Source organism: Muscardinus avellanarius (assembly GCF_963383645.1).
Source record: "Muscardinus avellanarius genome assembly, chromosome: 6".
In the NCBI taxonomy this organism is placed as follows: Eukaryota; Metazoa; Chordata; class Mammalia; order Rodentia; family Gliridae; genus Muscardinus; species Muscardinus avellanarius.
The window spans coordinates 65,833,965-65,906,053 of NC_137791.1; the positions used below are offsets into that span (position 1 = coordinate 65,833,965).

Genomic DNA, 72,089 nt, shown 5'->3' on the forward strand with positions numbered 1-72,089 from the left:
AATATTTAGTTAAAAGATCATTATTTCCTCCACCAAATGTTCATAGAAACCTTGTCAAAAATAACTTGACAATATATGTAAGAACTTATCTCTAGTCTTTTATTTAACTCCAATGGTTTATATATCTGCCTTTAGAATAGTACTACACTCTTTCAATTATTATAGCTTTATATGCTTTGAAATCAGAAAATATACATCTTCTAGCTTTGTTCTTTTTCGAAATTGTTTTGGGTATCTAGAGTCCATATTCCATATCAGGATAGATTTTTTCTGAAAAATAAATGAACAAATATATGATAGTTTCACCTAAAAAAAAAAAGAAAAAAATATTCTCTGGTAAGAAAGAAAGCAAAAAGAAATATTGAAATGTTACCGTTAATTCATCAAAAGCTTGGTATCAGACAAATGAAACTGTTATGTGAGATTGTCATCGTTAATATTGGATAAATTGCTATAATACTAGATGTCAACCACTAAGCCAAGCATGGGAAGGATGGATGGGGAGGGAATGGTGTGGGGATCGGGTAGGGGCTAACTGGGCGATGTGTGCATGTATGTCTACAAAAGTTATTATCTTTATACCATTATGATGTATGAATACAGTGCACCAAAAGAAAAAAAAGAGAACAAAGTTTACTCAAATACATTTTTAAATTAAAAAATGTAATTGACACCTAGTAATCATGTATGTTAATGGGACAGAGTGTGATATTTCAAAACATGCAATATGAGATCAGGATAAATGGTATATCAACCATTCATTGGTATATCAAGTATTTATCTTTTCTTTGTGTTGGGAACATTTAAAATCATCTCTACTGGCTATTTTGAAATATACAATTAATCCATGCCATTCCATTGTTCCAGATATGGAGCACATAAAAACTTAGATATAATATAATTATATAATAAGTTATAATATAGCAGTTATTATAATAATTATAATAGTATGTAAATTCTAGATTATGATCTGCAAAGTATTTTAATGAATCTGTTTCATTTCATTGAAATATTCACAGAATTAAAAATTTGGGACTTAACAGGATAATTGCTATTAAGCATAAATTCCTATTGTGCTATAGAACATTAGAAATTATCCCTCCTATCCAACTTCACCCTCATACCTGTTAACCATCCTCTTTGCATCCCCCTATTACAAATATTTTCTCTCTCTTTTCCCACAAGACTCTTTTAAAGTATAAATATCTTTAGATATACAAAATGATACTCATAGTAATTGGTAGTTTTTGTTTGATCTTATTTTTGAATGTACCAGAAAAAATACAAAGTGCAACTTTAATTGATTACAAGATTTAGAAATTTTTTCTAGTTCCTATAATGAAAAATCATCTAGAGACATTGCCTTAGATGATGGCTCCTTCTGACTTTAAAATTCTAAATCCCTAAGAGAGGATGTTGGAGACTCAGAGAAGTAAAGCCTTGACTTAGAGTGTCAGGAAGACAAGAAAGAAAAAAAAAATATCAAGAGAGAGAAAAAGAAATTATTTGTGTGTGCTTTTAAGTGTGCTGCATTATAAATTCTACCTGGTATTCTGTAAATCAAGAGACAACTCAACTGCAGGTTCATAATATGCAATTTCCTGTTCTGCCTGGTGAGCCTTCACCTTCAATTCCTGGTAGAAGTTAACATTTAACATGACTTTGGTTGCGCCTTTCAGTTTTTCCCATGGTTATATAGAAGAAATTATTTACTTACAATAGCTTCATTAATCTCATTTTCAATCTTTAATCTGAAGGAGCATGGTAACCAGGAAGCCAGATGCTACAGATGGAAAGAGGGGATACTTCTTTTCTCTTTTGGTTCAAGTAATTCTATGTCCTTTTATCTGGAGACAGCAAAAAATACTTAGGAAATCTCAGTTGCTCTGTATAGCTGCTTTAAAATTCTATTTTGTAGTTTGCTAAGTAGTAAAAACCAATTTATGGTGCTTTTATAGAAGACTCTTCAATGAGTTTGGAGGTTAAATTGTAACTATGATGACTAATTTTCAGGAAAATGAGGGGGGGGGTGCTTTAAAGTCCTGCATACCCAGGGCTCAAATCAGGGCTTTGGTGGCTGCGTTTGCATTGACCAATTACACATCCATCATTACTTTTTACGGTTATTCCCACTTCAGAACCTTTCAGATTAATTTATTTAGACATATGTGTATTCCTAAAGGAGAATTACTAAAAGCTTCCCCACTTATTATACATAACAATAAGGACTTAAGAACCTTAAATAGAGTTTAAGATATTTTTCCAAACTAAAATATATGTTTTACTAATAATGATATATTTTGGGGTCTTCCAATATTGCCTTCCATTACATTTGTGCTGAATTTTCCTTTTTGGATGGTGTGATTTTTCTTCTGTAAGAAGACATAGTTGATTACTGTAGATCTAGATATTTATGGATAAAATATAGTTGCTTTTCATTTAAAAATCTCAAGTTTTAAGCCGGACGTGATGGTGAACGCTTGTAATCCCAGCATTCAGGAGGCTGAGACTGTAGGATCGTGGTTCGTGGACAGCCTCAGCTACTTAGTGAGGCCCTCTGTAACTCAATGAGACCTGGTTTCAAAATAAAGAATAAAAGAAAGGGCAGAGGGTGTAGCTTAGAGGTCACATGTCCCTGAGTTCCATCCCCAGACCCACACACACAAAAATCTCAAGTTTTATTTTCTCATACATTAGGAATATCTCATCTTACATAACTTCTTGTTTTTTGAACATGTGTAAAATATGTTTGATTTTCTAGTTTTTTTTCTCTCTTTTCAAATATGAATAACAGAGCTGGGAACAGTGGAGCATACCTGTAATCCCAGTATCTGGAGGCTAAGGTAGGAGGATCATAGGTTCAAGGTCAGTGTCAGCAACTCAGTGAAACTTTATCTCAAAATAAAAAATAAGCTGGATGTGGTGGTGCATGCTTGTAATCCCAGCACTTGGGAGGTCGAGACAGGAGGATCACAGTCCTCGGACAGCCTCAGCTACTTAGTGAGGCTCTTTGCAACTCAGTGAGACCCTGTTTCAAAATAAAGAATAAAAAATAGGGCTGAGATTGTAGCTTGGAGGTAGAATGCCCCTGGGTTCTATTCCCAGTACCATAAAAAAAATAATTAAAATAAAATGGATGAGGGTGTAGCTCAGAGGTAGAATGCCTTTGTATTCAATCCCCAGTACTGAAAGAAAAAAGGAATAAATAAATAAATGAATAAATCTATCTATATATATATATGTACATACATATATGTAATGCATATATATGTATATACATAATGCATATATATTACTATACATATACATATACATATACATATACATATACATTACAGGGAGCATGTACTTAATCCTTTCTTTCCCCTCACTTTCTTATTCTGTCCATGGTTTCCATTTATACAGTTCTGCTTATTTGGCATCAATCCACAAATGCATTCACTAATCAGCAATAGAAATTACTTTTCTCTTAACTAGGATTGTGGAACCAATGTCTCTGGCTAAATGATCTCTTTACCTTAGGTCTTGATTTTTAGTGTTTACCTCGGTCACTTTTCCATTAAGTCTCACTGAGTTGCAGGGCATCCTTTTTCCAAGGACACTTTCATAGAGGTAAGCAAAGTTGGCTGGAAAGCATGCAGGGAGCAGTGATACCAAAGAGAATCACAGGTCCATCCAGGCTGTGATTCTCTTTGGTATTCTCTTTGGTATGTGGCATTTGGGAGGCAAATTCCAAGAATGGGTCAATTTTACCAGTGTTCAAGAGAATGAAGCAATGCTAGACTTCCAAAACTGCTCCCAGATTTATTTTCAACCTGCTTTGTTTATGGCCAAGAAAGTTTAAGACACAGGCAAGGCAGAGGTGAAGCAATGGGCTGTAAATAGTAGCACCTCTGTTTGTTTGGAGACAGTGTGTTCTGTCAAGAATTGTGAATATTTGGGTTCTTGCAGGGAACCCTGTCTAGTTTAACTCAAATTTGCAAGTGCAGATAAGAAAAGAAAAGAAAAAAAAGTACTCAAGAGAACACAGCACATCACAGTGGTGTTTAGTGTTCTGCTTCACTTTGTTTTTGTTCTGGCCACAGGATGGAAAATTCCCACTTTGCCTAGAATGTCTGCTGCTGCAGGGATGTGTCAGAAGCTCCACTGCCATCTGCTTAGGAAACATCTGCCACACAGAAGAAACTGAGGCAGGAGCATAATAAACACAAAAGAAATATATTCCTGCCCGTAATCCAGCAAAGAGAAAGACAAGAGGACTGGAAATTACAAATTGCACTGCTGTGTGGTGAATGCTACCTCGAGGCTGGCATGGAAAGGCAGTGAGGACTTCCGGTAACTGACTCATCCTGGTTTGCCGGCAACTTTCTAGTTTTAGCACTGAAAGTCCTGTGTCCTGGAAACTTTCTCAATCGCAGGCAAACCCAGACAGCCGGTTGTCTTGTGAAGTACCAGAGTTGGTAATAATGGAAGAGAGGAAAGAATAGTATGGAAAGAAATTTCCAAGAGGAGAGAGCAGGTTTAGGTTGCATGGGAAAGTTGAAGGTAAGAAAAGGCAGATGTAGTAGGCTAAATAATGTTTTCCAAAGATATCTAGGTCCCAATCATTGTTAGATTTTATGGCAAAGTGTATTTTGCAGATACAATTAAATTAAGCATCTTGACACAGAGTACCCTGAATTGTCTGACTGGTCTCTAAATGTGTTCATAAGTATCCTTCTATAAGGGAGAAAGACAGAGCTTTGATAACAGAAAAGATATAACAATGGAAGTAAGAGATCAGAGTAAAGCACTAGGAAGGGGCCGCCAGCTCTGGAATGCATGTTTCCAGAAGCTAGAGAAGGAAGGAAATAAATTTTCCCCTAGAGAAGGAGCCAGCCCAGCCCTGCTCACACCTTGATGTAAACCCAGTGAAGTAAATTCCTGTTTCTGGTCTCCAAACTATAAAACTAATAATTTGGTATTGTTTTAACCCAGTAAATTCACGGTAATTTATAACAAGAGCAATAGGGAAGTGGGGAATGCAGAAAAGATCAATCTAGGCAAGGGAACAGGATCACAGAGTCTATGATAGAACAAGGGATGTTTGGGATAGCTCAGCTGCCTGCAGCAAAGCATGCATAGAGACCCAGTAAAACCGGAACCTCTAAGGATATGAAAGAACTAGGGCTGGATCATGAATGATCTTATAAATTATATTAAACAAAGATGCCCTCCTTGAATATATATACATTTTTTTGTACTGGGGGTGAAACCCAGGGGCTTTCTACCTCCAGGCTATACTCCCAGACCTATTTTATATTTTATTTGGAAACAAGGTCTCACTAAGTTGCTGAGAGCCTCACTAAGTAGCTGAGGCTGGCTTCGAACCTGTGCAATTCTCCTGTCTCAGCCTCCCAAGTGCTGGGATTACAAGCGTGTACCACCACACCCAATATATATAATTAGAAAAGCCTTTTTGATAGAAGGATAGAAAGGGGCTTATTGAGAGAAGGAACATCCAGAAAAGGAAAGAAATCCACCCAGAATGGTTGCACTGTCCACGCAAGAGAAGAGGAGTCTTGATTGTTAATGGGGGGTGGGAAGTAAGAGCAGTTTCTGGGCATGCTTTAGAAGCACATTGTATAGGACTTGGTGGCCACTCAGTGAGGCAGAGAAAAGGTGAAATGTTTATTTGGGTGCTGTGGATGAGAAGGCTGTCACTGTGGAAATGGGAATACAAGAAGAGTAGTGTTAGGATATGGGCAGAATTGATGGGTTAATTATTCAAGGATACAGTGATATGTGCAAGTAAAATTTTGTGAGTTCAATCAAGAATTGCATCTTCCTGGAAGATGGAGACCGAGAGAAGCTGCACATGCCAGTCCTGCTGACACCTGATCTCCATTGCCTCAAAAAGAGCATTCTACAAAGCCAGAAATATCATCAGTAAAATCATGAAGAGAAGTAACAAGAAAGCAATGAGCTCCCACAACACCACAGTAACAGAACCTGGCAACATAGAATTGTAGGGGTCACCAGAGGTGAAATCAGGAATGTAACTGTAGAAATAATATGGGACTTCTGAAAAGAATGTAGAGAGAGTCAGAAAGAAATAAAGGATACAATCATTGAAGTGAAGGCATTAATTCAAACTATAAACAACTGATTAAACCAAATGAACAACTGATTAAACCAAATGGAGAATAGAATCTCACTCCTAGGCGATGATTACTCTAAAAATGAATGCATAGTATATACTTAGAAAAAACAATTCCACAGCATGAATTGGACATTGAAGAAATATGGGTCCATTTTAAAAAAGCTAACCTAAGAATAATTGGTATAGAAGAGAGAAAAGAGGGTGAAACTAAAGAGATCAACAATATTTCCAAAGAAGTAATATCAGAAAAATTTTCAAACATAGAGCAAGAGGTTGATATACAGGTTCAGAAACCTATAGAACCCTCTTTAGACAAGATCAGAGAAAAGGTTCACCACACCACATAATAGTCAAAATGATCAATGTAGAAGCCAAGGAAAGAATCCTAAAGGCAACAGAAACAAAAGACCAAGTGATATTCAGAGGCAAACCAATTAGAGTCACTCAAGACTTCCCAAACCAAGTCATGAAAGCCAGAAGGGCTTGGACTAGCATATTCCAAACTCTGGAAAAAAAAATTGCAGCCCCAAATTTGCTACCCAGCAAAACTATCTCTCAAAGTAGACAAGGAAATAAAAATCTTCCAAGACAAACAGAAGCTGAAAGAATTTCTGTCTTCCAAACCAGCATTAGAGAAAATACTCAAAGAGATTAACTGCAAAAAAGAAATAAGTAATGCATGCCAGAAACAGAGAAACGATAATTTTCATCCAGCAAACAACTAAGCAAAGAAGAACAAACACTACCTCAAATAGAAGTTAAATCTCAATATGTTTGGAATTAAAAATCATCTCTTGCTGGGCGTGGTGGCGCACACTTATAATCCCCGCACTTGGGAGGCGGAGACAGGAGGATCACACAGGTCCGAAGTCAGCCTTGCTGGCTTAAGAGACCCTGTTTCCAAATAAAAAAATATAAAAAATAGGTCTGGGAGTGTAGCCCTAAGGTAAAAGGGCTTCCAGGAACCCCAGTACCACCAAAAAAAAAAAAATCATCTCTTGCCCTCTCTTCCCCTCCCTTCCCCTCTCTCCCCTTCTTTTCCTTTATCTCTTCCTAAAATAAGAAAAAAAATATAAAAAATCTTCTCTCAATAATCACACCAAACATAAATGACCTCAACTTCCCAATAAAAAAACATAAAGTGGCAAAATGGATTAAAAACGAGAATCCATTTATCTGCTGCCTGCAAGAAACACATAAGAAAAGATAACAAACTTAAAGTAAAGTGCTGAAGCAAGGTAATTCACAAACTCAAAGACAAGCAGGAGTAGCAACTATATCAGACAAGTTAGAATTCAAGCCCAAGCTTATTAGAAGAAACAAATCAGGTGATTTTTACTGGTGAAAGAAATAATCCACACACTTATAGCCAATTGTATTTTGAGAAAGGGACCAAAAGCATACACTGGAAAAAAGGATAGCCTATTCAACAAATGATGTTGGAAAAACTAGTTAACCATATGCAGAAAAATGGAAATAAATGCCGCTTTCTCACTCTGCACAGAAGTCAATTCAAGATGGGTAAAGCCTTAAAAATTAGACCAGAACCTTGAGGTTCCTTGAAGAGGGCATAGGTCCAACACTGCAACACATAGGCACAGATAAAAACTTTCTCAAGAAGACCCCAAAGGCACAAGAAACTAAAAGGCAAATCAATATGTGGAATTGTATTAAAATGCAGAGCTTCTGTACAGCAAACAAAACTATCAAGAACCTCAACTGAGAGCCAACATAATGGGAGATTTTTGTCAACTACTCCTCCAATAGAGGACTAATATCTAGAAAATGCAGAGAACTCAAGAAACTCAGCTCTAAGGAAGCAAATAACCCAATCAAAAAATGGACAAGTGAACTAACTAGACATTTCATTAAGGAAGAAATTCAAATGGCCAATAAATGCATGAAAAAATGCTCAACATCATTAGCAATCAGAGAGATGCAAATCAAAACTACCCTGAGATTTCACCTAACTCCAACTAGAATGGCGATCATTCAAAATACAAACAACAACAAATGCCGGTGAGGATGTGGTGAAGTGGGGACTCTAAAACATTGTTGGTGGGAGTGCAACTACTTTGGAAAACAGTATAGAGGATCCTCAGAAGAAGGGAATGAATTTAACATATAATCCACCAATACCACACCTCTACTATCCTCACCCTATGGATTAGTGGATACTATTTATTTTGAAAAGTAATGTTCCTCCAAATAGCATTTTTGTTCTTCTTTATTGCTGAATAGAATTTCATTGTGTGTATATCCCATAATTTTATAATCCATTCATCTGTTGATGGACTAATCAAGATGCCAGAAGAATTTCAGATAATGAAGGAGAAACTCCAATGGAGCCAGGGAGATTGGTCTAGGGGAAGGGAGGGGAGGTAGAATTAATGAAGAAGACACTTCCATTGGTATTATATACATAAAGAAAATGTGATTGATCTATATATATACACAATGGGGATTTACTCATCCATAAAGAAGACAAAATTATGTCACTTGCAGGAAAATGGACCTGACTGAGAACATCATGCTAAATGAGATAAACCAAAGGTTATGCAATTTTTTCTCATATGTGAAAGCTAAAGAGAAAAAAGAGACCTCATAAAAATTATTAGAAAAACTAGTAGAGTAGTAGAAAGGGTTTGGGGGAAAGAGAGGTATGAGGAAGGAAACAGACTAAATAATGTCATGTGCATGTATGAATGTATCACTATAAATCTATCATGTACAATTACAATGCACCAATAAAATTATAAAATATAATAATATATAAAATAAAGCCAGATAGCATTGCTTGAGAAGCTAACATCAAATACAAATGAAGAAAATTTGATATTTTAAAATATTGCATTTTTAAAAGTAAAAATCTCTTAATTATGCTATCATTGATTTACATGTACAAAGCTTTTTCTGACCTTGAGTTAGTACAGGCATGTAAAGACTCTAGGTTTATGTTAACTCTGACTACCAGTTGTATAATAAATCTATTTCTCATCTTAAAACTTTAAAGGCACTGTTGTGAACAACTTTTGTATATGTGAGTATATGCCAGTGTGTTTTTGAAGGTGTTTCAGTTGATAGTAAGCTATTTCAGCCTTTTTTCTCCTCTACTATAATCAATCTATCCCTCCTTTGTTCTCTGAAAGTATCCTGTGGTTAAATTGTTAATATTTGTCTTATTTCCTTCTTTAGGTAGAAGAACCTTTTAATGGCAAACCACATATTATATTCAACTTTGTAGCCTCATACTGCCTAGTACAGTGCATGCACATAGCTGCACTTAGTAAATATTTGTTGAACTCAGCTATTTACTATTATTCTTCCTCATAGTAGAACTGACCTTGCATTTCTCAATGCCTTATCATGTCTTTCTCATCATATTTGAGTAATGAAGTCACTGGGATATAAAAGCACAAGGCACCCCTTTGCTCATGATGAAAATAAAAATCTAGTTCAGTAACATACCAAGGTTTCTTAATGAATTTTCCACTGTTGTCAAGTTCTTTTCAAAGTGGTAGAAATTTCCACTCATTAAATAAAAGTTGACCCAATGGTTCTTCTTGAATTTAATTAGGATGCTTCCTTATGAACAATGAAAAACTATAATTGTAGAAAAAGTAATTTATAACTTATCTCCTAATTTGTAGACAGACTTCAAAACTTTCTGTTAAAAATGATTTACAAAATGCAGGGTGGAGCGAAACATAATTATTTTATTTCATACAATTAATAATGTGTCATTCTTCTTGCTTACTGCCATGGGTTGAGTTGTAGATTGATGTTCTAATCTCTAGGACTATAGAATGTGACATTATTTGAAAATAGGGTCTTTAAACTAGGTGTGGTGGTACATGACTGCAATCCCAGTACTTGGGAAGCTGAGATAGGAGTATCACAGGTTGGAGGCCAGCCTCAACAACTTAGTGAGACCTTGTTTCAAAAAACAAAAAGAGGTAGAGGTATATCTCAGAGGCAGAATATCCCTAGACTCAATCCTTAGTACCCTGATAAATCAAAATAAAAGAAATAAAGTAGGGTTCTTATCCAGAAGCAATCAATTTAAAAGTCTGTCATTGGGATGGAGTCTGGTCTGACTACTGTTCCTGTAAAAAGCAGAAATTTGCACACAAAGACTAACACAGAGAGAGGGAAGATGGCCACACACAGTTGGAGGGCTGGAATGATGCATCTCTAAGTCTGCAGGAATCAAACATTCCGTTACCAGACTCTAGAAAGAGACAAGGAAAGGTCCTTCCCCTACCAGTTTATGGTTTCTAGGACACCTTCATGTTTGTCTGCTAGACTGAAATTCTGAGACAAAAACATCTATTGTCATCTCATCCAGTGTGTGGTATTTTGATTATCACTCTTACAAACTAAATATTGTAGAATAAAATCATATTATGTTAAGAGTTTCAACTTTAAAGAAAAGTAGGCAGAATTTGAATGTTTATGTTCAAGACAAACAAAGGATCGGTGAGTCTGGCCATGAAGTGAATAAAGATGAAAAAGTAAAATATATTTGCTAAGCAAAACAACAGTTGTACTAATAGTGCCTGTCATTACTGGATTAGACCTAAGAAATGTTTTAGATATGATTGGCAGCCAGTAAATGCCATATCAGATAAAAAGGGGATTATTTTTTTTATCTTAGTTACAGAGATCAAAAATCTTAATGATTATTTAAAGGAAGATTACTTCTGATCCTTGGTGTGAAAAATAGATTTCCCTGTACTTCTACTTCAATCTACACTTCAAATTTGCAACTGTTTAATTTTTCTTCCCTGCAATATTGAAGGTGCCAGAAAGGACCATATCTGACTTGTTTCTGGCTCTACCCCAGTGCAAATGGATGTTCTAGGCATCCAGTGATCCTGGGAAGACTGAACAGAAGCCAGGGGGAGGATGAGAAAGAGGAAGAGAAGAATAGAATTTAGTTCAGTTCTTGATTTCAAATTTCCCTGTCATTGTACCACACGTTATGGGCAGCAGTTCAATCTAATTCTTACATAAATAATAGTAAATCATGTGTAAAAGTTTTACTTTTTCAAAATTCAGGTATTTTTATTTTCTCAGAATGGGATTATGAGCCTGTGATCTGATCTTTTCCAGAATATTAGTCAGTCATAATATTGCTATTTTTATTTTTTGAACGTTGTGTTCCCATCCCTATTCTCTCTCGGCCAACTGTCTTTTAAATGTCACCACAAGGGAGATATTATGGGAAAAATAATTGTAAACAAATCTCTTCTGGGTCAACAGGCTCTTTGCCGTATTAAAGGAAAATGGTACAGCAAACTATTTCAATTTGGAACCAGAATAGCATCTGTATTCTGCAACCAACATGCTTTGATACTGAATAAAGGTCTTAAGCACAGTTTTTTTTAAAAAAAATCCAGTGAAACAAATACTTATTACTGAATACTTTGAACTGGTTATCTGATAACAATCTTTAAATATTATGAGAACCTAAGAATAAAATGTGTTGATGCACACTTGTAATGCTAGTACTTGGAAAGTGGAGACAGAACAATCACAGTTTTGAGGACAGTCTCAGCAACATAGTGAGACTCTCAGCTACCTAGAAAGACCCTGTTTTAAAACAAATGAACAAACAAACAAACAAACAAACAAGGCCTGGAGATGTAGTTCAGAGATAAAATGTTCCTGAGTTCGATCCCAGTACCCTCACTCATCCCCCACAAAAGAATAAAAATTTATGTCTTGATTGTGAAGTACTATATTACTTAACATTCTTTATTTCTTGTCATTGCAAAAATAAAGCAGATATTAATATTCTACACTAGAGATTGTGGCTTTAATATTAAAAAGTTCCACATATTTTTTACTCCTTTTATATAAAATGTCCAGAAAGGGCAAAATCATAGAGGCAAAAATCATATTAGTGGTTGCCAGGGACAAGGAAAAGGTACCATGGGGATTTGTTAATGGTTATGGGTTTCCTTTCAGGGTGATGAAATTATTCTAAAATTAGATAATTGTGATGGTTGTACAACTCTGTGAGTACACTAAAAACTACCTGATTTTATGATTTTAGGGCATTTTATACTAAATTAATAATGCCATAATAAAATTGTGCTTAAAAGATCTCTCCAAAAAATAGAGTTTTTAAATGAATACTTTTCCCTTTAGAATCAGTCCTCAAGAGAAGCTAAGTTAGTTTAACAGTCCTTAAAGCATGGCTGAACCCACCTTTCTCAATTGCATTCAAAGCTTTCCCTCATTCTTTGGTTATCTGCTTTGATGGCAAGTTGTCATACTCTGGAGATAGATTTGATATTGAGAATTGGCTAAAAGTCACTCACCAAATATAACTAATGAAGTGTAATTATAAAGTGACATTTTTCTGTGTGTTCATAAAATAACTCTGACTGTTACTTCTAATTTTCTTTATTCAGAAAGAGCTGGAATGTCGTCAGCATTTTTGGATTAAAGGTAAAGTCACCCATGGTGACCCTTGAAAAAATATTTTTCTCCCTTTTATATTTTGATGTATTCATTAAAATTTTATTACTTTGTCTTTAAACTTTTTGTTCATGATAGATGATATGACAAACCAGAATCGTAATGATAAAAAATATGCTCCAGTAAATAATCTAAAGGTATCTTCTACCTTTAGGTCCACTGAGCATCACAAATTAATGCACTGTTTTTCTCCTCTGATTAGAAGAGATGATTTGGGTAAACATGATGAGAGTTTTAAACAAGCAAGCGCAAGAATGTATGTGTTTTTCTTCCACTGAAGTTGGGATGAAATCAACAAAGAATAGAATGAGATATCTCATACCATTGAGACCATAGTATCCAGCCCAGGTCCTGCTCTGGGGCTCCACAGGTGTTGAAGCATCCAGGGCAATGAGGATATGGTTGTGTCTGATGCTGGTCAACTCTTTGCTCTCATAGACTCGGACACGGATAGAGAACCCACTTCCAGGCCAGGCCAGGCCAGGCCAGCCACAGTGCCACTGGCATTCTCGCCCTGTGAAAGCATACGTGAATATCTCAAAGCTGCAGACCTAGTGCAGTGTAGCCCCTGCATCTCATTATGTAACTTACTGAAGCTGCCACAGGTGGCCCAGTCTTGGGTTGGTGCTCTGGTTGAGCATATTTCTTACCCAAACATACTTGAAACATATTCTTTCTATTTTGAAATGCATTTGAGTGGTATTTTATGATCCTTCTGGAATATTTCTTGGATCTCTATTCTTTTACACCTTATACTCTTTGACAATCTGGATTCTCATTTGTCAACTACAATCCCCCCTTTCTTGCTTCCTTCCCTTTTTATTGTCTTTTGGATTCTCTAGTATTCTCTCTGTTCTACAATTCTGCACCCCAAGGAACTACACAAAAGTTCGGAAAAGACAGACTGACTTCAGAGAAAGTGACTAGACATTGTTGTGACAAATTAGGAGTCCATGGACAGTTTGGGGGAAGGAGAAATACATGAACACTCCCTTACCAATGACTTACTCTGTTTAGTTATAAGTCAGATGTCTCCCTCCATAGGTCCTAGTGTCTGTGTTGCTTTTATTCTGAGGCTTTATACATTCTTTGTATTTCCTACAGTATCCTAGCCACCCCATCCACAAGTACTTTTGTAGTAATGATTGTTTTGAGTATACCTTTTCATTTCTCCCTGTCTGACTTCCCTGTTTCACAACATTGTCTTCTTGCCTCATTGTTTAGTACATCTTATTGGATTCTAGCCATGTGCTTCTGCCCTATTCTGCATCTTCTGAGTGCAAGGGAAAAGAACAGAGCCAAAACATAAGACAAGAGCTGGGGAAAGTCAAGGACTAAAGAAGGACGGATGTACCAACTTAGGCAAGACAGAGTCAGTGTGCAAGATAGACTAGATGTAGAGGCAGAGAACAGGAGGCAGGGCTAGAGGATTTGACTGTGGCAAAAAAGATACTGTAGGAACTGAGCTGTAGCATTTGAGAGCAATTTAAAAAGAAGGTTCCTGAGTTACCTGGTACCACTAGAGGAACCACATAACTTTTCAAAGATTGTACTTTAGCCGGGCATGGTGGTGCATGCTTGTAATCCCCACACTTGGGAGGCGGAGACAGGAGGATCGCGCAGGTTCCAAGCCAGCCTTGCTGGCTTAAGAGACCCTGTTTCCAAATAAAAATATAAAAAATAGGTGTCTGGGAGTGTAGCCCGGAGGTAGAAGGGTTTCCAGGAACCTCAGTACCACCAAAAGAATTTTAAAAATCAAAGATTGTACTTTAAAGGTGTCAAAACCATTTAAAGTTGGACATTTTGCTCTGTGTAACCAGTTCTCTGACTTCATAGCCATGTCTCCTACATTTTTGCTTCTGTTTTTCATACTTGATATAAAGGTTGAGATAGTCATAATTATGCAAATTTAGACAGTTTTTTGAAGCATCGTACATCTTAAAGATTAAACAAGGGTCCAAGGCACTAAAACATTTCCAAAATGAGTTCTTTTGGCCAGTAATGATCTGGAAAACCCAAATGCCCTGCCACTTGACCGTCTCATGCAGGCCATCAAGAATCCTAACTTTCATTCTAATATAAGTTGTGGGAATCTTCCAGCAAGGGTCAAGAGGCTAAATAATAACACAAATAATACATAGCAGAGAGTTGGAAATAAAAGTTCTTAAGAACCTGAACAAGCAAGTTCATATCTCCTCAGCCAGCCTCTCACTGTTTCTCTGCTATAACTCATTTCTTTTTCTTGCTTTCACATCTGAAGCAAATGCCCTTCAGTCTCCTTTTCTCCACCCAAATGCTTCCATACATTAATATTCAGAATTCTCCCCAGGCCAATCTCTCCCAAGATGCTTTTTTAACCCAGTTTACATGAATATTTATGTTATCTGAACTCATGAAAATTTTTGTTGCTTTGTTTGTTTTTTTCCATCATTGAGAACCCACTTTTCTTATAATTATGCTGTGGGTGTTATTTTTGTTTCAGAAACCAACTGCCATTGTTTGCATATGGCTTGTTTGTGCTCCCACCAAAGGTTTATGTCCTGGAAGGTCAGTCCTCAAGTGTAGTGGAATTGACATGGTGGGTCTTTCAGAGAGAATTTGACAATGAGGATCCCACCCTCCAAAGGACTTAGTGTAGTTCTCAAAAAATTGGGTTAGTTTCTCAAAGAGCAGGCTGTTATGAAAGAGCAGGGCTGGCCCTTCCTTAGTCTCATGTTTCTTCTCTCACTTATGAACATTTCCCTATGTGCTGTTCGCTCTCTTGCATGTGGTTCCCCTATGTGACACCATCTGCCATGTTGTGATCCAGTCAAAGGGCCCTTGCCAGGCACCATATTGTTTGGGTTTCCCAGTCACCAGAAATATGAGCCAAATAAGCCTCTTTTCTTTTTATGTTGTCTACCATCAGACATTTTGTTATCGCAATACAAAACAGACAAGATACCAACCATACAGCAAAACTCTCTGAGGACTAGGTTATTATGCATCTTTTGTGTTCACTACCCATTTAAATGTGCTTAATACATTGACTCTTCAGTCAGTATTAAACAAGTATGATCAATAAATAAATACCTATATGTCAAGGACAAAAGGAATTTCTTTGATTAAAAAATCAGTTGATAAAGACTGAGGTCTGGGAGAGCTATTCAAGATCTCAGCTGGAGAAAGTTAATTACTTTGTGAAATTCATGCAATGCATACCTAGTTCAGAAAAGATAAGTCAAAGTTTTTTTCTTAAGAAAAATTATTTTCCTTATAGACCACATGTTAAGAAATTGTTGAACCAAATTCTTCTCAAATCTATTTTCAACAAGAAAACAAATTGATAACTGCATAGAATCAGTCATGGAAGCTATCTTGTCAAAAGATTGGGAGCATAGGAAGTACTGGCGATTGAGCCCAGGGGCATCTACTGCTGAGCTACTCTTCAAGCCATTTTTAATATTTTTCTTTGAAAGAGGGTCTCCCTAGGTTCCTGATAATCTCACCAGACTGCTGAGGCTGTCCTCCAACCTGTAATCCTCATGTCTTCATATCTCAGCTTCCCAAGTATTAAAATTAGAGGCACACATCATTATACCCAGCCTACCATAGGATTTAAGACCTTGAACAATCTCATTTTGTGAAGCTCATTTTCCTCTTAAGGGAAATAAACAGAAGAGCTCAAGATTCAAGAGCTTAGTCTCTTAACATGACCTACACTTGGATGCAATGTGAATATGAGAAGTCATAATCCATTAGGGAGGATTTTTAATGTCTTTTGGTTTTTTTTTTTTTGCTTTTATTGGTGCATTATGGTCTCACATCAAAATGTAGATCATGTTGAGAATGGCATACATGCCCACTTACTTGGTGCCCCCTCGCCTCCCCATTTTCCTCCCTTCCAATACCAAATGCCCAGATTGACAATGTTATACTCACATGTATACACACACTTGATGGAAACATTTCCATTAATGGACCACACTCTTCCTTTTTTCCTACCCTTCCTCCCTGGTTTTACTGAGGCTCTCCTCTATTATCTGGAGCCCATTAGGGAGATTTAAAAAATAAAAAGACCAAAACAATCTTAAATTTCTAATTTGACCCAATGTTTTTACATTAAGTGGTAACTTCTACCTGGATTTGAGATCCAATCACAGTTATCCCCTTTCTTTAAGTCATTAAGACAATACATTTAATCATAAAAATGATCAAATGGTACACCAACTGGTTTAATAGGTACCGTATGATATTGAATACAGGAATATACAATACAATAATGACCACGGCAAAACAAAGATGCAACAAAACTATTCTTGAATTAACATCAAAATTAAACCTACATATAAAGATTATATGGTTTGCAGACAGTAAGAGTTGAAAATATTTTGTGAATCATTGTTTTAATCTTGCCTCTCTGTATGGCAGAGCAGGAAAAAAGCTTGCTTGCCATTCTTACTTTAAAAGCTAAGGCTTTGGGCTGGAAGGAAGTGTCTGAGGCATAGTGATCACTTTAGTTTGGGTAGGTGGAGTTCACAAACCAAAATGACAACAAACTCTGGGAAACGGGCACTTACTCTATGGCATCTGTTCAAACCTCTTAAAACAGGCATGTCTTCCTGTCTGATGTATAAGCCACACAGGCACAAATTAAAAGCAGATGCCCTATAGTTTGCTAAAGATATTTATAGCTGAGAATCTGGACTTCCTGGTCATTTTGCTATGGCAGAACATTCTGAAGAGAAGCAAATATTTTGCAATAATGGGTGCCCCGTTTCGTACATGTTGACTTTTCCATTGTGAAATTAGACATCATATTTTCTTCATATAATGGAAAAAATTTTTCATAAGGAACTGATGTATTTTACTACTAGATATGTAAAATTAAAGACCAAAATGATGAGTTGAGGTTTATGTACTAAATTACCCCTCAGTAAGCTCATGCATTTTAAGGTACTTTGTGCTTCAGAACAAGGGTTGAAATATGATGTGTTGTGATACTTATAAAAAGAGAATAGAAAGCATTAGGATTCCCAACAAAGGAAATAAAATATTACTTGGATTTGTATATGCAATGTGCAGGTATATTATGAGGATTAAACAAAGAAGCACACTTGTTCTTTGACTTCACTGAATTTGACACTGTTTAGAAGAGAGATTCTAATAGAAAATTAAAATTATTGGAAGAAAATAATATGACAGAAAAGAATGTGCCTGACTTCCGGGAAGATGGCGACGGAGGAAAGCAGCATTTACAAGTCCCGCTAACAATACAACTCTACTACCACAAAACCAGTGCCTTTCAGAGCCAGAAAACACCACCAGCAAAGAAATAAAAATGGTAAATACAAGGGAAAGAGAAAAGGGGCTGGAAAAAGAAGACGCCGGAAAAAAACCAGCCCGAAGTGCCGCGCCTGCGTGGCGTGGAGAGGCCTGAGCAGCCGGAACAGCCAGAGCCGCGTCACAGAACGGCCGGAGCGGCCGGAGTGGCCAGACCCGCGGTGCAGAGCAGCCGGAGCCGCGGTTCAGAGCAGCCGAGCAGAGCAGCAAGAGCAGCCGAGTGGAGCAGCCAGAACAGCCGGAGCAGCCAGAGCCGCAGCGCGGATTGGCTGGAGCGGCGGCGTGGCGTGGCCGGAGCCGCAGAGCGGAGCGGCTGGAGCAGCCGAAGCGGAGCGGCCAGAACAGCCGGAGCAGCCAAGGCTGCGTCGCGGAACAGCTGGAGCGGCCAGAGTGGCCAGACCCGCAGTGCAGAGCAGCCAGAGCCGCGGTGCAGAGCAGCCGGAGCGGCGCGGCCTACATCTCCCCTAGCAGCACCAGGCTCCAGAGAGGAGGGAGACTCAAAACTGAGCTCAAATCCAGAGAGGAGGTACTCTGGCCTCGTGGCCTAGGATGCAGAAGCAGCGTCTTACTGCTGGCGGCAGCGGCGAGTTCACCGGATGGCCCTAGACCAACCCACTCAACCAGCCACAAGGCGCCTGAGAGGAGGGGTGGACAGCGAGCCGAGGTGAGCAGGTGCTGAACAGCGGGGCAGCAGTCAGCAGTTTTGTTGGTGCAGGGAACATCTAAAGCTCCCAAGGGCCGGGCACAGCACAACTGGCAAGGACTCAGAGCGGAGTTCAAAACCAGAGAAGAAATATGCCGCATCACAGCCGAGGGCGTGGCAGTGGTGCCATATTGCCAGTGGCGGTGGCAGCGAATCCACCGAGTTCACTACAGCTTCATCAGCGCACTCAACAACCGTGAGTCAAATTGCGGCCCCTAGGGGAGAAATCCCAGTACTGCACTCCCAGGGACCTGCACAGATAGGCTCCCTGGGTCGGAGATTTTAGCAGTGCAGCCCAGTGGGGGAGTGGCAGTGGCAGAGATATCATACCATAGTCACAACTCCCCACTGGAGAACGCCCAACTTGGCACCCCCCCACGGTCTAAGCAGCCTTGATTGACTCCCTGGGTCTGAGACTTTGTGATACAACCCAGTAAAGCAGTAGTGGTGACTGAGATACCACAGACTCGAGATCCAGAGCATCTTAAGTGAACTCGTAGTGACTCAGGGAAGAACCCAGAGAAGGCACAAACTTCCAAAATCATGGGAAAGAGAAATAACAATGGAGCAGTGAATGCCAACAACCCCACAACATCAGAATCTGATAACACAGAAATCCAAAGATCTCTAGAAGATCAAATTAGGAAAATAACTTTAGAAATAATAGAGGACTTTCAAAAAGAATTTAGAGAGAATCAAAAAGAGATAAAGGATTCAATTAATGAAGTAAAGGCCTCAATTCAAAGTATAAACGACAGATTAGACCACATGGAGAATAGAATCTCGCTTCTTGAAGATGATCATTCTAAAAATGAACGTATAGTTTCTAATTTAGAAAAAAAAAACGACAGCAGGAATCTGACATTGAAGAAATATGGGCCCATTTTAAGAGAGCTAACCTAAGAATAATTGGAATAGAGGAGGGAAAAGAAGGTGAAACCAAAGGGATCAACAATCTCTTCAAGGAAGTAATAGCAGAAAATTTTCCAAACATAGAGCAAGAGGTCAATACACAGGTCCAGGAAACTTATAGAACTCCCTTTAGACAGGATCAGAGAAGAGGATCCCCACGCCACATAATTGTCAAAATGACTAATGTGGAAGCCAAGGAGAGAATCTTAAAGGCAACAAAAACAAAAGGCCACGTGACATACAGAGGCAAACCAATTAGAATCACTCCAGACTTCCCAAACCAAGTTATGAAAGCCAGAAGGGCTTGGAGTAACATATTCCAAACTCTGAAAGAAAACAACTTCCAGCCAAAAATTTTCTACCCAGCAAAACTATCCATCAAATTAGATGGGGAAATAAGAAGCTTCCATGACAAACAGCAACTAAAGGAATTTATGTCTTCAAAACCAGCGCTAGAGAAAATACTCAAGGAGATTAACTGCAAAGAGGAAATGGGTAATACACGCCAGAACCAAAGAAACAAGAATTCCCTTCCAGCAGACAACTAAGCAAAGAAGAATAAACAGTATCTCAAACAGAAATAAGATCTTAACATGTTGGGAATTAAAAATTATCTCTCTATAATCACACTGAATGTAAACGGCCTCAACTCCCCAATAAAAAGACATAAAGTGGCAAAATGGATTAAAAGCCAGAATCCATCCATCTGCTGCTTACAAGAAACACACCTTACAAGTAAAGATAGGAACAAACTCAAGGTAAAGGGCTGGAGCAAGGTAATCCATGCTAATGGTACTCGAAGACAAGCAGGAGTAGCAACTATGATATCAGACAAGTTAGACTTCAAACCCAAACTTATTAGAAGAGACAAAGAAGGTCACATTTTACTGGTAAAAGGAATAGTCCAGCAAGAGGAAATAACAATAATCAACATCTATGCCCCAAACATAGGGGCAGCTACTTTCATAAATCAAACTCTTTGTGACATGAAATCACACATAAATCCCAACACAATAATACTGGGAGACTTCAACACACCTCTCACAATAATCGACCGATCTTCCAGACAAAGGGTCAGTAAAGATGTCTCAGAACTAAAGAACTAAAGAACACCATTAACCAAATGGACCTTTTGGACACATATAGAATATTTCACCCAACTACAGCAGAGTTTACATTTTTCTCAGCTGCTCATGGAACCTTGTCCAAAATAGATCACATCCTGGGACACAAAATGAGCAATAGCAAATTTAAAAAATGTTACATACTTCCCTGTGTCATTTCAGACCATAATGGAATGAAACTAGAAATCAACTATAAGAAGACCCAGAGAAACAACATAAACATGTGGAGACTGAACACCACACTTCTGAATGAAGAATGGGTCATAGAAGATGTAAGAGGTGAAATCAAGAAATTTCTAGAAACAAATGAAAATAAAGAAACAACATATCAAAACCTCTGGGACACTTTGAAGGCAGTATTAAGAGGAAAATTTATAGCACTTAGTGCTCACATAAGAAAAACAGAAAATCTTCAAATAAATAGCCTTATGACATACCTCAAAGCCCTTGAAAAGCAGGAACAATTGAACCCCAAAGCCAGCAGAAGACGGGAAATTATTAAAATTAGAGTAGAAATTAATGAAATAGAGAATAAAAAAAGATACAGAACATCAACAAAACCAAAAGCTGGTTTCTTGAAAAAATTAACAAGATTGATAAACCACTAGCCAACCTAACTAAAAAAAAGAGAGAATCAACCCAAATTATGAGGATAAGGGATGAAAAAGGAGACATTACTACTGACAGTGTAGAAATCCAGAGGATTATCAGAAACTACTTTGAAAAACTATACTCCAACAAAATGGAAAATCTGGAGGAAATCGACAACTTCCTAGATAAATACAACCTTCCTAAACTGAGTCAAGAAGATATAGAACACGTAAACCAACCAACAACAATCAAAGAGATTGAAATAGCAATAAAGAGCTTACCATCAAAGAAAAGCCCAGGACCAATGGTTTCCCAAGTGAATTCTATAAAACCTTTATAGGAGAACTAATCCCAATACTACTCAAACTATTTCGGGAAATAGAAAAAACCGGGACTCTCCCAAATACATTCTATGAAGCCAACATCACACTAATACCCAAACCGAATAAAGACAGTTCAAGGAAGGAAAACTACAGGCCTATATCTCTGATGAACTTGGATGCAAAACTATTAAACAAAATACTAGCAACACGCATTCAAAACCACATCAAGAAAATCATTCACCATGACCAGGTAGGGTTCATCCCAGGGATGCAAGGCTGGTTCAATATACGAAAATCAATCCATGTAATTCATCATATAAACAGAATCAAAGACAAAAACCACATGATCATCTCAATAGACGCTGAAAAAGCATTTGATAAAATTCAACATCCATTTATGATAAAAACACTGCAGAGAATTGGAATAGAAGGAACATATCTCAACATTATTAAGGCAATCTATAATAAGCCCACTGCCAACATCATATTAAATGGGGAAAAACTTCAAGAATTCCCCCTAAAAACTGGAACGAGACAAGGATGTCCACTATCACCACTTCTCTTCAATATAGTACTAGAGACTCTAGCCAGAGCAATAAGGCAAGAAAAGGAAATCAAAGGAGTACAAATAGGAAAAGAAGAACTTAAGCTTTCACTATTTACTGATGACATGATACTATATTTAGAAAACCCAACAAACTCAACCAAAAGGCTTATAGAACTGATCAACAAATTCAGCAAGGTATCTGGATACAAAATCAATCTTAAAAAATCAAAAGCTTTCCTGTACACCAACCATAAATCCACTGAAAAAGAAATTCAGAAAACACTTCCACTCAGGATCTCCCACAAAAAAATAAAATACCTAGGAATAAACTTGACCAAGGAGGTAAAAGATCTCTACAAAGAAAATTATAAAACACTGAAAAAAGAAATCGAAGAAGATCTTAGAAGATGGAAAGACCTTCCATGTTCATGGATTGGCAGAATTAATATCATTAAAATGGCCATCCTCCCAAAAGTGATCTACAGATTTAATGCAATGCCCATTAAACTACCAAGATCATTCCTCACAGACATAGAAAAATCAGTCCTTAAATTTATCTGGAATAACAAAAAGCCCAGAATAGCCAAGGTAGTTCTCAGCAACAAAAACCACACAGGAGGAATCACAATACCTGACTTTAAACTATACTACAAAGCCATTGTAATAAAAACAGCATGGTACTGGCAAAAGAACAGATATATAGACCAATGGAGCAGAATAGAAGACCCAGAAACAAGTCCACACACTTTCAGCCAATTGATTTTTGACAAAGGGGCCAAAAACATACACTGGAAAAAAGATAGCCTCTTCAACAAATGGTGTTGGCAAAACTGGTTAACCATATGCAGAAAATTGGATGTTAATCCCACTTTTTCACCCTGTACAAAAGTCAACTCACGATGGATCAAAGACTTGGAAATTAAACCAGAGACCTTGAAGCTCCTTGAAGAGGGCATAGGTCCAACACTACAACACATAGGCACAGACAAACATTTCCTCAACAAGACCCCAAAGGCACAACAAATTAAAAGGAGAATCAATACATGGGATTGCATGAAACTGAAGAGCTTCTGTTCAGCAAAGGAAACTATCAAGAACCTCAATCGAGAGCCAATAGAATGGGAGACGATTTTTGCCACCTACACCACTGATAGAGGACTAATATCTAGAATATACAGAGAACTCAAGAAACTCAACACTAAGAAAACAAAGCATCCAATAACAAAATGGGCAAATGAACTAAATAGACACTTCACAAAAGAAGAAATTCAAATGGCCAATAAATGCATGAAAAAATGCTCAACATCACTGGCAATCAGAGAGATGCAAATCAAAACTACCCTGAGATTTCACCTAACTCCAACTAGAATGGCCATCATTCAAAACACAAACAACAACAGATGCTGGCGAGGATGTGGAGAAGTGGGAACTCTAAGACATTGTTGGTGGGATTGCAAATTAGTGCAACCACTTTGGAAAATAGTATGGAGAATCCTCAGAAGAATGGGAACAAATCTACCATTTGATCCAGCAATACCACTGTTGGGTATCTACCCAAAAGAAAAGAAACCAAACTACCAAACTAATGCATGTGTATCTATGTTCATAGCTGCACAATTCACCATAGCCAAACTATGGAACCAGCCAAGATGTCCATCAACAGATGAATGGATTACAAAACTGTGGGATATGTACACAATGGAATTTTACTCAGCCATCAAAAAAAAAAAACTCAATTACATCATTTTCAGGGAAATGGATGGAACTGGAGGACATTATGCTAAGTGAGATTAGTCAGGCACAAAAAATAAGAAATCAGATGCTTTCCCTAATATGTGAGAGTTAGGGAGAAAAGAGGAGCAAACAAGACAACCTAAAGGAGGAGAAATGAGGAGGGAAGAGGAAAATCTCTAAAACTCACAATGTACTTAAACATATCGAAGTCAATCACTAAGCCAAGCAAGGGAGAGAGGGATGGGGAGGGAATGGGGTGGGATTTGGGTAGGGGTTAAATCAGCGATGAGTACATGTTTGTACACACAAGTTTTTTTTTACCCCAATAAGTTGTATGAATATAATGCACCAATAAAAAAAAAATAAAAAAGAAAAGAATGTGCCTATATGTTTATTTATTTATTTATTTATTTATTTATTTATTTATTTATTGTGGGTCTGGGGATGGAACCCAGGCACATTTGACTTCCGAGCTACACCCCCTGTCCTATTTTTTATTCTTTATTTTGAAACCAGGTCTCACTGAGTTGTAGAGATCCTCACTAAATAGCTGAGGCTGTCCATGAACCGAGATCCTCTGGTCTCAGTCTCCCGAATGCTGGAATTACAAGCGTGCACCACCACACCCAGCTTAGAATGTGCCTATATGTATAAAGAAAATCATAATTCAGGAGAGAAAATTTAATTTTGCCTGAAATTGTTATTTGATATAAAACATAAGGCAGGGTTACAGGAGTGCTGGCACGTGCCTATAGTCCCAGTATTTAGGAGGCTGAGATAGGAGTATCACCAGCCTCAGCAACTGAGCAAGACCCTATTTCAAAAATAAAAAAAAATAGGATTAGGGGTGTAACTCAGAGGTAAAATATCCCTGGGTTCTACCCTCAGTACCAAAATAAATAAATAAATAAAACACAAGGTAGTATCATCCAGGAGTGGATTATGAAGCAAAGGACAATGGAAATGGGTTAATCTACTCAGAAAATGCCTACATCCTACCAAGTCTCAAGCCCTGGACTGAGAGAAGTGAAGCCAGGAAGGACATGACCCTGTGTACAGGGAACACACCACTAAATGTGCCCAACTCCTTTCTGTTTCTTTTCTGAAGCAATCTTGGAGCTCCCTTTCTACAAAATAATATTTGTCTTCTATTTTCTTGAGACATTTTTTTAAAGGTGACTCTTTTTTTGACCAGTAGATTTCTTTTAACTCATCCTTACCTCACTGAAATGCCACCTCCCTCCACAAACCTCTCCTATCAAGCAAAGGAGGCAGTGCTGAGCCCACCTTCGCACACCAGGGACAGACACAAGTAAGCATGTCCTTGTCCTGCCACACACTCAACACCACACAAGATGCTCTTTCCACTTTTCTTGAACATAATTTAATTGTGGGATTAGTTTGTGTGGTTTTCCTGTTTAGTCATCTTTCCTCTTTTTCTGTCTATATTAATGTTTCTGATGAGACAATTAGGAGCTCTTTACACAGCATCTATTATTAAGCAGATGAAAGCTCATATAAGAATTGATGTTTTGAATAAATATAGTGCCTTAGGCATTTGTAAAGAAAATTTTATTTTAACATTTGTACATCCTAGAAGGGTTTATTGAAAAAGTCTCCAACGCTGAAGTTAAATAGGGATATTGTCTTTTTTTTTTTTTTTTCAGTACTAGGGATGGAATCCAGGGGCATTCTACCTCGAAGTGGACACCCCCAGGTTTATTTTTTATTCTTTATTTTGAAAGAGAGTCTCACTGAGTTGCAAAGGGCCTCACTTAGTAGCTGAGGATGACAGAGAACTGTGATTCTCCAGTCTCAGCCTCCCTAATGCTGGGATTAGAAACATGAGTCACCATACCCAGCAAATATTGTATTTTTTAAAAGACAACTAGTAAAAAATACTTTCTGGGTAGAGATGGATTGGTTCATAGACAAAAGTTTGAAGCATGTGTGGAGAGCAGTGTGTTGTGTGTTTTGACTAGAGACTGGGGCAGGGTAATAATGAGCCCTGAGAGGTACAATGTGACCGAATCATGAAAGACTTTGAAAGTCTGGTTTGCAATTAGTTATGTCAAACCTTCAGACAGTGAAGGATCCACTGAGTGTTTTATAAGGAGCCTGAGTCCAAGCTCATGGGAACATTCCTGGAGACTGAAGTAGAGAATAAAAAGATTAGGTATATTAGTGCATAGTTCTTATATGTCCCACAAATATGTATGGAAATATTTATAGCAGTTTAATCATGACACCAGAATTATTAATAAAATATAGACTGAAACAATATATAGCAGCAAAAAAAGAACAAGCTCTGCAATGCACAATATAAATGGATCTCACAGACACAAGACTGAGTGAAAGAAGGAAGGTATGAAGGGGCATATACTGTTTTCTCATGATAAAAAGCTTAAGAACAGAAAAAAACAAATCTCTGATGGGAGAAATCAGGACAGTGATGGGAGAAGTCAGGACAGCAATCTATGTAGGAATAAATGTTGTCTGTTGATCTAAAGGAGCATGAATTTTCTGGATGTTGAATATATTGTAAATATATTGTACCTTTTGATCTTGGTGGGATTAGTTTTTTATACATACACAGTGACATATGTATCTATGTGTGTGTGTGTGTGTATATATATATATAAACATAACAATATATAATACATAAATAATATATATTACATATCATGTATAAATATATATTTTATATATTCTTACATACATATGTAAGAATTCATTGAGCCACACACTTAACAATCTGTGCACAATCCAGAAGGTAAGTTGTGCCTCAATTAAAAGATTTGAAAAAAGAGTACTGCATAGTTCAGTCAGCTCTACTTATAATTGTAGAAACTACTCAATGGAGAGTTCTTTATTTTTGTCTTATAAAAAAAAAGCATATTTGTTTTCCTCCTGCTTGGTTGGGTGGTTTCTCTGTGATTCACTGAATCGGTGGCAGAGGTGGTAGGATTCAGCAACCGGCGGAGAAAGGAGAGAAGGCTTCCGAGGTGACAGGGAGGGGAGGAAATGAATCAACATCCTGGGCATGGTGGAGTGCAAGCATCACTCGGAAGAGGGCGGCTCTCTTCCTCCTAGAATGATTTCAACACAGATTCCCTTTTTTAGTTCTCTTCCACCAGTGTCACTATTTCATATAAATGAAAACAAGACAAACCACTGCAATCAACCCATTTTTACATAAAATATGAAGCTGGGCATGGTGGTACATACTTGTAATCCTAGTAATTGGAAGACTAAGACAGGAGGACCATGCAGATTAGAAGCTAGCCTCAGCTACTTAGGGAGGGAGGCTCTCAGCAACGTAGTGAGACCCGGTTTCCACACATAAAATAGGTCTGGGAGTATAGCCTAAAGATAGAAAGCCCCTGGGTTCCATCCCCAGTACCACAAATAAATAAATACATACATAAATAAATAACCATATGAAGACTTGTGAATGCATAACTGGAAAGTAAGTTAATATTCTTGTAGGACTAACTACATGGGAATCTATGGTCCTAAAATGAGTATGGACAATCTGTAACTTGAAGATGGGGTTATGTCCTGATAAATCCACTGATAAATTTAAAAATATCGAGTCACAATGCTCATCATATACCTACTCTACTGAACACCATAGATTAGCAACACAGTATACTACAGAGTATTAGTTGCTTAAACTCATGAACAAAAGTGAAAGCACAATTTCTACTCAATGAATACTGCTTTTGTATCCATATAAGTATAAAAACAGAACCATCATAAGTTGAACCATCATAAGTTAGAGACCATCTGTATATGATTTTGTGAACAAGCTAGTTCAGTCTAATATATATATATATATATATATATATATATATATATATATATGTATCTCAAGAAGGAAAAAAAAAAAACAAGTCCTAGGAATTCAGACACCAATAAGTTGGATTTTAACAGAAAGAGATGACTTATCAGTCACTATTATTTTTATGCTTATACCATCTGAGATGCTATCATATTGTCATCTGTGAATTGAGTTTAAAATAAAAACATGCTTCAGGAAAATTGAGTTCATACATAGGAAAATTTAGAACAGCCCCTGCATGTATTCACAGTATGTAAGTGCATGCTGTGACTATTGTTTATTTTTATTTGTGCTTATTTCAAGAAACATTGTCTGGCTATGTTGCCCAGGCTGGCCATGAACTACTGGGCTCCAGAGAGCTTCCTGTCTTAGCTTCTTAAGTATTGGTACTACAGGCACATATCATTACAGCTACCTGGGATTTTTATAATTTTTTATTATAAAATAACATATACTCTAGAAAACTGACAAAAGGTCTAGTACAAGTGTATCACACTTACTAGAGGTAAAATCAGTGCATAAAATCAATAATATTACCTCTTCTAAAAGTGACAAATCTGAAAAATATACTAGAATAAAGGTAAAATTCAAAAAGCAACAAAAGCTGTACATTATTAAGGAATAAAGCAAATGGATATATACAAAATTTTTATGGAGAACATTTTAAAAATACAGAAAAAGTCCATCAGGAATCTCTTTCCACTGGGTAACAGAAGGAACTCATGTACACAAAGCAAAGTCTATGAATAAAGATAGCCAGTGAGTATTCTAAGGGAATAATTGGTATAAGGAGGAAGATGCATAACAGAAAGGCAAGAAAAAGATTTATTGTAAGATCATAGGTGGCTTCCAATATCAGATTGTGAATTTTGTAATTAATATATGTAGCTAGGAACCACTACAGACTTGTGAATAAACAATAGAACTGACCTCAGAATAGAAAGATAGTACAAGGGGAAAGAACATAAACAATAGCCCAAGAATTGTCTGGATGCTGGGGACAGGTAAAAATGAATTGATTTTTGAATGGTTTACAAGGAAAATGAGCACTCCAAAAATAATTCTAAATGTATATATTCATATATATGAATTACTTATTTTTAAAGTGTTGAATCTCAGTAAATTGAGTAGTCTTAGATTACCACCTTAATATTTCAGTTATAAGTAAATGGAAATTTGGGGGTTTGCGTTTATTTTGGTGTGTCTTGGGAATGTAGTAATGCAATGGATACATAGTATTGTGCTGTTGTGCTGTCTGTGAGACTATAGTTCTACTTGAAGAATTCCTTTGTAAAATTTGGAGGTAGAAATATTATGCAATAAAATATTTTTAGTTAATGGGTTAGAAAATGAAAGGCAGATGTTATATAAGGGCACAGATAGACAAAGACAAAATGAAAATATATTGAGTGACTGATACAATATGAGTTATGAGATTATCTCATTTAGTCCTGATAACAATATTGTAGGGCAGGCATTATTGTTTCCATTTCACAGACAAGGAGTTAAACAGACCTGGTGTCAAATTCTGTGTTGTTCATTTATTAACTATTCAATCCAGAGCAAGTTGCTTCATCTCTTTAAACCTCAGTTTCCTGCCAGGCGTGGTGCCACACGCTTGTAATCTCTGCACTTGGGAGTCTGAGACAGGAGGATCGCACAAGTTCGAAGCCAGCCTCAGATACTTAGTGAGGCTCTCAGCAACTTAGTGAGACCCTGTTTCCAAATAAAATATAAAATGGGCCTGGGAGTATAGCCCAGAGGTAGAAAGCCCTGGGTTCTACCTCCAGTACCACCAAAAAAAAAAAAACAAAAAAAAACACCTCAGTTTCCTATTGATTAATATGGGGACAATAGTAGTACTCAAATTCCAGGATTATCATCTGGATTAAGTAGAATAGCATTCATTAAGTTCTTAGCCCAGTGCCTAGCTCTTGAAAGGTAACACATACTAACTTATGGTGTTGGGCCCTGAGCCAAGACATTTAAATTCACTGTATTTTTTTTTTTTTTTTTTTTTTTAGGATTGAACTCAGGGCATTCTGCCTCTGATGAATATACCCAGCCCTTTTATAATTTTATTTTTTTATTTTTAAACAGGATCTCAGTAAGTTGCTGAGTGTCTCACTAAGTTACTGAAGCTGGCCTCAAGCCTGTGATCCTCATATCTCAGTCTCGCAAGTACTGGGATGACAGGTGTGTGCCACCACTAGGCTTAAATTCACCATCTTACTAAATCTCCTCACATAGTTTTGGTAAGCTCTCAACTGTTGTTATTGTTCTTCCAAGCTTTATTACTAATTTATTGTCATTCAGAAAGACTTTTAAATGTCCAAGATCAAGAAATTAACAAGTAGCAAAACTGATAATTCAAATTAAACTTTATCTGAAAGCAAAACCCAGAAACTTGTGGTACTGGAAATTAACCCCAGGGGCATCCTACCTCTGAGCTATACTCCTATCTCTTTATTTTGAAACAGGATCCTGCTAGATTGATGAGATCCTCACCACTTGCTGAGGCTATTCTTGAAACTATGAACCTCCTATCTCTGCTTCTCAAGTACTGAGATTACAGGCATGCACCACCATGCCAGGCTTGAAACTAAGAAACTCTCAAGAAAACCTCACATCAGAAAAGTTTAAGAGTTTTTATAAATTATCTAAATTATTTTTTCCTCTTTCTATAGAGCTTTTTATTCTGACATCAGTGAGAGAATATGCTACTTTCTAGATACAAAATCACCTTTTTTAATTAAAAAATGGGATAAAATGAAACTGACAGAGAGAGAGAGAGAGAGAGAGAGGAAGAAGAAGAAGAAGAAGAAGAAGAAGAAGAAGAAGAAGAAGAAGAAGAGGAGGAGGAAGAGGAGGAGGAGGAGAAGAAGAAGAGGAGGAGGAGGAGGAGGAGGAGGAGGAGATTAGCAAATAGCCCAGGCCCTAGTTGAAAGAGGGACTATAATATTAAGTACGTTGATCATGGGTGGGTTAATGATCTATTTTCCTAGTCTGGTCAGCATTCAGTGGTCCTCCATGCTGCAGTAGCCTCACCTAGGTTCTTGCTGGTCTGCTAGGTCCCTTGAATCTCTGCCATGTCATCTACACAATCTTTAGTACAGGTGTCTTCCTAATGGCCTCAATCACTGTGGCTGTTCCTGGGCAAGATTTCTAGCCTTCTGATAACTGTCTCTCTCCCCACTCTACAGCACACTGGAGTTTCTGGTTTCCTCCCTACAAACTTGGGTGCTAGGAGAGGGAGCCACTGCTAGCTGGGTGGCCTGTCTGTCCAGTCTGGGCACACCACTGTGTTTCTGCTGTTTCTCAGGGAGTATCTTTTGGAGGTTGTGTTTTCCTGTGAGGCTTGATCTCTTCTTAAATGTTCTCTGGAAAACCTGGCAACTGTCACTTCTTCTCTAGGAACTGCCCACCCCTGTCATGAAACCTATCTGCATTTTCATCTTTGCCTTCTGGGCCAACGTTCAGGGAAGTCTAGACTGTGCGTCTCTGCCCTTGTGTACCCTGTTCCTCTGCTCTGCTCCGGGGCTTCCTCCTTCCCTCCTGCCTAAACCTGGCGCCTGCAACTTCATGTTGTTTCCACATTTTATCTCTACTCCAGCCTCATTCCTGGCTTTAAAAATATATAGTTTATTGGAGGAAAGAAAAAATATACTAATAGAAGTGCATAGATTAGCAAAAAATTAAATATCCCTGTTTTAGGCGGAGGTGTGGTGATGGCACAGGCCTGTAATCTCAGTGCTCAGGAGGCTGAAACAGGAGGATCAAAGGTTCAAGGGCAGCCTCAGTAACTTAGAAAGACCTCTCTGCTTCAAAATAAAATATAAAATAGAGCTGGGGGCATAGCTCAGAGATAGAACAGTTCTGGGTGCAACCTCCAATACATACATATATATATATATATATATATATATATATATATATATATACACACACACACACGCGCATACATATGTGACAAGTCGGGTCCCTCCCCCTTCACGCAGGCGGAACCCTAGAGAAGAAGGAGGAGAGTCTGCTAGGCGTCCCGCCACACGCTCACCCTGAAAGCCAGCGGCCATCTTCCCCCGCTGCATGCTCACCCTGAGAGCTGGCGGCTATCTTCCCCAGCCGCACACTCACCCTGGGAGCCAGCATCCATCTTACCACCTGACCAGACACTCCTCCTCCTAGGATAAGCCGGCGGCTGTCTTGACTTCCATCCAGCCCAGAGGGCCAGCTGCTGTCTTTGATACCACCCAGCCAAACCCCGGCAGCCATCTTAAATCTCATTCAGCCCTGATTCCACCCAACAGCTCCACAGCGTGCCCCTGGCTCTGGAGCCTCTCAGCGCTTCGGTTCCAGTCAGCACTGGCTGATAACACTACACTGTGGTAAGCTTCCCCTTCCTTGGATAAGCGGGCTCCAGCTTTTAGCCTCTTCCGGACTTGGGCTCACAGCTGTTAAATAAACCCAAATATTTGGTGTCCAAGTTCTATGGGGAAGCGAGGCTGCTCTACAGTTGTGTAAAGGGAATGGAGACATCCTCTAACACAACCACATTGTTCCTGGATGTTAGGCAGGATCTTGGGATGCCAAGTTCTTGTTTTTGTCCTCGCCCGCTGACCAGTCATGTGGAGAAGCCAGCCATCAAAGATAGACTCCCAGTCTACACTAGGCTGTGTTCTGGTTAATCTCCAGACTCTAGGTTTATCCGGGGAACTGTGCCCCGAGTGGCTCATTTTTTTCTGCACAAAGGTCTGGTCCACTTATGAGTTGGGTAATGGTTCTCAGTGCCCTGAGATGGGTACGTTGGATCTTAAAATATTGACTGATGTCAGTAACTTTTGCAAACGGGCAGGTAAATGGTCAGAAGCTTTGTACATATAGACTTTTCTGTTCATGTGTTCCCGGCTTTCCCTTTCCACCCCTCTTGGCTCTACTGCCCGAGTCATGCTTGCTAGGGATTCCTGCCAGCTGTAGCTGTCATCTTGGTCACCACGTGGCAACTCACAGGTGCCACCTGGTGGTCTTTCTGGGTCACAGGCCTGCTATTCTGCTGACTCACGGTCGCCATTTTGTGATGACACGTGGATGCCAGAGTCTTACCCGGCTGAGTTATAGGTCCCATTTCCTGATGACCCTGACCCACAAGACCTCTCCTTAACACCGAGGTCATCATCTTACTCTGGGGCAGTCTCCCACTCTAACCCACTCCTTTCTCCCCCGTCTTCCTCCCTAAGGGACCAACCCTTACCTCCCACTTGCCTACCCCTGTAGGTCACCGTACAGTTCCAGAGACCCCCCCTTTGCTCTTGGCCCTGCTTCGTGAGGTGGCTGGTGCAGAAGGTGTGGTCCGTGTCCATGTTCCTTTTTCCCTTCCTGACCTTGCTCAACTTCAAAAGAGACTGGGTTCTTTTTCCGCAAGTCCCTCTGGTTTTATTAAGGAATTCCAACATATTTTACAAACATATGATTTAACTTGGTGGGATCTTCATGTCATTTTAACCTCCTCTTTAACTCCAGATGAATGAGATTGTATTCTTAAGGCTGAATACGATCAGGGAATGGGCCAATCAGACTCACTTAACCAATCCATAGCTCCCTACTGGAACAGCTGCAGTTCCTTCTGAGGATCCCCACTGGGATTATAATGACAGGGGTGAGGGAATAAAAAAGAGAAATCACATGATGCTGCGCCTTCTTGATGGCATGTGAGATGCGTCCCACAAAGCAGTTAATTATGATAAGCTTATGGAAATCACTCAGGTCTAAATGAAAACCCAGCAGTCTTTCTTAATTGGTTACGAGGCGTTTACCCTCTATACCCGCCTAGATCCATCTTCTGAGGCAGGGTCAGTAGTATTGGCAACCCATTTTATTAGACAATCAGCCCCTGATATTCAGAGAAAATTTAAAAAGGCTGAAGATGGTCCTCAAACTCCTATCTGAGATTTGGTAAATATGGCATTTAAAGTTTTTAATTCAAAAAGGAACAGGCGGAAGTGGAGCGTACACTCTGATTTTGCCAGATGGCAGATTTACAGTGCCCTTGGAAAAGAGGTTAATCTCAGGTGCCTCAACACAGGGGCCACCTGTACTACTAAAGCTGAGCCCAGGGTAACTCTCCAGGTAGCAGGTAAGCCACTCTCCTTCTTTATTGATAGAGGAACTACCTACTCTGTCCTCCCTTCCTTCTCAGGACCTAGTTTCCCTCCCCAAATCTCTGTTCAGGGGATTGATGGCATGCCCTCTTGCCCACATACTACAGGCCCCCTTTTATGCCATTTAGATACCTTTATGGTTAACCATCCATTCCTGATTATCCCTTCATGTTCCAACCCCCCCCCCCTTTTAGGTAGAGACTTTTTAACCAAAATTGGAGCTGAACTTTCATTTAATTTCACCATGGCATCTGTTTCCTCCAATATACTTTTAAATGCTGCACCCACAGTTGATGACCGGGAAGCCAAACCTCCCCTTCCAATAGATTTGGTTGACCCTATAGTATGGGATACCAGCATCCCAGTTGTGGTGACTCACCACACCCCCGTCTAGATTGTCCTACATGACCCCACTATTTTCTCTGCCCGCTCCCAGTTTCCCATATCCCTCCTTCACCAATGTGGGCTTAAACCCATTATTTCTTGTTTCCTGGCCCAGGAAACAAGATATAATACCCCCATTCTCCCAGTAAAAAAGCCTAATGGGACCTATCATTTAGTCTAGGACCTCTGTTTAATTAATGATGCGGTGCTCCCAATCCACCCAGTTGTCCCTAATCCCTATACCCTCTTATTTCAGATTCCCCCCAATATCACCCACTTTTCAGTTTTCAACTTGAAGGATGTATTTTATACAATTTCTCTGCATCATGAGTCATACCCCTTTTTGGTCTTCACTTGGGAGGATCCTGATACCCAGGTTGCTCAACAACTAACCTGGACTGTCCTCCCCCAGGATTTTTGAGATAGCCCACATCTCTTTGGACAGGCTCTAGCACAGGACCTCCTCCAGTGCCTCTTGGAGCCTAGTTCTCTGTTACAATATGTGGATGACCTTTTACTTTGTAGTCCCTCCCTGAAAGTGTCCAAACAGCACACTGCCCTTCTCCTTAATTTCCTTGGAAGCAGGGGTTACAGAGTGGCCCCACATAAAGCCCAGTTATCAGTGCCTGAGATGCGATATCTAGGCCTATATCTCACCCCAAACACCCGAGGACTAACTGTTGACTGTGTCAAGGCCTTACGACTAGTAGCCACCCACCTCAGCTGACCAGATCCAATCTTTCTTGGGTTTTTTAGGATTTTTCCAGCATTGGATCCCCAACTTTGCCATTCTAGCTAAGCCATTACATGAGGCAATTAAGGAAACCCCGGTTGGCCCCCTCACTTCACCCTCGGTCATTCGCTGAGCCTTCCTGACTCTCCAGGAAGTCCTCCTTAAATCCCCTCCCTTAGCACTCCTGAATCCAACTAAGGCCTTCTTATTATATACTGATGAGAGGCAAGGGATAGCCACAGGAGTGTTCACTCAGCCCCTGGGACCAACCCAGGTACCAGTGCCTATTTATCTAAACAGCTTGACTCTACCACTTGTGGGTGGCCACCCTGCCTCAGGGCTTTGGCGGCAGCAGCCACACTCACAAAAGAGGCTCTTAAAATTTGTCTCTGGATGCCCCTGCAGGTTTTTTCCCCCCACAGAGAGCCCAGGATTTGCTCTCTTCTCGAGCACTCCCTCTTCTGTCACCTTCTTGCATTCAGGAACTTTGTTGTTCATGGAAAATCCAGATGTTAAACTGTCTCATTCCCTGACCCTTAACTCAGCCACTCTTTTACCAGTGAGCCAGGGTTCAGACCCTGATTCGTGTTCACCTAATGATGTTCACTCATGTGTTGATATAATTGAAGCTTTAGCTAAACCTTGAGTAGACCTCCAGGATACCCTCCCTTTTATTGGTGGTGGTGGTACTGGGGTTCCTGGAAGCCCTTCTACCTCCAGGCTATACTACCAGACCTATTTTATGCTTTTTTTATTTCTGGAAACAGAGTCTTTTAAGCCAGTGTGGCTGGCTTCGTACCTGTGCTATCCTACTGTCTCTGCCTCCCAAGCGCGGGGATTACAAGCATGCGCCACCACACCCAGCTATACCCCCCTTTTTAATCCAGATGTTACTTATTTTGTTGATAGCAGCTCTGTTTCTGATGTCAGAGGTAATAAAAGAGCAACCTATGTAGTGGTCACCCTAACTCAAGTCATTGAGGCTGCCAGGTTACTGGATGGTACTACTTCTCAAAAGGCTGAACTGATTGCCCTAACTTGAGCTCTACACCTGGCAAAAAACAAGTGGGTAAACATATATACCAATTTTAAATATTCCTTTTTAATAGCACATTGCCATGCCTCAATTTGGAGAGAGAGGGGACTTCTCTCCACCAAGGGTTCACCTATTGTTAATGCCACCTTGATTAAGAAGCTCCTAGACTCCCATTCTTTACCATCTGAGCTGGCCATCATCCACTGTCAGGGCCAGCAGTCAGAATCTTCCTTAGTGGCCAAAGGAAACAGTAAAGCTGATTATACAGCAAGACAGCTGACACAACAAGCTCAACCAAGCCCACCAGCCTCTGTACTATTTTTAACTCTCCCCTCAATGGCGCCTAATTACAGCCTGGCTGAACAAAACACCTGATCAAACTTGGGGCATCCAGCACAGGGGATGGTTGGCTCATGATACAGGATAAGATTGCTCTGCCTGAGGCTCAGGCTGGAAAGGTCATTAGCCTAATACACAACTCCCTTCATGTGGGACCTTTAGCGCTGAAGCATTTCCTAAGCCCCTTGTTTTATTCTCCTCTCCTGCAGCAGCTGATTAGTAAAATCAGTGCCTCCTGTTCTACTTGCACTGCTGTGTCTTCCCAAGGAGACCTTTGCCCCTTCTTTCCTACCCACCAAGTGAGAGGACACTTGCCAGGACAGAACTGGCAAATCGACGTCATCCATATGTCGCCTCAAAAAAAACTTAAATATCTTCTTACCATGGTCGATACCCTAACAGGTTGGGTAGAGGCTTTTCTCTCAAAGGACAAGACAGCCAGCATGGTGGCTGATGTTCTATGCTCAAACATCATCCCTCTGTTTGGACCCCCTAATTCCTTACAGTCTGATAATGGACCAGCTTTTATTTCGAAGGTTACTCAACAGGTGGCACAAGTTCTTGGCATTCTATGAAAGCTCTACATGCTATATCTACTGCAGTTATCAGGAAAGGTAGAAAAAATGAATGGGATCCTTAAAAATCACCTAACAAAACTCTCTCTAGAGCTACGAGTATCATGGTCTGAATTCCTGCCGCTAGCTCTGGCTCATGTAAGGGCCACCCCTCGAAGCCCCACCTTTATGAGCCCCTTTGAATTGCTATACGGTCACCCTTTCCTGCTTAATCATGCTCTCCCTTCGGCCCCCCTCCTTTGTCTTCCTATCTTCCTTACTTGTCTTTTCTCAGGCACCTTCTTAGGGAACATCTGACTGGTATCTTCCCCAACCTGGAACTGAAGAATCAGCTCCACAACCTGCAGTCAAGGCCCTTAAACCAGGGGATCAATTCCTCCTCAAGTTGCTCCCACCAAAACATCTTCAAACACGGTGGACTGGGCCCTTCACAGTAATCCTTACCACACCTACCACAGCCAAACTGCTGGGGGACCCCAACTGACGTCATCTTACCCAGCTAAAAAAGGCTCCCGTTACAACAGTCCCATGACAAATTCTCTTGCACAGTGTTGGGGCCTACTAAGCTTTGTTTTTCTCGGCATAATTCTCTTTGAAGTTTTTATTTTAGCAAGTCCACTTGTTTACATACTACGGTGCCCTCCCTCTTTGGATGCCATACTGTCATAATCCTTTGTCTGCTAAAGTCTCCTCAACCACACATCACTAAGCTGTCCAGGGTAACCTCCAACTCAAGCTGCAGCCATACTCCCACCTGCCCACTTCTGGAGAACCCAACCTCTCCCAGCCGAGGGGCCCCCTTACGATGCCCCTTGACAGCAGGAAGTAGTTTAAGATTCGAATCTCTGCCTATTATCACCAAAAGGCCGGGATGACAAGTTGGGTCCCTCCCCCCTCCTGCAGGTGGAACCGTGGAGAAGGAGGAGAGTCTGCTAGGTGATATCACAGGCGATATCGAGAGGCAGGCAATATTGCAAGAGAAGCTGCATTCCCACGCATAGTCCCACCCCCAAGACATAAACCTTAAAAAGAGGTATTTTCCCTCCAGCCCCCGAGGGGCCCGCAGTTCTCCGGGAGGTCCAGCCCCATCCCCGAGAGGACCACATTAAAACTTACCATGCTTCCTGGTATCTCTTGTCTCTTTATTACACGCACCTAACATCATATACATAGAAATACATATACAATAGTTATACATACATGTTTATGTGTATATGTACATATATACATATGCATGTATTTATATGTGCACATACACACACACATATATATATCTGTTTCATGCTTGGAGCACTTGTTAGGACTACTAAAGTACAAGAAAAGACATTGCTCTTACATACTTTACTAAAACCTGGTAAGGAAGGTGCACCCAGGCCATACACAAAGGAGCACAGGTATAAAATAGAAACAAGAGAGATGTCCACTGGGGTTGAAAGAAAATAAGAATGGGAAATTTCTGGGAGAAGGAAGGAACAAAGATAGGGAGCAGATGAAATGAAGAGGGGTGGAAAAGCAGAAAGACAAGGAGACACCAGAATGGTGGAGTGCAGCCATCTTCAAGATTCAGTATACGTGGCAGGAGTCTAGTCTGGAAACCTGAGCTGACCTCAGGCTCCTTAGTTTCTGTGCTGAATTATCAGAGGAGAAACAGTAGGCAAATCTCTACTATCCCAAGAATATATTTTCTCTACCAATTTTCTATCTCTTTCAAGTAATTCTGTTTACTTGTTCAATTAAAAGTCCTCACCCAAACTCATAGCTGGATAGTTAGAACCTTTCTCTTCTGACTCCTGGTGTCTCAAAAGTCATCATTTAGTTGACTTTTATAGAGCTATTTGTGGGACTGTCTGGTTTGACTGTGAATAATGGTTCTTTTCTTTCTTTGTTTCTCACCAGCCTGTGTGGTTTGTGACTTAATAGCCAAGCAGAACACGGAAATTAATACTGGTAATATTTTAAGCTTAAATGAGGGAAAGAGAGGAAGGAATTTTAAATTGTTAGTTTTATGTGGGGGAGTACTGCCTCCTTGAAAATAGCTTAGGCCAGGCAGGATCCTACCATCCATTAGAAAAACAAGCATGGGAAAGAAATGCCCATGTTTGACTTCATCTTGACTTTGAACAAAATTCAATTCCTAGATGAGAAGATAGGGTATGAAACCTAGTTCCAGCCACTTTGTATCCTCTATAAGATATGCCCAAAAGGAAATGAGAGCTTGTAAGATTACATAAGTTTTAAAAAATATTATTCTGAATTTTTCTGAGTGACCTAAATTTCATATGGGTGTCAATAGAACATAGATATGTTCCTTTCCATATAGGGGTGGTGTTGGGGGAATTGAGTGAAGAAGTGTGTGTGTGTGAAAAATAAGATTTAGATATGATATTTAATAGGCACATGTAACCAAAGTAAATTCAATGGCCACCTTATTTTCTTTTCCTTGGTACTCTTGAAGAGAAACTAATTTTCTCCCCTAAAAGAGAACAATTATTTTTCTTTCAGTGGTGGAATTAAGAAGAAAGGAGTATTTTACCATTCCTTTTTGGGAGAACTTTTTTTTTCTTTATTTCTGAGTATCTGCTAAGAAATATTAATATTATACAGGGTATACATCTTGAAAAGATATGGGCCTGCATTGGACAGTCCCTGATAAAGAAAATGAGGGTCTTCCCACAATTGTTTTCAATGATACACACAATCATATTAATGGGCTTAACAGAGAAGTGAACAGATGATTCTAAGACCTCCTTAATCTTTCCTTTTTAAAATATTTATTTCTAGCCAGGTGTGGTGGCGCACGCTTGTAATACCTGCGCTTAGGAGGCTGAGACAGGAGGATCGCACAGGTTCGAAGCTAGCCTCAGCTACTCAGTGAGGCTCTTAGCAACTTAGTGAGACCCTGTTTCCAAATAAAATATAAAATAGGTTTGGGAGTATAGCCCGGAGTTAGAAAAGTCCCTGGGTTCCACCCCCAGTGCCAAAAAATTATTTCTGCTAGCTGTTTACACTATTTTTTCATTTTTATCTTTGTTAAAAATGTCTCTGTCACTTGATATACGATATTTGATTTAATCCCAACAACCATGCAAAGTTCAATATGATTGTCCTCATCATTCTGCTAATAAAACTGAGGGTCCGAGAACTAAATAAAGAATAAGACATAGATTCAAAACTGGGGCTTTCTAATTGTATTCTCACTAGTACTTTCTATACTCTTTCCCCCAAGATAGCTATATTTATATAATGGAGTCACTAATGGTTTGCTCCTGATATAAAATTAATTTAAAACATTTTAACATAGAAAAACAAATCTGATCCAGGTTGTCTTTAGAAGTCTTCTGTTTTATATACAAATGGTCCAGGCTCCCATAAAACATGACTGCAGGGGTAGAGACATGTTCCAAATCCTTTATTGCTTAGTGTTTCTGTTGTGACTGCTTTTTATCTCCTTGGCTGCTTCCCCAGGTGATTTTCAGTCTTCTCCTATGTTCCTTTTTTAGATTTCCCCCAAATGTAGACGCAAGACCCTTTCTTACTCCTCAAAAACAAACAAACAAACAAACAAAAAACCACACACCACCAGGTAGTAGTACTTGGAAAAAACTTTCAAAAGGCCCAAAAACAGAAAAGAAAGAAAATCATGAAATTCCACGTTAGATAACAAGATTCACATCCAAGATACTTGGGATAGCTACCAGCCCCGTGCCTATACAGAGGCATCTAACTCTCCTCCACTTATTGTGGGTGGCAGGCCAGGAACCATATTTCTCACTTCCAACACGCCCAGTTGACATCTTCGTCTTTATCATAATCCTTGCTAAATTGCAGCATGGACATGAAAGACTTGTTCTACATGAAGACTGAGAGCTGGCTGGCTTCCTGTTCCCACTCTCGTCCCTTCACCATCAGGCTTGGCATTCACTTTTGAATAACAAAAAGACCCATTACATTTTGTGGCAGAGTCAGTTTGTGCCCAAAGAGAAAGCCTCCCACCCACAAAGAGCAAGAGAAAACTACTGGCACATTAACATATTTCTCCTGTTTTCTTTAGAAGTATAAGAATACTGTGGTCCAGTTTCCAAGAACCTCAATAGCCAAACCCAATCGAAAGTTTGTTTTGCTTTGCTATTTCTTTTGGCAAAGCTCATCCACTAGGAATAATAGATTATGAAATATTCAGGTTATTTTCTTTTGATTTTAAGAGATGAGATTACTTGCTAGAATTTTTAAGCAAAAAGCAAATTACGGTGTGAGAGGTAAGTAAAGGGGCAAATGTGAAAATTTTGCTATCAGTGGGTTCTTTAGCAATCTGAGAGCTCTACCATAAATAAAACACTGAAACTTTTCTGATGAAATGTTTTATAAGGGATTGGATTAACTTTGTCTTCAAGATTTGTCAAGCACTAGTTTTCTTGCTGGCTAGATGACTATACTCTTAAATGTCTGGGCAAATTTGAATGGGTAAGCTTTCTTCTTCTATTGACTGACCATAGATTCTCTTTTTAAACTTTTAGATTTTTTTTCTAATAAATAGACCCACCAGAAGTCTCGGGACGAGCCAGGGAGGCTTGGGCTCTGTTCCCTGGGCAGTTGGTGGAGCCTGAGGTCAGATCCAGCCACCTGGAAAAACCATGACTCCTGCAGCTTTGGGTGCTGCCCGTTGTATCAGGCGCACACCGCTATCCAAGCAGATCTGTTTGTTACCTGGATTCTCCATGAATGTTGGGATGTGGAATGCCAGAACTGCCAGCTGAAAAAGCCTGGTCCAGGGAGGCGCACAGATATGTTCCTGTAGAATTCCAGGATACCTTCAGAGAGCCACCAAGAGATTGCTTCATTATCTCTTCCATACATGCAACCATGCCTTCATTATCCTGTACCTGGTCTTGCTAGGGCTGGTTTATACTGAATACACCTGGGACATATTTGGCTACTGTCAAAAGCTGGAGTTCTCATTGTATTCCCTTCTTTTTTTTTTTTTTTTTTGTGATACTGGTGTTCCTGGAAACCCTTCTCCCTCCAGGCTACACTCCCAGACCTATTTTTATACTTTTTTAAATTTGGAAACAGGGTCTCTTAAGCCAGCACGCTGGCTTCGAACCTGCGTGATCCTCCTGTCTCCGCCTCCCAAGTGCGGAGATTATAAGCGTGCGCCATCATGCCTGGCGTTTGTATTACCTTCTTCTGCCCTATCAGTTGCTGATTATAAACCTGGTTTTCTTCACCCTAACTTGTTTAACCAATCCTGGTACTATAACAAAGCAAAATATTATTATTTCTTCAAATTTATAAATTTGATGAATTGATGTTTCCAAAGAATGTGAGGTGCTCTACTTATGACTTAAGGAAACCAGCTCAATCCAAGCACTGCAGTGTATGTAACTGGTGGGTGCACTGTTTTGACCATCACTGTGTTTGGATGAATAATTGAATTGCAGCCTGGAATACCAGGTACTTTCTCATTTACCACCTGACACTGACTGCGTCAACTGCTACCATGGCCATCGTGAGCACTGTGTTTCTGGTCCGCCTGGTGATAGCATCAGATCTGTACCAGGATACTTAAAATGATGGCGTTGGACACCCCCAGGCTATGGATATAGTCTTTCTTATTCAGTATCTGTTTCTGACCTTTCCAAGGATTGTCTTCTCGCTGGGCTCTGTCTTGGTGCTGAGCTTCCTCCTGGGGGGCTACCTGTGCTTTGTCCTCTACCTGGCGGCCCCCAACCAGACCACAAATGAGTGGTACAAAGGTGACTGGGCTTGGTGCCAGTGTTGCCCCATGGTGTCCAGGCCCCCATCAGCAGGGCCACAGGTCTACCAGATCATTTACTCCCATGGGCTTTGGAGCAACCTGCAAGAGATCTTTCTACCTGCTGTCCCATATGAGAGGAAGAAGAAGTAATGGACATAATGTTACCACCTTTTTAATATAGTATATGTTTATTTATATATATGAATACTTATTTTCTCAGCCAAAAAAAAAAAACCTTGAGCCAGGCATGGTGGCACACATTTGTATTCCCAGCATTTGGGAGGCTGAGACAGGAGGATCACAATTTGTGGACAGCCTCAGCTACTACTTAGTGAGGCCCTTTGCAACTCAGTGAAACTCTGTTTTAAAATAAAGAATAGAAAATAGGGCTGGGGGTGTAACTCAGAGGTAGAATGCTCCTGGGTTCATCCCAAGTACCAAAAACAAAAAACAAAAAATAAAACAAAACAAAAAAAATCGAGCTGGACACAGTGGCATGCACCTGGAATCCCAGTACTTGGAAGGCTGAGACAAAAGGATCTCAGGTCCAAGGCCAGTATGGGCAACTTAGTGAGACCTACAGCTACTCAGCAAGACCCTGTTTCAGAATTAAAAATTAAAAATAATTTCAAAAATTTGATAGTACTATTGTTAGACTTCCTGGATTAAAACCAGTTATTTAATGTATGGCCTTGAACAAGTTATTCACTCTCTCTGCATTTCAATTTTCTTATTTGCTAATTGACTATAAGTGAATACCTGTCTCTTAGACTTGCTGCCAAGGATTAAATAAAATAATCTGTATAAGGCCTTCGCCCAATGATTACACAATATATATACTCAGTATCAACAAATATTATCATTATTGGTAATACTAATAGTTTTACTTGATAGGGGTCACTAATTAATCATCCTTCCAATAAGAATGTAACTTCTGGGTGATCAAACAATGTAATATACACTTTAGTTAAGAGAGTCAATTTTTTGTTCTGGTGCTTAATTTGGGCAAAGCTGTTTGACCTTGGGCAAATTACCCAGCTTTTTTATTCTGCAAAAAAGATGATGATAGCACCTACTTCACAGAACATTTGGCCAATTAATGAAGTAATCCTCTTAAAGAACCTGATGTAATGCCTGGCATAGAGTAAGCTACTAAGTGTTAGCTCCTCCTCTGTTCATTTTCCTCTTCTTATGTTACTATTTTCATCACTTGACTTCTGCTACTGTGAACAGTGTCGGTATACTGAAAGAATTGCCTGTCCCAGGGTATAGGGAGGCATCTGAATGTGTGCAGGACTGTGAAACATTTGCAGGTCAAGAAGTCAAGTCAAGGGCATCTAATTAAAATGCTCAGGGAAATATTTTGCTGTTACCAAAAAGGACAAGATTAAGTCAAAGAAAGAAAAATTCTTGTGGAGGGTCCTAGGGAACTCTTTTTCTGAATGTTCACACAAATAGTCAAGGATGTGGCTTGCTGCCTCACCTGAAGGATGGGTTTCCCTGCCCTGCTGGGTTCCAGTCTCTTCCTCTGAATCACAGCCCTGTAGCCTTTGTCCCTGCCCAATGTCACCTTTCCAGACTGGAGAGACTTTCCTCTGACACCTGCTAGGGGTGTATGACCTTGTTATCTTTAGCTATGCCAAAAGGACCGTGATGTTGTGAAAATAACTTCATCTCAGGAAATTGGGGACTTGGCTTCTGGCCCTGACTTCCAGCCAGACTCACAAGTTGACCTTGGGCAAGTCATTAACTTGCCCTGCTTCAGTTCCATTCGTATGGTAGAGAGATTAATGTCAGCCCTTCCAAACTTGTAGTGAAGACTGAGTGCATGCAGAAAACATTTGAAAATTCTAAATGCCTTTATACACTTAAAATATTATTATTTACTTGGATAGTATAATTTAGCATAAGGAAAAAAGCAAAGACTTAGAAATGGAAAAACTTGAGATCTAATTCCAGCTGTGATTCCTGATAACTTGGTAACTTTGGATAAATTCCTTACTTTTCTTGAATCCAGTTTTTACTTTGGTAAAATGAACATAGTAATGATGATCTCATAAGGTCGTGCAATGAAATGAAACTTCTACAAAATGTTAGTTTTTTCTCTAATATGTCAATTTTTTTTGTTTTCCCTCTAATTATTTGCTTTATTAAAATGTATACAAGGATTATTTTAAATATTCTTTATTTTCTAGGAGTATATGTATATATGTGTATACATATGTACATATGTGTATGTATATATACATACATACTTATACACTTGTAAATATAAACACTAGGTATAAAATATATTTATACAACTACTTTACGCATCCTGGGTTTTACTAAAGTATACATACTTACTTATTAACATATAAATACACTATTATTTAAGTGAATAGGGTTCATTCAGTTTCTCACATTTGTAAGTTTGTCTTTTGGCAAATGTGGTGGATTTTTCATCCATTATTTCTTCAAATGCTCTTTCAGTCCTGTCCTTCCTTCTGAGACTCTGATAACACGAATGTTAGATCTTCTGTTTTAGTCCAAATACTACCTGAGGTTCTATTTATTTATTATTTTTCTATTTTCTTTACCTTGTTAATAATTTATAATATCTTCCATTTTGCCGACTCTTTTCCTGAACATGCCATTCTGTTGTTGGGCTCGTTCACTGAGGCTTTTACCTGTTTCTTGGTACAATTAGTGATGTTTTTAACTGAAAACTAAAAATATTTAATATTTTAAAATGAGATTCTTGGTCTTTTTCAAACCTATTTTAACTGTATTTTCTTTATAATTAACTGATTGCCTCTCCCCAAGGGGAATATCTGCCCCTTATAACCAGGTGAAAGTAGATCCCACTACACAAGATTCCCCACTTGGCTTCCTTTAAACATTATTTATAAGACATAAATAGGAAGACTTTAAAAGGTCTGATTACTTCCAGCTGTCTGTGTGGCTCCCACTGACACCACGCATGAGTGGTATTACTACCACTGGACAATGATGAATGTCTCAACTCACCTCTCAGGCTTTTCTAGTGCCATCCTAGCAGGCCAAAAAAGGAATATAATTTTCTTGGGTGGAGACACAACTTCAGGTTTGGAATCCCCCAGACTCCCCATTAACACTGTGAAAAAAAATGCGTAGGGGGCTCTTTACAGGCTGATGCGTATGAAAGACCTGGCTCTCCACCTGGCCTTCTCTGACACCATCCCATGAAGGGACTATTGAGTGGTGTTCTGCCTAATCTTAAGGGTGGAGGCCATTCAACCTCTGCTGGTGTGAGTAGGAGTGGGCAACAGTTTTTCAGTGGTGTTCAGTTGGATACAATGGTATTGTGTACATTTTCCATCTTGCTAGATAAAAAGGACTGAAGCCCCTGTCCTCATGCTTTGGTTAGAGACAGCAGGCTTTTGCTTGGAATGATTAGTCTGTTCTTAGTGGCATTTCTAGGTAGCTGACTTCTTCAGTTCTAAGTCTGGTATATGTGAGACAAAAAAAAAAAAAAAAAAAAAAAGCAGAACTCAGGTTCCAGTCTGGCTAATCTCCTCTACCTTACGTTTGTTTATTATTATTATTATTTTAAATGCTAGTTGAAAAAAAAATTTAAATGCAACATACAAACTTTATTTAACAAAAATAACAGGTAATGTCAAAGAGGCACTTATGTTAAGAGAAAAAATGACTAGAAACTTTTATCTTAAGACACCTTACAATAACCTACTTGCAGTTGCATTTAACTGATCTCTGTTGCTGTGAAGAATGCAGCTCATGCACAGGTGTGGATGAATGATTTGTAAATTTTTCAGGTACTCACTGAATACTGCCTTATATACTCAGATACATTAAATTTGAAAAAGATTTAATTGACGATCCCAGATATACTTCATTTTTGTTGCTCTTTTGGGAGAGGCCGTCTAGAGAGAAGACTATGTGGTTCTGGCTCATGGATCATGTAATGAACACAGCCTAGACTCTGTTGAGCACCATGTCTTCTCCACTCCTCTTCAGACATCAGATGAGTTTGGGGTACTTGTATGGAAAGTTCTGTGGGTAACATGACATTCCGGTACTTTTAGTGCTTGTCAAAGTACTTGTCGGAGTAGTAAATCTGCTTGTGGGCCATCCTGCCAGCGAGCACCAGGGCAGAGTCGAGGAGAAGGCGCAGTGTGACATGCATGGTCCCAGCCAGAGCAACGACTTGACTGAGCTAGTTGGAAATTTTTCATCTCAACCTCAGCCTCTGCTCAATTGTCTATTAAAAGAGACTTAACTATATACATGGTACCACCTACCAACTATGCTGTGGATACTTTTCAAGGAGTTCATCTTATCAAGTTCTCCCCTGAAAGTAAAGGCATTTGGAATTTTTCTTGGAGGAAAATATCTATACATGCCGCCAGGATCCCTCAATTCTACTACTGGAATAGTACGAGCCACAGAAAACTGGGTACTTGGACAGCACTGTTCCACCTGACTACAGCAAAATGTTTTTACTGAACTGGCAAAAAGTAACTGGTTTATTTTTAGGAACTAAACTTGGGTGTGTGGCAGTATATATGTTTTTGAAAATAAAGAATTGAGAAACAACAACAAAAGTTTTAACAAATTTCTTTGTTGTTCTCTGGAGAGTAGAAGGAAAAGTATATTGATACCACTTTCCCAGAAGTAAAGAATTCCTTTTAAAAGTCCCATGAACATATTCAAATATGACCTAATGTTCATCTTTTCCTTCATTTGATTTTCCCTTAACCAAAAGTATCCCCTAAAGTGACTACAGTAGAGATTTAAAAGTTAAAAGTGTGTTTTTAGACTATTAATAAATATTACCCAACAAGGCAGATAAGTTTGATCAATGCTGTACAAAACAGTTTCTTCTACTGCTGATCACCTGAGGCCTTTCCAGAGGTGAGTATGTGTTTCAACTCTCCACTGTAATACATTCTAGAACAGGGAATAAAATGATAGATTTGGTGTAGTCAAGGGACAGGCATGTGGCATGAAGAGTAATAGAGATAACCAAGTTAATTATAATTTTAAAGTTTTGGGCATGAAGATTGAATTAATCTTTTATTCTATTTACCAGTAAAGCAGTATGTATTAAAATGTATAAAAGAAACTAAAAAAAATGTAAAATGTAACAGTGAAAACAATAAGGCTATACATTTTTTTTTTTTTTTGGTGGTACTGGGGATGGAACCCTTCTACCCCCGGGCTATACTCCCAGGCCTATTTTTTTATATTTTATTTGGAAACAGGGTCTCTTAAGCCAGAGCGGCTGGCTTCGAACCTGCATGATCCTCCTGTCTCCACCTCTCAAGTGCGGAGATTACAAGCGTGCGCCACCACGCCCGGCTGAACTAACATTTGTAATTTAAACTAAATACATGAAAGAAAGTCGACACTTTAAATCAAACTTCACCCATTAAACCGTATGTGACAATCTTGATTATATTCCATGCCCATCTCACTCTTTGGAATATCTTGCTAGTTTTCACAGATTGATAGTACACTTCTGGCTCTAAATCTAAGACTTAATGAACTCTATATCAGCTTAATGAAATGGAGATATTGAGAGTCATGCGAGGACTGAGTGGAGATGAAAGGCACATTTGAAGGTGACTTTATGTTGTGATTTCAGTTAAAACACAATGCATGCTTCGGTAACCTTGCTGAGGGGTACTACGTTAAGCCTTCTGAGAAACTAGTCAGTCTGGGATTTGACTGCAGGAAAGACCTGATTAACAAACGCAACCAGGCCAGAAGTAATTCAATGTATTGTGTACTTTAAAAAAGTTATTTACTGTAGTAATATGTTTGAACAGCTAAGCAAGGAAAATACTATGTTTTCTTCCCTTTGGGACAAGCTGGAGGGGGGCAAGCATGCACAAAGTGGAAGAGGAAAAGAGCCCCCTAGGGAAGGATGTGGTAGGATGTTGTAACCAAAGCAAATTCTACGCAGAGGAGATGACAAGCTCTACATTGTGATTGTCCTCAAGAGCATCCATTTGTCTGGGCCAAAGATTACACGTTTGTGCTGGAGCACTATACATACCCCTTTCTGAGTTCAAAAACATTTTGAAAGTTAAAGAGGATTGTCAGTTCCTTTGACCAAATTACAGCTTTTGTTTGGCTTATGAACCCACTGGTAAGTATGTTCTCCATACCATCTGGCTCCTGTCCTTCCTGTGGCCTAAGATCATCAGCGGAGGGTTTGGAAGCAGGCCACCAGCCATTTTGTGAACTTGTGGCCATTGTGTAGGAGCATTCGATTTTTCCAAAAGTATCCCCTTTGAATGGATCTTAGCTATTTACGAATATCTATAATGCCTTAAAGGAAACTATTTTTGCATTTGACTGTTTGATTATGGAGAATTTCAAACATATGGAAAATATAGAGAAAGTAAAATGAACTTTCACGTACCAGTTAACCAGTGTTCACAACTGACAACTTTCTTCCAACCTTATTTCTTCAACACTTGAGCTGCCCTTAGCTCCCATCCCTCAGCTAGGTTACTGAAGCATAGCCCAGGCATTCTGTCATTCAATTTGTAAATATTTTACTATGCATTTATAAATGATAAGCAACTACAATACCATTGTCATAAACTGAAAATAACAATAATTTAATTTTGTGAATTATCCAAACAAAGTTAACTTTCTTTGTCATATTTTATTTTTAGAATTTGTTTATTTGAAATAGGTTCTAAGTATTGTACATACACTTCTGTAAATATTGTTTAATCTATAGGTTTCTCCTTCTCTCCTCTTTTGTAGTTTCTTGAAAAGGGCATCATTTGATTTTATCAATTTGATCTTAATAATTTGTCTAATATGCTTCTGTATTCCTGTGAATTTGTATTTAAGTTTAGTCATTCAGATATAACTGTTTGGGAAAAAAACTATTTTACAGATGTTTTTGTGCATTTTCATCAAGAGGTACATGATGTCTGCCTCACATATTTTTGTGAGTTTAGTAGGCATTGATGAGAGTCGTCTAGCTCTATTAATTCATTAGGGTTGCAGAATGGTGATATTATGTTCCTTTCATTGACTTTTAATCTTCCTTTGGCAACAGAATGACTTGTGTTCTGTTCCTTTTTATCTAGCAAGAATCAAGGCCCTATTCATATTAACTTAGTCAGTAAAAAATTCTCAAGTTTGCACAAATCTTCAAATAAAACTTTGAATTAATGTTTATAGATTTTACCAGTAAGTTCCTTGATACTTCTCGATGAGTTTAAAATTAATTATGTGTGTTTACAAAATATAAAAAACAAAGTAATATGTTTCTTCTTACATTAGTAGTTTTAATTCATAAGAAATGTTCATGAGTTAATCAATTCAACTAGTTAGTAATCACCTGTAGGGATTCAATTTGATGTGGCTACAACCATCTTGGTCAGAACCACCACATGCCCACCACATTGGCACACATTTCTAACCCTATGAGATAAACAAAGTCATTAAAATAGTCAGCTGAGGTTTTGTTTTTGCCAGCCACTGATGCTGTAACTGTTTCTTACCTGATATTTGATATATCAGTTGCTTTTTAGAAAACCTAGGTAGATTTCCATTGGACATGGCCTGCCTCTGTGTTGATTAGACTATAAGTACCTTTCTTCTGCCTCTGGGTGTGGGCATTCTCTGGTCTTGTTATTTTTATATCCTTGGGTCAATGATCCATGTCAGTGGAAAGGAGATCAAACACTTGGTTAGGACAAAATACTATGTCTTTAATACCTTTGTCCTTAAGTCCAAATAAATTTCACTCTGTGCAATATGTCCACTACTTTCTTTAGTCTTTTGCAACTTCTGCCTTTGTCAGGCCAATCTCAAACAGAATTTGTCAAAAGTAGCACAAATTAGTTTAATAAGCTTTGGTGGAAGAAATAGTAGGTATTTTTTTTAAAAGAGTAACTTGAAAAAAAAGTAATTTGGCAAGATTTCTCAGAATTAAGAATGCAAAAATCCCTATAAGCTAGAAATTTTACTTCTAGCAAATTTACCCCATAGAAATATTCCTATAAATTCCCAAGAATATGTGAACAAAATGCTTATTTCAACACTATGCATAATTTTTTTTTTTTTTTGCGGCACTGAGGATAAAACCCAGGGGCATTCTGCCTCTGAGCTATAACCCCAGTCCTACTTTTTTATTCTTTATTTTGAAACAGGGTCTCACTGAGTTGCAAAGGGCTTCACTGAGTAGCTGGAGCTGTCCACAAACTGCAGTCCTCCTGTTTCAGTCTCCCAAATGCTGGGACTACAAGCATGGGCCACCATGCCCAGATTATGCATAATTTTAAATATAAAAAATCTCAATTTTCTTTAATTTAAGACTAATTATATAATCTTTTATTTATACAATGGACTACTCTGCAATTTTTACAAAGTATTAAGCAAATGTCTACATATTGATGCTGAGAGAACACAGTCTGAAACTCAATTTTTGTGGCCAGGTAGGAAATGAAATTCTATTTTAGGCATTGTAAACAATTCTATAATTTTTTACAAAAGAGTGTATTATTTAAAATGGAATAAAAATAATCTGCATCTACAGATAAAATGAGGAAAGAAAAGTTTATGTGAGTTCAATATCCTGCAAGGATATTTAATTCTCTACAGGATCTTATGGTTGGCAACTGTTAGATCATGAAGGATAGTCCCACTCAATTGCTAAAGGCAATTAACTAAGAATAATAGATAGTAATTAGGAACTTTATATCCTTGGATCAATGATCCTTGTCAGTGGAAAGGAGGTCAAACACTTGATTAGGACACAATGCTATGCAAGTGATATGGGGACCAATTAGTTCTTGCTGGAGGCTGACCAGAGCCTACCTGTCAGAGGTGGGAGATTGGAATAGACTTTAATACATTGGGATAGATGGGAAAGAGAGACTGGCATTTCAAGCAAAGTAACAAAGACATAACAATGCTTGTGTGAAGGTTACAGAACGCTTTTGTTAAGGTCAAGGGTTTATGTAAGGGGGATATGCAGGTAAGGTTAGAAAGATACAGCTTAATGTTATGCCTGTTCTCTGAGTAGGGTCTTCATTCTGCAGATAAGAAAATCACTAAAAATGTACAGGATTGAACACTGAAGGAGAGATTCACTGACACACAGAATCAGAGAAGAGTGGTCTCCAATCATATTTTAGAAGGCTACAGATAATGGAATTGCCCTTCTGACAGATTTGAATAAAAAACCCACATGGCCTTTTATACTTCATCTAGACTTGCTACAACTGCCTACCGAGGGAACAGTGAGAAGGAAGCTTTTGCCTTTTGCTTACCACACTAATTGGCTGTTTTAATGAACCCTATTCTGTCACTCAGCACCTCCAGTGGTAAATTTTTCCACTGGAGCAAAGAGAGATATCAGCTGACCATTTTACTCATCAGAGTGATGGTGTTAGCTTTCCACCTTCCTAATGAAATTCTCCAGTCAGCTGTGAAAATAGCAAGAAGCCAGCTATATTTAGCAAAGGAAAGAGCGACCGGTCTAAGCAGTGTGAAGAGAAGGGGAAAAATAGAAGCCCCAAGTCTTATGATTAGTACAGCCAAAGTATTGCTTAGTTTTCCATATTTTGTAACTGGAAAAGCCATTTTTTTGTTTTTTTTTTTAAACAAAGTCAAGCCTACAGGCTTCTTTACTATTAGGTCTAAATAAAATACTCATGCAAGAAGCAAGTTATTTTAAAATTTCAAACAAATGACAAAAATAATGTACCTTTTGAAATAAGCCATCAGTAAATAAAATCATGCTGTTTTCTTTTATTACAACATTGCAAATCTAAAAGCTGTAGTAGTAATTATTCTCAATTTCTTGTTAGACTTGGCTCTCTAGTATTAAATTACCACCCTTTGTGTGAGTTCAAACAACTTAACCAAGTTAAAAAATTTTTTACGGTCTAAAACATTCAATGAGATGTTTAAATATGCTTTTATTAGTGTATTGCTATTATATATTATAGTGAGGGTCCAAGTGATAGAAACATACAAATATACAGAACCAGATTTAGAGTATGAAATTTCCACTTATAGGGGCTGCTCTATAGAACAAGCAGGCGATGTCTATGTCTACATATCACGTGTCAAACTTTCTCTCTCTCTCTTTCTTTCTTCCTTCCTTTCTTTCTTTGTTCCCTTCTTTCTTTTTATTTATTTATTTATTTATTTATTTATTTATTTATTTATTTGGCAGTACTGGGGCTGGAACCCAGGAGCATTGTACCTCTGAGCTATACCCCCGGTCCTATTTTTTATTCTTTATTTTGAAACAGGGTCTTCACTGAGTTGCGATGGACCTCACTAAGTAGCTGAAGCTGTCCACGAACTGGTCTCCTCCTCCCGAATGCTGGGATTACAAGGATGCTCCACCATGTCTGGCCTGTCAAACTTTCTAAGTCACTGTCACTGTTCCTTTTTTACAAAGAAAACAGCCTCATTTTCTCCGTTCTTCCCTATTGATTCTCCAGCAGAAGTACAAATATAATCTGAATACCTTTCCTAGGCTAAATCCTAGCATTTTAAGACCATGTCCCACCTTTGGTTCATCATAAGTTTATGATCAGCTCACTCTCCTCGATTTGAAATTAATTAAAGTGCACGGTTGCAGTACACCTCTGTGTCCAATTAAGGGAACACTTCTGATGTCTTTCTAGGGAATCTGCTTTGTGAATACAAGACCTGTTAACCAGAGCCCCTGCTCAATTCTTTCAGTGTGGACTCACAGAGACACGTCCTGAAAGCGTTTGCATAAATCTTCAAAGGGTTGCTTTTTCTTCATTATTTGTGGTTTTTCTCAAATTTATTTTTCTCAAATTTATTCAAAGTAAATAAGTAAATTGAAAAGAACTGAAAGACTCTATTTTTACCCCAGGGATGACAAAGCATTAATTGATTCATTTGTTTAGGTATTAATAATCTTAAGGATATTTCAGAATGATTTTGATACATATAAGTGCTACATTTAAATGCAAACTATCCTCACTAGCATTGGATTTGTTATTTTTCTAAATAATTTTCTCTTTGATGGGATGCTGTGAATGTCAAATTCAGGAAGTGCGCTGAAAGTTTGATCAAAGGAGGAAAAAACTGAAAAATCAATAAAATAATGCTAAATCAATAGTTAATTATCTTTATTACTTTTTAAGCCCTGGGGTATTACTAAGGAACAGTTATTAATAGAAAATAATCTTCATGATATAAAATAAGACTCATTCTTTAAGACATTTCTTCTCTTTAAAAATTCTAGAGCCGAGAGTGGTAGTGCACGCTTGTAATTCCAGCATTCGGGAGGCTGAGACCAGAGGATCACAGTTCGCGGACAGCCTCAGCTACTTAGTGAGGCCCTTTGCAACTCAGTTGAGACCCGGTTTCAAAATAAAGAATAAAAAAATAGGGCAGGGGGTGTAGCTCGGAGGTCAAATGTCCTGGGTTCCATCCCCAGACCTGAAAAAAAAAAAAATTCTAACACAAAGTGAGAGGAAGATTTGACAGAAACAATTAACATAAATCTTGAATCTTATAATAGATTTAAATTATATTTGCCTAGCACTGGTAATGCTAGTGTTCACTTTAATATGTAAACCTCTTACTTCCTTTGTAACATTTTTTTAGTGTTTGCATAATTATAACTGGGTCTTTTGAACTATACACCAGGAAAGATTTGTGTCATATTTTAACATGTGTCTAACCCCAAATCCTAAATACACAACTACTATATTTAAAAAGGGAGGGAATTCTGTGGATCCTAAATGGATGCCAGAGTGGCATCTTTAAACTATAAAATCTATAATTTTTCTCCAATTTGTAAACAACAGAATTCACCAGAATTTTCAAACATTTTGTTGCCCTGTTACACCCTAATTCTGTCCAAGAGTTGAATTCATAGTGAATACAATATACTCAGCAACCCTTTAACTAATCCCTCCCAGTGGAGATTTGCCCTGGTTTAGATGGGGCTGCGCTAGTCTGCATGAGGGATTGTGCAGAGCAGGTGGTATCATTTCCCAAACATCACTCCAGAGAGTTCTTTCTGGTCAACTTCCCCTTCAGCCATCTCTTCTGTCTTGAACAATCAGCCATGCATTGGTCAAGTGGCCATACTTTAATCTGCATTGTCTCTCTTGTGGTCTCAAGATACTATTTAACTCATTTGCTCGATGCCATTTACCTATATCTGCCTTGGTTTTTCAAGGACATGTTAAATTATTGAGAAACTTAACTAGCTATCAACTGCCCACTACATTTAGTTTAGGTATTCAGACAATTATTAATTTTATTCTTTCCAACACTGTTTAGGCCAGTTCTATGTTATCATCAGCTTTTGTTTTATTCTTTTTAAAGTGCTTTCATAAATATGTATTTTGGATATAACAAAATATCATATTCTTCTTTGATGGAGTAATCTTATTATACCTCTCAGTATAGCAGTAGAGGGTTTGGTGATCTTGAGGAGCGCCCACTGTTTTCCTACAGTAGTTTGGAATACCGCTTCCTGATTTATGAGAGCAGAGAAGCAAAGAGTACTTGTTTTCATAAAACATTTTCGCTCTAAGTGGCACTTTGGAAAACACCATGATTCTATGATTTGGGGTTCTCGTATTTATTTTGAGTTACTGCTTGGGAAAACTTCCATATTACTGTAATAAGAACTAAATCTAAAATAATTTTCAACCATTGTTGGAAATGTTAATGCAAAGTACAAATCATCTCCCTCTCTCGCTATTCCCCAGCTTACTTTATGTTATCCATTGCCTTTACATGTTATAAAACATCTTTAGCAAAGAAAAAATAGCTGGATCAGAACTTCAATAATGCCAGAAACTCCTACAAGCTCAGCTCTGGGTCAGATGCCATATGTCATAGAAGAAAAACTTCAGGAGTAACCCTAACATCATATTTGTCTTCTTGACTATTACACAATCCAGAAGTAGACATATAGGTATATAACAGTTATTGAATAAAATAAGAATATAAAATTAGAAAGTAAATTAAAGTGTTATATTTTAGGGTCACATTACTTTTTCAACTGTCTCAAAGAGTTTCAAAAAATAAATAACAAAATCAGGCATGGTGGCACATGCCTGTAATCCCAGTACTTGGGAAGCTAAAACAGGAGGATTGCAGGTTTGAGAACAGCCTTAGTAATGTAGCAAGACTCTCAGCAAACTAGCAAGACACTGTTTCTTTCTTTCTTTCTTTTTTTTTTTTTTTTGGTGGTGGTATTGGGGTTCCTGGAAGCCCTTCTACCTCCGAGCTACACTCCCAGACCTTTTTTTTTTCTTTATTTGGAAACAGGGTCTCTTAAACCAGCGAGGCTGACTACGAACCTGCATGATCCTCCTGTCTCCGCCTCCCAAGAGCGGGGATTACAAGCATGCACCACCATGCCCGGCGCAAGACACTGTTTCTAAACAAAATAAAATAAAATAAAAAGGGGTTGGGGTACAACTCAGAGATAGATGCCTCTGGGTTCAATCTCCAGTACCAGCAAAATAAGTAAATAAATATGAATAAGTAATAAGACTAATATTAATATTCACTGTGCTGCATGTGCCAAGAAAAGGGCGTTGAATGCATTGTTTATATAATCCAATATATCAGTCTTCCTATGTAAGTAGAATATTATATACTGTCTTCAAGAAAAGAATACTAGCATCTAGAGAGACAAACCACTTGTTTACTACTCGCTGCTTTTGGTGGTCTGTGGCTGGGTTTGGACCCACACTTGACTGTGACTTTGTTTTGCAAACAACAGGTCACAGTGGATCACAGCTCTAATTTTCAGAAATAAAATAAAGTAGAAATTAGAGACTGTCTGCATGTAATAGTGTTTTGTTATGTATCTGTGTGTGTACAGTGTGTGTGTGTATGTGTGTGTGTATAAATAAGAGGCCTGGATCACAGTGTAAAATGTAATGCTTATTATGGGTTAGAGGCAGAAAAAAAGACCATGTCATTGTACTGTCTCCCCTAGAAATCTTACTTACTTAGGCCCGTCAAGAAGATTGAACAGGATTTATTTTTCTAGTTGATGGTTGCAGAAGTCCATTAAAATGAGGAAACATGGACTTGTGTGTTCAGCTTAAGTTTCTTGAGTGGCAGTAACATACAAGATATAGTACTAGCTGCTGGTACATATTTAAAGACATTAAAAATGCTCTTAATCCCCCCAAAAGCTTCCAGTACAAGAATAAATAATGCTAGTAGAGATAGTGGCTGAGAGTCAGGTAGGCATTGTAAAGAGACACAGTTGGCATCACCTGAATGTCCTGTTATTTTTACATTTTGGGTACTTTCCATAGTATCTGAACTACTAGACAAACTTAATTTTCTAGCGTATTTTATTTTGTTTTTAATTTTTTGAAACAGGGTCTCACTGAGTTGCGAAGAACCTTGCTAAGTAGCTAATGCTGTCAGAGAACCGCTATCCTCCAGTCTCTGCCTCCTGAATGCTTGGGATTACAAGCGTGTGCCCTGCCCTGCTGAAAAACTTAATTTTCTAAGGGACAGATTTTTCTTTTTGGAAGAAAATGCTTTTTAAAAATGTAAATAGTCTTCAGAAGAGCATTACATTAACTTTTTAGGATTAGTCTTTCACATATAAGAACTATAAAGAAAGATGAAGGTGGAAAAAAGAGGAAAAACATTGTCTAGTGCAGGAGGGCATTTCCCAGAGTTAGTTTGGAAATATTCCAAATTTTGTAGTTAAAAATAAGCAGTGCTTTCTGTAAATTTTCTTTGTTCCAGTTGTGAGTTGTCTGATGTTATCATGACCTTGTCAGCAAATTCTATTTTCATCGTGACTGGAAAACCATTTACCTCATGCTCACTTTGGGGAAATTGGAGTTCTCACTTGTTCTCATTTCTTCCTTCCCAGTTTGTCTTCTTTCTTCTCTTCTGTCTGAAAAGCTCCATGGAAAGTTCAACCCATTGGCCTAAGATTTTCTTCCTCTGGGTCATTACAAAACATCATGATATTATAGCAGCTTCATTTAGTCATGGCTGTTTCCCTCACAATAAATATTGTCCCCTATATTTAAACCTAATATTGCTAATATAACTTCAACCTAGATGGTATCAATATAAGACTGGAGTAGTGACAGAAGAATTTGTGGAAGTAAAAAGAATATCTGATAGTTTAAATAGATTTCATGATATCCCTACTTTCTCATAATACTTTTAAGTAGCTAGTATCAATTGAAATAGATTCGTTTTTATTTTGAAATCTGAAGAATTTTATAACCTGTTTGAAATGATTTAAATAATTCTGTGATATTCTATAAGTGGAAATTAATGGATTAGAAATAAGATAATTTCTTTCTAATACCTTCACCATAGACATGTACCAGTTTGAAAAGTATGATAGTGATCCTAGAGAGAGTTAAAAAAGTGAATCAAGGTTAAAAGTGGCATTAAAATTGAGTTTATTTTTAAGGGGGTTATTTACATATAATCTCTACACATTGTTCTTACATTGTAGTATGTAGGTAAACTCTATTTAGCATGTAATTAGTCCCATTATAGTTCAATTGTAGCAAGAAACAAAAGAATTGAGTGGTTATTGCCAGAGAGAAAATTACCACTGAAAAGAAAAGACCTACACACTTGGAACTGCTTCTGGAAATGTAGGATACTTGGTTTTAGGACTAGGATACGCCTTTAAATCACTGTGTATGTGTGTGTGTGTGTGTGTGTGTGTGTGTGTGTGTGTGTGTGTGTATTTCAGCAGAAACCTAGGGCATGCTGAGAATATAAATTAGCCACAAGTTGTCTAATAACCGGTATTTTTGTGGGTGTCTGTTGAATTAGACATGGCAGTCACAGGAAGCAAAGGAAATGAGGAGGGACAAACAGAGAGTGGGTAGGGATGATGCTAGCTTTGCCCCACCATTTCCGTGAGATTTTGTATAAAGTGTTTTTCAGGGTGTTTGCTGAAACCCACCTACAGGAGAAATGTTATTATTTCATTGAAACTTGAGGTAAAATAAGCTGCTGTTTCCTGGGCTTGCTAGATTGTTTCTGTAAGCAATCAGGTACTTCTCTGTATCTGATCCCACTGTAGGAATATTGCTTTTATTATCCTCGATAGTATACTCTTCTTGATATCTTGAAACTTCTTATTCTTTTAACGTAAAAGGAAACAAAAATACTAAATATATGGAGGATTTTATTGCAAAAAGGAGGGGTAAAGATGAAGACTGTAATTCTATACATCAGTATGTATTTTATACAGCAGTGGAAACTGGTTGTGTTTGAATAGCAGTGAGCTCTCTAGGTCTGATTTTTATGTTTTTATTGGTGCACTATAGTCTCACATCATAATATGGATCATCTTGACAGTGACATATATTCACCCAGCACTTGGTCCCCCCTTCCCCGCTTCCCCATTTCCCTGCCTCCTGATACTGAGTGTCCAGGTTAACAATGACATATTCACATGTATACACATAGTCATGTGTAGCTTTTCCATTAATGAACCTCAGCTTTCTTCCTCCCCTAACCTCACTTCCTGGCTTTGCTGAGGTTTCCCTTTCATTATCTGGAGTGTAGAGATTCCTTAGGAAACTGAGAATGGATCCACCATATGATCCATCTATACCACTTCTGAGTATCTTTCCAGAGGTGGTGAAATCAGAGAACTACACTAACATATGCATACCCATGTTCATAGCAGCACAATTTGTAATAGCCAAAATATGGAACCAACCTAGGTGTCCATCAAGAGATGAATGGATTACAAAATTATGGAAAATACATACAATAAGATTCTACTCAGCAATAAAGAACAAAACCACCCAGCATGGTGGCACATGCTTGTAATCCTAGCATTCAGGAGGCTGAGACAGTAGGATTGCAGTTCGAGGACAGCCTTGGCTACTTTGCAACTCAGTGAGACCCTGTTTCAAAAATAAAGAATAAAAAATAGGGCTGGGAATGTAGTTCGGGGGTAGAATGCCCCTGGATTTCATCCCTAGTACTGCAAAAAGAAGAACATAATCATGTCATTCATAAGAAGATAGAAAGACCTGGAGAACATGTTAAGTGAGATTAGGTCTGACTTTGTTACTGTGGTTTTAGGGTAAAGGCTGATGCTCTGGGGGACCCAGTGGAGTAGATTCTTCCACCTATCCCCAAGTGCCAATTGCAGAGATGAGCAGTGACAGAGGCAGGAATGGAACTTTACTCAGCATAGTTGTATTGGGAGGACAATAGGACCAGTGTCCTCAGCCCTGTCACTGGGGAAACTGACATAACTTTTAGAGGAAGACTTGGGGCAGAGGGTAAGAGGTATGCATAATTAAACAACCTTGGTCAAACTGTGGTCTGGTTGATCGTTATCTGATGAGGTGGCTTCTGAGAAATTGTTATCCTCTGGTGGCAATTCATTCTCATGAGATGACTGCTTCTGCTTAGAGGGGCAGCCTCAGTTCTGTCTGTGAGGCTCTACTATTCCTGGAATTTAAGGTGACTTCAGGTTCAGAGAAATGGCTACAGACTTCTAGTCACCATTCCAGGGAGACTGGAAGAGGACATTTTAAAACATGGCAATTGGATGGCCATGAAAAAATCTTTAAAATCTTGGTATCTTCAGCCTTGAAGGGATACAAGAGGAGTTAGGCTTTTTTAGACAGGCACTCCTTAAATGATGACTCCTTAAATGATGAACATGCCTAGATGCAGAATTGAGCAAGAATCTGACCCAAATAATAAGGCAACAAAGAAGACTTATAAAATGAACCCAGACATGCCAAGCTTTATCCTGCTTGTAGTTACTTCTTGGGCATCTATAGGCCCAAATGAAGAGTCAGTGCTTTTTAAAAAGCAGCTTCTAAGTGCTGTTACAGGTCCATGCATCTGTGAACTATGCTGTCACACAAAGTCCTACAAAAGAAGGGGCCTCACTGGATTTAATGCTCTGCTCTTGCCAGCTTAGAATTCTTAATAATTATCTTTGAACATTTGACTTACAAGTGAAGTCTGACCGGACACTGAAACATGTGCTTAAGAGGATGACATATGCCAAGTTGCTGAGGCTGATCTCCAGCCTGTGATCCTCCGGTCTCAGCCTCACTAGTATTAGAATTACAGACATGTACCACCACACACACTTTGATCAACAATTTTTATTAAACTTGTAATGGTAATAACAGCATACCTATATTGGTCATAGTTCTTCAGAAAAGCATAACCTGTAGGAGCTATATATATATATGATGGGAAATTTAGCATGGAAATCATCTCACATAATTGTGGAGGTTGGGAAGTTCAACAATATGCTTTCTGCAAGCTGAAAAACAAGAATAGTTGATGGTGAAATTAAATCTGAAGGTCTGGGAAACTGGGAGGGTGCTGTGTGAACTCCAGAGTCAAAGAGCCTAAAAACAAGATAAGCCTGCAACCAGGTCAGGAAGACAGAGGTTCTAGCTCCAGCAGAGAGAGACATTAGCCCTGCAGTCACCTTTTTGTTCTACTTTGTCCCTCAGCAGATCAAATGATGTCCACCTACAAGGGTAACTTTCTTTACTTAGTTTATTGATTTAAATTATGTTCTCTTCCAGAAACACCCTCATAGATACATTCAGAAATAATGTGTATGAGCTATCTGGGTCCCCCATACCCTTGCCAAGTTGACACATAAAATTAAGTACCACAATACTTTTTGAGAATTTTCTCCTATAAAGTGGTCACATTAATCTATTAAATTTGTGTTATGTTTGATTGTAAACATCCTTGGGACTACTCTGTAGAAGTCAGTCTATGAAAATTGTGCAATGGTGGTTATTAATGATATCAGTATTAGAAATTCTAAAAGCAAGACTTAGAGAATAAAGAAGTAGCAGACAAATCAAGTCTTCATGGATTCTGAAAGTATTTCTAGAAGATTTTCAAAAACATAGTATATAGCTTCCAGAAGTGACTATTTGAAAGAGATTTTGTTTGGATGTGTAAGTACTGGTAATAAAAAATAATCTTACTAGTTTATAATCATAATTGCAAAAAAAAACCCTGTACAACTTAGATAAAGCAAAATTCTTGCTAACTTATTGAATTTATACTTTAAAAAATACTAAATTTCCCATAGACCTGCCTGGAGTCAATGATCTAGATGAAGAATGTGAAACCTCTAGCATCTAACATTACAATATGGGTTAACCTGAGCTCCAGAAGAGATGTTTTAAAATAGTTAATACATACAATTTCCAGAAACACTTTTTACTCTTTGCCTGAGTTTTTCTACCCTCACTACTTACTCTTTCTTGGTATATTTTTTTGCTGGTTCTTCTTTGGTCCTCTAACCTCTAAGCTTTTATGTGACCAATGGTTCTAACTCCTCTTTAAACCACTTTTCTCTTTTCACTTGCTCCCTTGATAATCTCACCCATAATTATGATTCCAAAATTGTCCACACGTTGATGATTCCCAATTATTTTTTTTATCGCTAGGCTAACTGCTCCCTAAATCTCAAAGACTGAACTTCCATCTCCTTTCTTGATGTTGCCTTTGGGTGTCCAATAGGTATTATCTAGAAACAGATTCTGAGAAGGGATTTGAATGGTAGTAGTCTAAGTTGTTATTGTTGTTGCTGTAATTTTTTTTATTTTTGTAGAGAGGGAGATGAAGGAAAGGAAATAAGAAGATGGGAGAAACACATGAATAAATTCAGTAGAGGATTTAATATCAAGCAAGTTCCTACCATGGTTAATTTGTATAACTGGTGAGGAAATTCTGGGGACCAGAATAAAAGGTGCCTCCGAGTCATACTAGAAAGGGTGTTAGGTATTTACACCTCAATCCTGCCAGTCACTGGTTGACAGCTACTCCTGGAGGGTGCTAACTCCCCAGCATGCCCAGTTGGTTTTATTGGTAACACTGACCCTAATACTAAGAGTTTCTAGGAATAAATGGAAAGTTCTGGCTTGGAGTGGGCCAGAGGGCAGGTGAGAGGCTTCAATCACTTTTGCCACAGGTGCTTCATATATTTAACCTGTCTTTTGCCAGTCACTCCTTATAAGCTGCCTTCTCCCAAAGATTCCTCATCTCCAAAGTACAGCTTTGTCCTTCTGTTTGCTTGGGCAACAGAAAACTTCCAAGTTATTTCAGGGTATTTTATTCCTCTCACAACTCTATCTCTTTCCATGTAAACCACATGATTTGACTTTTCCAGCAAGCAACAAATTACCATTATATAAAGAAGACTGGGCCAATGTAGTCTCAGTTAATAACCTATAAGAATGCCTCCTACACAGAGGGAAATATATGAAGTGATGTGTGCACATCTGTATCACTTTGAATTTCACTATTATAATTACATTGCACTATTAATATACTATTGAAAATGCATTCTAATTATTTAGCTACTTGTTGTAATAAGGATGTTTGGTACTACAGCATTGTGAATGACCTAAGTTGATTAACCTATTGACACTTGGTAGGTCATCCTGGAAAGTATTTGTCACATCCAACAATTAGGAGTGGCTGGGAACTATGGAACTTCTTTTTCACAAAGGAGTGAAAACAAGTCATAATTCTGCCATACACAAAAGTTTGTTCCTTTAGGCACAATAAAATCCCCACTCTTTGTCCTTTGCTCTTTCCAACATGCACTTTGCATGAAAGATGCACTCTTAGGAAATGCAATAACATTTTGATGACAGGTACTGCTAACCTTCTAAGTGGGTCAGGAAACAGAATCCTCCTTCAACTGGGATATCAGATGACCTTATTCCAGAAGAATCAGAATCCTACGTGCATCGTATTCTCTCACTCTGTTTGGAATAAGAAACCTGGATGACCTCTCTAGCTTTCTATAGTTTTCTTTAGGTTTATCCTATCTGGGGTTCATTCAACTTTTCAAATCTGTAGCCTTTTTAAAAAATAACTTTATCTTAAATTTACATGTAATAGTTGTACCTTTTTATGGAGTATGGTGTGACATTTTCAGCAGATGTCCACAATGAACAGTGATCAAACAGATCAGGGTAACTAGCATATTCATCACCTCAGATATTTAGCACCTGCTTTTTTAGTGACATTCAAAATTATTTACACTTGCTCTTTTGAAATATTTAATTAATTTCTCTCAATGATAGATATCCTACTGTGCAATAAAACATTAGAAATTATTCCTCCTATTCAATCACACTCCATACTAATGAACCATCCTCTCTACCATTTTCTCCATAACTTCACAGGCCCTAGTAACCATTATTCAATTCTCTACTTCTATGAAATAGCCCCAAATATAAGCTCTTAAGCTATATCATGTAGTATTTGTCTTTCTGTGCCTGACTTATTTTATTTATCATAATGTCCTTCAGTTCCATCCATGTTGTTGCAAATGACTGGGTTCCATTCTTTTTATGACTAAATAGTGTGTGTGTGTGTGTGTGTGTGTGTGTGTGTGTGTATGTTGTGTCTGTTACTGGAAATTGAACCCTGGGACATTCTACCTCTGAGCTATACCCCAAGCTCTATTTTATATTTTATTTTTTTAAACAGGATCTCACTAAATTGCAGATGTTCTCACTAAGTTGCTGAAGCCAGCCATAAACCTGTGATCTACCTTCTCAGCCTCTGAAATACTGGAATTACAAGTGTGAGCCATCACACCTGACTGAGTACACAATATTCCATTTTGTATATGTACTGAATTTTCTTTATCCATTTATCTGTCAATGGATACTGTGGTTGGTTGATTCCATAGCTTGGCTATTGTGAATAATGCTGCCATAAGTATACAAATGTAGACATATATTGACCATACTGATTTCACTGTGTGTGTGTGTTTGTTTGTTTGTGTGTGTGTGTGTGTGTGTGTGTGTGTGCGTGTGTCCAGAAATGGCATTTCCGAATCATATGGCAGTTCTGTTTCTAGTTTTTTGAGGAATCCTCATTCTGTTTTCTATAATGTCAGTACTAACTTATATTCCCACCAACAATGTATAGGAGTTCTATTTTCTCTGTATTCTTACTAGCATTTGTTATCCTTATCTTTTTGGTAATAGCTTGAATCTGTATATTTTTGTCTTTTTCTAAATTTGAAAAGGTTTTAGCTTCTATTTTTTCAAGTGTTTTTTCAGCCCTGTCCTCTTTCCATCTCCTTCTGGAACACCAATGACCCAATGTCAGATCTCTGTTAGGTCCCTGAGGCTCTGTATTTTCTTTCTAGGCTATTTTCTCTCTGTTCCAATTGGATAATTTCTATTGTTCTATCTTCAAGTCCATGGATTCTTTCTTCTGTTCCATCTATTTTTTCATTCACTGAATTTTAAACATTTTTAGTTACTTTATTTTTCAGATCTAATATTTCCACTCAGTTTATCATTATATAGCTCCTCTTTTTTTTCCCTGAAATTTTCTATTTTTCTCTTGTGTAGAGTGTATTCATAAATATTTTGGAGCAGCTATCTTGCAATGATTTGTTAGATAATTCTACCATCTCAGTGTTAACAATTATTGGTTGCCTTTCTTCACTATTTTAAGATCTTTCTGGGTTTTCTTCCTTAAAATGAGTGATTTTCAATTGAGTCCTGGATATTTTTATATTTTGTTGTGAGACTCTGGATCTTATTTAACTTTTGTTTGAGCTGGCTTTCCATAATGCCATGCTTGTAGGGTAGAGGTCAAAGCCCAGATTTCCAGCTTGATCTCCCTTGACATCTAAGTGTATGTGTATATGGTTGTGGGCATGGGCTTCTCATTACTCCAGATAGGGATGGGATGCCAATTCCTAACACATTCTCCACTAGCACCACAGGTAGATGGCAGAGTTACCACTAGGCAGTGGTAAAAGTCCTGACTCTCCTCTGGACCTTTTGTGCCCCACCCAGCAGAAAGGTGCAGGATGTGAGTGGAGTCCAGGCCCCCACATGCTCTCCATATACATTACAGGGCCAGCTCTTTATAGGAATGGATGTCCTAGCTTCCATCTTAGCCTCCTCTGACACAACTTTCGTGGTGGTGATGGAGTTGAGACACCTGTGATGATGCCCTTGGGGTGGGATGTCTGGGATCCCACTCAGTCTTAGCTTGCATGAATGGCGCCACAGTATTTTCTGTGTTGTTTGACTGCAGTGGAGTGGTTTAAAAGTTTCCAGTCTTGCTGGGCTGTCCCTTTTCTGTTTCTTTGGCTAGAGTGTGCAGGTTCTTTTGGCCCTTTTTTGTTTGAGGGTTTTTTTTTTTTTTTTTTTTTGGTCTACACTTGCTGGCATTTCTGAGTTACCAGGTTCTTCAGCTCCAAAGCTAGGATATATAAAGCAAAAAATATAAAGATGAAGATGAATAAAAAGAAGAGAAAGACAGAGAGAGAGAGAAAGAAAGGAAGAAAGGAAGGAAGGAAGGGAGAGAGAGGAGAGAGAGAGAGAGAGAGAGAGAGAGAGAGAGAGAGAGAGAGAGAGAGAAGGAGAGAATTTACCACCTAGGGTCTTAGGGTCTTAATATTCCTGGCCAGGACTGCCAAATTATCTTCACTATTTAGAGCTTTAAGTGTGTGTATATGTGGTTATGGGCATGGGCCATTACTCCAGTCAGGGCTGGAATGCCAACTCCCAACACAGTTTCCACTAGCACCACAGGTAAATGGCAGAGTTACCACTGGTCAAAAGTCCTGATTCTCCTCTGTTGTGTTTGACTGCAGGGAGTGGTTGTCTGGTTGTCTAGAAGTTTCTAGTCATGCTGGGCTGTCCCTTTTCGGTTCCTTTGGCTATAGTGTGAAGGCTCTTTTGATTTGTTTTACACATGTCCAAAAATTTTAATTTAATTAGTAGGAAGTACCTTCATTATCAAAAGTTAAAGTCATCTAGTATTTTTAAGTCTATATTATCACAATTTTTGTATTGTTTTGCCTCTATTCTGATTTTACCTTTTGGTTGTGATAGATTTAGAAAATGCTGTCAATCTCAGGACATTGATACGAATAAAGCATTAGACAATGTTCTCTTGTAGGAAAACCTAAGTTTTAACTTAACTAAGTTAAGTAAAAATAGAGCCACACTTACAATTAGGTGAACAGCTACACACAAAAATTTTCAGTAATGGATCAGCATCTGTCTACAAGGAAGCCAGTATCAATATGGCACAGGGCACAGTCTTTCTCTGCCTAGCCCCTGCCTTGTTCAAGATTTCTACAAACATCTGAGATGAACATTTAAACACCAGAAGATATGATATTTACATCTGAAAACCTGGAAGTGATAGTAAATCTATAGGATCAAAAAACTGGGATTCAGCCCGGCGTGGTGGTGCACGCTTGTAATCCCCACACTTGGGAGGCAGAGACAGGAGGACCACGCAGGGTCGAAGCCAGCCTCCTTGGCTTAAGAGACCCTGTTTCCAAATAAAATATAAAATAGGTCTGGGAGTGTAGGCCAGAGGTAGAAGGGTTCCATCCCCAGTACCACGAATTTTTTTAAAAAACCTGGAATTCAGAAATACTTGGATGAAATAACAGTAGCAAATGTACCATGTACATTTTGGTTCAAAAAATAAATGCTATGTTATGATAAAGGGAAGAGCTGATAAAATACTGATTCTTATGGAACACGCAAACATGCAAACTAAAAAGCAGGAAAAGGTGTTACACTGAGTTAAGTATGGCTTAAAGGGTTTCTTCATAGATAGTAAACTGAAACCTAACTTGTGTAGGCAAACTGTAACCTAGTCTTATAACAAGTAGCCTACATCCAGCCAATCATAGCAGCCACAGGCAGCCAACTGCTAACCCATCAAGCTATCTGTACCTCATTTCTGCTTTTTAGATGTCATTTCCTTTTCTCCGACTATAAAAATAACTTGCACATGTGGTGGAGTGGAGCATGCTGAACCATTTTTACCCACTGCAACCATTTCTAGGCTGCTAAAATAGCAAATAAGACAATTAAGATCTGAAAAGTTAGAGTCATAATATTCTTTTTTAACAGAGATTAGAATTTACCTAACTTGAAAGTAAATAAGAAGCAAAAGAAACATCAATTCATCCTCAATTTAGGACTGGACATTGATTGGCACAGGCATTTTCTGGATATCAAGGAATCAAACTCAATCCTAGACTATGTGAACAGGACGGAGTAGCCAGAATATATGAAATCACTGTCATAGTGTATGCTGAGATGTTCAACTAATAGACGGGATATTGTGCCTGACTAACTGAAGGTAAAATTATGGTGCAAGGTCATAGAAAATTGTTTAATTTGCTAGGAGAAGTGTGAGAAATGTGAAAATGTCATATGGAAGAAGAATAAATCATCTATCATCAGAAGTGGTAAGTGGTAATCTCCTTCTTAGTTGTGAGTATGGAAGCCTTGGCAATAGTACCAGCTATTAGGGATAAAACAAGGTGACTCTGCAGGGCCAGTGACCTCTAGGACTCCTTCTGAGAGTTTCCCACTGTATAGAAAAAATGAGCTGCAGAACAGTAGAGTGTTAATGTCAAGGGGTTTAGCTTCACAAAACTGATCACAGCTGGCCTTTCACTTTAATGAGATCCAGACATTAGTAAGAAAGAAAAGAGATGTTTTCAGTTAAGATAAATTTCAGCTATTATATAAGGAAAAAGGAAATTCAGAGGTTTATACGAGAGGTATGTACAAACAAAAACTGGATTACAAATTTCCAGGCAGCCATTATTATTCCAACAAAAGAGCTTTTGTTTTGATTATGGAGTTTAAAAGTAATGAGATATAGGCATTATAAAAGAGAGGCACCTGCTTGCATATCTTTAAAATAATGTCCTATAGGGAGATATCATTTTCAATATTTTTTGGTGAATGAATATAAAAATGTCCCTTCCTTTTTGCTTAATTTTATTTAAAACAATCTGTTTAAAGGGAATGAGGTTGCCATCTAGTGACCGTTTTCAGGCTTTCAACTCTAAGGCTCTTTAATGTGGGTCTCCATGGCAGTGTTCTGAAACCTCGCTATACTGCCAGAACATTTTCATAAAATGTGAATGTTGTAAAATCTGTGACTACTGACTGAACATTTTATTAAAGCACACAGCCCAGGGACCCACCAAGGAATCAGAATCGGTGGGTGGGGCTCCAGGCACTGTGCTTTATTATAAAGTAGGATCATCTTCAGATGATCCTACTGGGCCAAGTCTGCTACTAGAATTTAAGACATCTGTGCAAGAGATGAAGTGTCACAGAAGAAAATTTAGGTAAAGTGCAATAAAAGTGTCCTTTGACTCATAATGGGGTTATATCCCAATAACCCCATCACAAGTTGAAAGCACCCTAAGTCAAATGTACTTAATATACCCAACTTGAACATTTTCTTAGCTAGCCTACTTAAACATGTTCAGAGCACGTACATTAACTGACAACTGGGCAAAATCATATAACACAAAGCCTTCTTTATAATAAAGTGCTGACTATCTCATGAATTTACTGAGTACTTGTATGCAAAAACTGCTGGCAACACACCACACTGTAGAGTACCTGTTGCCACCCTTCCTGATCCTGTATCTAGCAGGGCTGTAGCTCACTGCTGCTGACTAGCATCGTGAGACTAAATGCATATTGCTTGTGCCATGGTATACTTGTAAAGTTGTAAGTAGAACTGTCTGAGTGAAGACCATCTGTATTCTCCTGCTTGCTCAGAGAAACTTGGAGCAAGCAGGCATATGCAACTTGCTGGTGCATTTTTGTTGCTCAGGCATATGCAACTTGCTGATGCATTTTTGTATCTAGGAATTTACCTTATGCCATACACAAATATACATGACCAAGTATGTTTCTTATAACACTGGTTTCAGTGATGAACAATGATTTAAACATCCATCTACGCCGGGCGTGGTGGCGCACGCTTGTAATCCCCGCGCTTGGGAGGCGGAGACTGGAGGATCGTGCAGGTTCGTAGCCAGCCGCGCTGGCTTAAGAGACCCTGTTTCCAAATTTTAAAAAGTATAAAAATGGGTCTGGGAGTGTAGTCCGGAGGTAGAAGGGTTTCCAGGAACCCCAGTACCACCAAAAATATTAAAAAATAAATAAAAATAAACATCCACCTACAGTAGATATCTCACTAAAAATGACATAAAGTTCATGCAGTGAAATTTTAGGCAGCCATTTAAAAAGAATGGGGAGCCACTGTGTACAATTCTTGTCAGCCATACATCAATAAAACTGAAAAAATATTATGGATAGAAGTAAAATATCAGTTAAATAAGAGTGAATTTAAAAGCACAAACATTTATAAAAAAAAAGACTGAGAAAACACGATCCTTCAATAGTAAATTTTAAAAATTATGGTATATTTATCTAGTGAAATTTAAAATTATTTAAATATACCTAATTACATGGTAAAATGATACATTAAGGCAACAGAACAGGATAACAAAAGAATGTAAAATATAATACCATTTTTCTTAAAATATATATGTATACCTATCCATGCCTGTAATCCCAGTACTTGAGAGGCTGAGAGAAGATTGAAGATTTGAGGTCAGCCCTAGTAACTTAGCAAGACTCTCAGTAACTTAAAAAAAAAAATGTTCAGAGCCAGGCGTGGTGGTGCACACTTGTAATCCCAGCATTTGGGAGGCTGAGACAGGAGGATCACGGTTCGTGGACAGCCTCAGCTACTTAGTGAAACCCTTTGCAACTCAGTGAGACCCAGTTTCAAAATAAAGAATAAAAAATAGGGCAGGGGTATAGCTCGGAGGTCAAATGCCCCTGGGTTCCATCCCCAGACCTGCAAAAAAAAAAAAAAAAAAAAAATTCAGAATTAAAAAATGTAAAAGGGACTGAGAATATAGCTCAGAGGTGTGTGTGTGTGTGTGTGTGTGTGTGTGTGTGTGTGTGTGTATGTTTATATATATATATAAACATGTTTATATATAAACACATATATATATATTCTATATATATTACATATATATAGAATATATATATATAGAGAGAGAATATATATATAGAGAGAGAATATATATATAGAATATATATATATATATATTCTGTTTGAAAAAGAAATACAAATTGATTCAAGGCTGACTTTTATATGTTTATAGTGACAGATGAGCAAAAGTAAGCTGAAATAAGGAAGGCTCCTCATTTATTCATAACTCCCTGAAAGACCCCATGTGCCGCTGGAGAGTCAGCACAGAGCTGCTTCTTACTGGCCGCAGAGTCTTGAGCTTCCCGGGGCTCCACACTCATATGCTCCATCTTCACTGATCCCAGGCATCTCCTGCCTGTCCTGACACAGAATGAGGACACACCCGGAGGGCCTTCTCTGAAAAGGGATCCTCTCTGGAAGAAAGAGTTTTGATGCTGAAAGAGGACAAAGACAGACTGTGTGGGCGAACACCAGGGATTCATGGATCATTGCTCAAATAATGCTACCAACTGAAGTTTCTATGCACAGGGAACAGTCTTCAGAACTCTGATGTCTGTGCAGTGTGCGGCAGCAAACTGCTTCTCAAATCAGCACATTGGGACTCCTGCTCCTTTGCACTATTAACTTGTGCTCCTTCAATCCCTTCTTTGTCTCCTCGTCAAACTTTCTGTTCTGTCTTTTTACAAAGGGACGTAAGTAACTTGCACATGCAGGGTCATATCCCGTCCACAAGACGGATTTGTAGATGACCTGCAACTCATCATGGCTCTGTAAGGTTTTCTCACACAGAGTAGTGACTGAGGGAAGCCTCGTGTGCATACTGTGTACACTCTCGAATTCACAAGAGCCTATTTAGGGCTCATTTTGGTGTAGTATCTTATAAGTTTCCTTTTGTTTATATTTTTGTTATCTGTTGATATCCACAAGGACAAGTTCTTCCTTTATTATAGACTGAAATGTTCTTGCTACGTCAGTAGTGGTCATGGCCGGCCATGGATCTGAAGGAAACCCAAGACAGTGACTTGAAGGTCACTGGGAAGCACACTCATGTGTGCTTTCAAAATTGGGCTTATATTTATATCACTTGAGGGAACGTTTTTCAAGTAAACACCCTGGACACAGCCATGACCTTATATCATAAATACCACATCAACCACTTGCCAGTGCAGTGTTTATAAGACCAACACCAAATCATAATCACCTCTGTATTAAAAATATGGCTTGCTTTCTTCATATAATGTACCTAGTGTATCTTCCAGAGGCTCTCTACCTTAGTGTGTGTGTGTGTGTGTGTGTGTGTGTGTGTGTGTGTGGTACCGAGGGTGGAACCCAGGGGCTTTTCTACCTCCAGGGTATACTCCCAGACCCATTTTTATACTTTATTTAGAAACAGGGTCTCACTAAGTTGCTGAAAGCCTCTCTAAGTAGCTGAGGCCGGCTTCAAACCTGTGTGATCCTCCTGTCTCAGCCTCCCAAGCACTGAGATTACAGGCATGCACCACCACGATCACCTTTTTCTTATTGTTTTAAGAAAAAAATATTTA

General features: G+C 38.5%; 2 pseudogenes across 2 annotated transcripts; one reads left to right on the forward strand and one right to left on the reverse strand.

Annotated features, from left to right (window-relative positions):
- The first annotated feature begins 41,672 nt into the window (after positions 1-41,672).
- On the forward strand, positions 41,673-42,858 carry LOC308264530 (palmitoyltransferase ZDHHC4-like; annotated as a pseudogene). The gene is made up of 2 exons: positions 41,673-41,910; positions 42,101-42,858. The product of its transcript is annotated as a palmitoyltransferase ZDHHC4-like (transcript).
- Positions 42,859-46,582: 3,724 nt separating this feature from the next.
- LOC308264566 (cyclin-dependent kinases regulatory subunit 2-like) lies at positions 46,583-46,822 on the reverse strand (annotated as a pseudogene). Its single transcript has one exon. The product of its transcript is annotated as a cyclin-dependent kinases regulatory subunit 2-like (transcript).
- Between the last annotated feature and the right edge of the window lie 25,267 nt (positions 46,823-72,089).